Raw genomic sequence first — 72,089 nt, forward strand, 5'->3', positions numbered from 1 at the left:
CGTACCAAGTTCTTTACTCTAAGTGGATAGAAGAATCTCAGATTTTGGAGAAGAAAAAAGGAATGGCTGAGTCCCTTACTGAAGACACGACTAGACTGCTGGAACTATTGTTGATTTGAAATGTGAAGTAAGTCGTCTCAACTCATAACTAGATAAAATGACCAAAATTCTGAGAATGCTGAATTATGAACCAAACAATCTTGACAAGATCCTCACCATTGGAAAGCCTGCTAAGAACATGAAAGACCTAGGCTATACTCATGGTTCGTCCAGTTCCAAGACCACGCTGTTCCACCTACTCAGAAAGGAACTAGACAGATGCCTCTCAAGATTTCTCCTACAGTTTGTTCTGACATGCATCATCAAAACTTTCAACATCAACCTGTTATTAGACCAATGAGGTCTCCTGTTAATAAAGCTCATTGGATCTGTCACTATTGTGGTCGACATGGTCATATACATCTTTTTTGCTATCGTCTCTATGAGAAAGATCTTCATCACCCTCAATTCTCTCATAGACCACAAAATGCACTGACTTCAAACAGCCACCGGGTTCGCATAGTGAAAGTAGATTATCGGGCCAATATTGCTTATACATCTCTTCGTGCCTCCACAAATGAAGATTGGTATTTTGATAATAGGGGCTTTCGCCACATGATAGGCGTTAAAAGCTACTTCACTAACATAAAGCCCTACTCAAACTACCATGTCACCTTTGACGATGGTGTTAAAGATAGAATTATTGAAAAGTTCAGTTTAATTACCATGTTCTCCCTAACTTTAAAGATGCTTTGTTAGTTAATGGTCTTATTACTAATTTTATCAGTATTAGTCAACTTTGTAATCAAGATTTGCTTGTTAACTTTATTCATGAGGAGCGTATTATGTCTAACAAGCAACAAGTCAAGCTTATGAAGGGAATTCTGTCCCCGGATAATTGCTACATATGGTCCCCCGGTAAAGGTTCCCAAGTTCTATCATGTCTCATTTCTAAGGTCGAAGAAGCTAAACTTGTTATTCCTTGTCCACTGAAGATAATAAAATAAACATGAATGATTACTAAATATAATAAGAAGTTTACTTTATTAGCATTATTGATTAGTGGGTTGTATTCTAATTCAAATCAATAACAACTATCATCCATAGCCTATGTATTAAACTGAATTACATGCCTAGCATCTAAGTTCTGGTGGTGAGCTAAAACATGGTCGGTGATTGATCCATACCTAGATAGTTAGATCTAAAATCACATATGTAGAACACAAGTGAAAGGTTAATCACTTGGGGGTAGTATTCTACACATTTGGATGTGTACGACCTGGACATACTTTCGTTGTTGAAGTGTCGGTTAAGCACCGTTACGGCACACTAACCGGGGTTGCTATGATGGTCACAGTGAGACTTGATCTAAATCCTGAAGTGGTCACAGACTTCTAGGTTGTATTACCGGGTTCTTTGACTCATTCATTATTGGATACTTAAAGATGCCTAAATACTTATGTATTGAGAATTTGAGATAAAATCAGAGCAAAAAGTGATTCACGGATACGAAATTCGGCCTTCCTAAAAGAAGGTCAGTGTTCACTCATCTAAGGTTTGATTCCAAAACCGATTGATTGCGCACACTTTCGTAGTAAGTATGTACAAAAGAATCTTTCGCTGGGGAAGGAACAATGCTTAGAGCTCATATGTATCAAGAAAGGTATAACAAAATAATTGACATTTCTCGATACGAGTTGAACTTGGAGGATTGAGCTCATGTACAGACTATATCAATGGACGCTCATATACATGGAGTAAAATATAATTATAGTAACAAGAATAGTGCAGTCTCGACTCATCTCGACTCGTCCAAGTTTGGATAGCTGGATACAAGGGCTGAGATCAGCTCAAAAGAAGAACTTTTAAAGAACTGTCTTCATGCACGTACGCAATGCGTCGGGTGTCGGACGCGTCGCGTCTGCTCCTTGCGTCGCTTACCTCAAATGCGTCCATCGCGTAAGTTTTTGTCCAAACTTGTTGTCGCTCAGGTGGACACATCGTGTTGGTGTTCAACCAAGGATCGCGACGCGTACAATGATCAACGTGTCGCGTTGACTTTATGCTGACTTTTTCCAACTTTGACATTTGACTTCAGAGCGCTGTAATTTGCTCCGTTTAGCTCCGATTTAGTCACGTTTTTTTACCTACATCCTTCTCTTACTCTCTCATACCTGAAAATGTACTAAAAACTACCAAATAATATAAAAAAAAAATTCTAAGAACAAGCTTCAATTCTTATCTAAAAGGTGAAGATAAGTGTGAATGAATCTCACGTATCACTTGTCATATTTCATAATCGAATGACTATGAGTCTGGGTTACTACTATCACTCCTTATGAGATATGTAGGGGGAGAAAGCCCAATGTTTGCTACTTCCACATCTTTGGCTCTGTGTGCTATTGATCTGGAACAACGTCGGAAGCTCGATCCAAAGGGTGATAAAGGTATTTTTCTTTGATATTCTAGAAAAAGTCATGCTTATCGTGTCTTTATTAAGAGCTCTAAATCTATGATGGAATCTATTAATATCGTTATTAATAGATTCCATCATTATCAGTAGGATGAAGATGATGAAGATCAAATTCATCCCTTAAGTACAAATGTCATGAAAGATATTGCAGACAAATAGGATGACATTATCAGTAGTGAATCTGAAGTTACTGACGATACTGAGTCGGAAAAGGAAGAAAAAAATGTCTTTGAAAGCAGAGGTCCATCTATAAGGGTGCAGAATAATTATCCTGTTAATGAAGTCATTCAATTTCGGGGAAAAGATCAAGTAAATTATAGGGAGATGATTGGTAATGTATGATTTACTTCTAAGATTGAAGCGAAGAATGTTAATGAAGCTATTGATGATGAATTATGGGTAAATGCTCTGCAGAAGGAACTTGTGAAATTTAAGAAAAATGAAGCGTGGGAACTTAATTATCCCATTTGACTGAACAACGATTATTATTTTGTTTCTTTCATTTGCTCATGGGCCTGGTGTTCTGGTTGGCCCATTCGACCTAATTGCCAAAATCTGTTGAGGTTCTCTTATTCGTACGATGTTGTTTTGAGCTTCTTTATATGTCAGCTCATGCGAGAGACGGTTTATTTCTCGATGAAGTCTAATGCAGTTTCTTTATTTTTTAATTTTCACAGCTCAAAGATTCTCAATTTTGCAATTTTGCTCTCTGTGAAATTTGTGCTTGTGTCATCGTGTCCCTCCCATTTTCGCTCTCTTTTATCAAGTGATCTTACAATGGTGAGAATAAGAAGTGGCGCAAGAACCTCTATCCCTACGAAGAAAACTTCGAAAAAGAAGGTTGTCGCGAAGGAAGCTATTGAGGGAGAGACGAACATGCATGATGTTCGGGAATGAGTCTGGATTATGGGAAATGTGCCGATGGTAAGGCCGAAGGTACCTCATCCAAAGTCATTCCAAAACGTGTTGTAAAGCTCTCCGCTCAGAAAACTACAAAGGAGGTAAGGAGAGTGCCTCTTAGTATTGAAGATGTCACTGGTAAAGTGTCCTCTAATGAATCCTCCGAAGAGAGAAGTGTAACATCTTCTTCTTTGTCCGAGGATAAGAGTTTGCTTGCCTCCCCAAAGGACTAGTCTACTATCTCTCCGACTGGAGCTTCTCATGAGATGGTACAAGGTATTCCTATCTCTAATGTTGGTGTAGACGAGAATGTGAGACTAGAATTGATGATGTGACTACTGTTGATTAAACTACTGAGGCTAGGGTTGAGAATTCTGAGAATGTAGAGAAAGATTCAGATAACTTGGAATCACTCTTAGATCTCAGTGATCCTCCTATTGGTGATGTCATTGGTGAGATTCAGGGTTTGGCTCATGTTGTGGTTGATCAAGTAATTGAGGACCCTGTTCAGCCTGCTTCTCTTATTGTCGAGAGGATGTCCATACTCATTTTGAACATTTGTTGAACCTGCAAGGGTTATTGAAGAAAGAAGTGCAGCGGTTCTTGTTGTTGAGAAGGTTGTACCTCATGTGACCGAGAAATCAAGTTATGAGGATGATGTGGTACTTTCTTCCATATTGACTAAGAAGAAGAAGCTTAATGATAAGGGTAAGAAGAAAACAGTAGAGAAGGTGAAAAAGAAGATAGAAAAGGTGGGACCGAACAAGAAGAAGTTCATGAAAAAGGTCATACTAAGAATGTTGTTGAGGAAGAATTCGTTGCCATCCTGGACGACATCTAGGAAGAAGAACAAGAGGAGTTTGTTGGCTTGCTCCCTAAGACAGGGACCGCTACATCGCTGGGAAGAAGCTTCTAAGAATATTCCTCCTGCTCATGTGGATAATGTGTCATTCCACGCTGAAGAGAATATGACCAGGTAGAAGTTTGTGTATCACCAGAAGATCTTCCTTGAGAAGGAGTTATCTACGGAGGCTCAGAATATTGGTGAGGTCATGGAGCTGCTAAGTGATGCTCAATTGCTCAAAATTGTCATTGAGATTGGCCATCACTATCCCAAGTTGGTAAATGAGTTCATCATCAACCACCCAACTGGATCAACAAACCTGGCAGTCCAAATTTTTCTCATGCTGTGATTCATGTCTATCTTGGACGTGGCAAAATCATCAATGCTGACAAGTTACCTCCCATATGGATTATCCTTCATGAATTTTCTGGTATTGAAGAGAAGAAATTGCCTAAAAAGGGATTACTTCCCCCTTTTCATGGATCTGGTGTCACTCATGCCCTTGCAAGCCTCTGGTACCAAATAGGTACTCATTTTTCCTTTGACTTTGGTGATTTTATATTTGAGCACATGGTCAAGCACGCCGAGTCCTATGCTCTCAAGCTACCTATAAATCTCATTCTCTCATCACTGAGATCCTTCTTTTGCAAAAGAAAGACATTTTGAAAGATATTTTGCGTGACTATGCCATTATGGGAGTTGTTCGTGAAAAGCTTACCTTCAGTCATAAGTTGTTCGAAGGGAAATATGCTCGTGACATTGTCAGGCCATCTGCTGCGACATATATCGGGTCAATTGGAGAAACTTTTGATGTCGTTCCTCTGTCCGGGTATGTGCGTAGTGAGATTCTTAGAGCACTCATTTAAGAAGTTTATGCTCTCCAAGAGATGAGACACATCCACTCGTCGAAAAGAAGTTTGTGAAGGTCTGACCAAGTTATGACCTTGGCTGCTCGAACTGACGGTGCGTCTATTTCTCAGCATGGTCCTCTTTCCTAAGAAAAAGAAGATGAAGATGATGAAGAAGATGATGATGTTGAAACTGCAAAGACTGAAGATGAAGAGAAAAATGATAATGAGGATAGTTTTCCTACTTCTCCATCTACTTGATTTGTTTTTGGTTTGTACTACTCGGATATTATGATAGTTGTTTTTTTCTTCCTATTATTGTTTCGGGTCTGTTCTCATCTGTGTAAGACCCTGTATCATGGTTGTAGTGTGTTGATCAGCCTCTCTTCATTTGATATGTGGGTTCAAATTTTTTTATTTTGGAAGATTTGTTGTTTCTGCTGCTTTGGTGTAGTTTTCAGCTTGTTGTCTCTCCTTCTTTTGATCAATCCTTGCATTTGGTCTATTTTTAGGCAATCAAGGGGAGAGGTAGTTAATTTTGTCATTTATTTTGACTTGTTAATTACTAGTCTCTGTTTGGAGTATCAATTTATTTTTGTAGAGACTTCATCTGATGGGTACTGCTCTGGAAGTGCGTCTCTGTAAGTGCTTGCCTAAAAGATAGCCAAATGGAGAGTTTGTTGTAACGAGTTTTGTTGGCTCATTTTTTTACTGCAAGTTTGTTCAGCAAAATGTCTGGCAACATGCTCTAGAATATGTTGAGACATCTTGACCACTATGCACAAAACTGTATTTTTGACAACTTTCCTGTTTTGCCAGAATGATTGATGGAAGACTTTCTACATTGGTTCTTTTCGCATGTATGTGTACGGAAACCCTAGCTCGACCCCCAGAAGTGTTGACATATTCATTCACATGATTAGAGTTCTTAGACGTGCAAGATCGGCAGACTAGCAATCTAATTGTGTGATGTTTGTGGTTTGATTCTCTATACACTATTACAGTCATATTGAGTGTTAGAGAGTTGTTTGAACTTTTGTGATTACGTGATTGAAGCTTTCACGTGCGTTGATATCGAAGATTTCCAAACACTTGAAGAATGTTTGAGAGTGGAATTGAGGGGATCTCAGATTTAGTGGGAGCCTGATTTGGAATTCGCGAATAGTAATATGAAAAAGCTCTTGAAGATTGTTCATATAATTTCATTGTTATACCAAAATTTTGCTTTTTTATTTTTATTTTTATTTTATGGAACATTGTATACACTGGTTAAATAAATTTTGTGTAATTTAGCAATCATTTGATCAATTGTTTATCATTTACTTGTTAAATCTTCTTTAGTTATGCTTTTAATTTCACGGCAGTAACCAATTTTTTTTTCATCCACAACATTTTAAATTTCTCTAAAATCCTTGTTTCTAACATAAACGGGCACTCTAAAACTGTCATATCTTAATTAACTTCAAACCTTAGGTCATACGAATAATATTTTGAGGGGAAAGCTCGATCTTTGACACATATGTAAGGTCCGAATTGAAATTCCCTATGAAATTTCGTCTAAAATGATTGACTTTGCACTACCTTTAATTCCACCTAGGAATACTATAACGACGACATTTAATTTGTCACAATCTCCGGTAGTAAAAAAAGTCGACCGAACCATCAAGCAAGTCAAGGTCGAGACATCAATCCATACAATATCTATAAGTTTGTTATCGACTTGGAACTTGTATGGCTCGAGGCTTAATCATTGATCGATATTAAAATTTCCAATTTGACTTAAGCATATCATCTAAAACTCGAGAAATATATTAGATGTGATCTCTTTATGACGCTCGATTAGAAAACAAAATCACTCGCAATACTTATACAAAATAGCTCTTTAATCTGTTATTGGAACTAAAATGTAACTTTTAGGTTAATGTATGTTCAATGTGCAGCTATTCCATTTTGGTTCTATGCGGTTGTTTATCAGTTACATCAATTGACATGCAACTTGATCCACGCAAAACTCTTTAACGTATGAATTGTTTGCATGTTATTAGAGCCAACAGCTCGGTAAAGAGTGACTGCATTTCATTTTGATACATTTTTCAACATAGAAAAGGTTATAAGAAAAAGTTATCCATAAAAATCTATTTAAAAAGGAATGCTCTTTTGAAACTTTCTTGAATCGGTGACAAATCTTTTAGAAATATAACTTAAATAATATTTATTTTTTTGGATAAAAACGACAACTTTGATATTAGAATAAATAAAGTACAACACAGCAATATTATGAACGAGAAGAAGAAAATTAAAAGAAGATGGAAAACCAAAGGCCGAGGACCGTTCGACGGTCTCCAAAAAGTAATATTGCCCTCCCACGGGTGTCGGAATCGACGAGCAATTTACCTCCCAGGATACAACGGCGGAAGACAAGAAGAACGGTACACCAAACGAACTTTTCCGGTGAACTAAACACTGCAACAGAACTAATCACCGACTATAAAATAAAACAAAGCAATTTTGGAGGAGAGAAGGAGAAGAGAGAATCTGTGTGTGTTGGTGTGTCTCGAATGAGAGGTAGATGCCTCTATTTATAGGCCAAGGTCTCAGAGGTTACACCCTCTAGCCTCACACAAACTGTCCGGCCATTATGGCAATTAACCACCATTAACACCCACTAATGACACGGTTACAAACGTTAATACTACCCACTAATGACAAGGATACAAACGTTTGCTCAACTCAAAACCGCTCAGCATCAATGCATGCATTCATGCACGGTGCAAAATTAATTCCGACCAAAACAACACAAGTTATTTGTGGAATTAACAAATTTATGAAGTGGAAATTTCAATAAAAAGATAGAATTGGCCCAAGGCCCAAGCCCGAGACCGAGACATTCCCGAAACCCGAAACCCGAGTCCGAGCCCGGCTCGGCTCGGCTCGGGGGCGGCGCGCGAGTGTGTGTGTGTGCGCGCGCGCGAGGGGTTAAGAGTTAACCCACCCACACTCTCCTATCTTGTTCTTGCTTATCCACTAAAGAAAGATGATAGTATATATATACTATACAACACACTTACCCAACTCATGTGGAACTTTTGAACTTCACTTCATTTTCACATAACAAATGTGTTCTTTGAGCATACTTTGAGCATCAATTTCTCATTCATTATAGTTCCGATTTTGGCAAACTTATAATCGATATTATACCCCATTCTGCAAGGAAGAATAATACGAATGAATTATCAAATTCCGTTGAGTGAAACTCACTCCAATTTTTGCCTAAAGTCAGCAACTCATTAGATAATAAATACTCTTTATTATCCACAAAACTCCCTAATATTTCAACAATCTCCCACATGAATCAAATTGCATGACGACAAGAAAAAGACTCGACACGACTCAATATGGTGATCTGTTCTACGGTCAATACCAGTATAGGATAGGTAGACAAAGTCCTTGAACCTTCCCTCGTTGAAGTATGTCATGTTTACGGACTACTCAGTAGATACGATGTCCTTGAACTGTTAGTCGTTTGTATATAAACGATGAGCATATATCTCGCTAATATCTTCCTGCCACATGTTTTAGTTCTCATGGTTATGTTCATTTCGGCCCTGAACATGCGCCTGGTTCTGTAAGAGTTTCTAAAGAATTACGCCCCTTTAATTCTCTTTCGACGCGGCCTCACTTCTCTCTCACATAGGTGATTCTTACGCCAAAGAGTAATGCCGCATTACTCGTTCGGAATCTCAAAGATCCGATTTCAAAGAATCATTAAAAGCACAATGCTTAGCCTCGTACGGGTGTCACCGTTTTTATCATAGGAATAGTACCGAGGTTTTCCCCCACAGTGACCTCACTTCGTCCTAGCAGTTAGGTTGTCCCTTTGAACCAAGTTCTTGGGATCTCCAGTCATTATGGTTGGGTTTCCTTTGCTAAAACTTTTATATCATGGGCTTTAGTCCCATTCCTATTGACATCTTCTCTAATTGGTCCTTATTTAACCCCTTGGTTAGCGGATCCGCAATATTGTCTTTGGACCTTACATAGTCAACACTTATGACTCCGGACGAGAGAAGTTGTCTAATGGTATTATGTCGTCGACGAATATGTCTAGACTTACCATTATACATAACACTTTGTGCTCTACCAATTGCAGATTGGTTATCACAATAAATACATATTCCAGGCATAGGTGTTGTCCAACTTGGAATATCATCTACTAAAGTTTCTTAGCCACTCAGCCTCTTCACCACACATATCCAACGCAATAAACTCAGATTCCATCGTGGATCTAGTTATCACAGTTTGTTTTGAGGATTTCCAAGACACAGCCGCCCCACCTAAAGTGAATACATATCCACTTGTGGCTTTAGAGTCTTGTATATCAGATATCCAACTCGCGTCAGTGAAACCTTCAATGATTTCGGGATGTCTAGTATAGTGTAGACCATAATCACGAGTAAATCATAAATACCTCAGTACTTTCACGATTGCTTTCCAGTGTTCAGAACTTGGATTACTCGTGTATCTCGCAAGTCTACTTACAGAGTAAGCTAAGTCAGGTCTAGTACAATTCATCAAGTACATTAGACTTCCTATTATTCTAGCAAACTCGTTTTGAGACTCGCTATCTCCTTTATTCTTAGACAAATGGTGACTAGTGTCGATTGGAGTTCTAGAGACTCCACTATCATTCTTTGCAAATTTGTCTAGAATTTTATCAACATAGTGTGATTGACTCAAAACAAGTCCATTAGATCTTCTTTTAATCTTGATCCCCAAGATAACATCGGCCAATCCCAAATCTTTCATGTCAAACCTCGAATTCAATATATCTTTTGTGGATTTAATCATGCTTTCATTACTTCCAACAATAAGCATATCATCTACATATAAACACAAAATCACATAACCGTGTTCGGTCGTTTTAATGTAGACACATTTGTCACACTCATTGATCTTGAAGCCATTTGACATCATGACATTGTCAAATTTTTCATGCCATTGTTTTGGGGCTTGTTTGAGTCCATACAATGACATAATCAGTTTACATACTTTCCTCTCTTGCGCATGTGCAACACAACCCTCGGGTTGGTCCATGTAGATCTCTTCTTCGAGATCACCATTTAGGAAAGTAGTTTTCACATCCATTTGATGGATTTCAAGGTTGCGCAAAGTGGCAATGGCTATAATCAATCTTATAGATGTTATTCTCGTCATGGGAGAATAAGTATCAAAATAGTTAAGACCTTCTTTTTGTCTATAACCCTTAATTACAAGTCTCGCCTTGTATTTATCGATTGAGCCATCCAATTTCATCTTCCTCGTGAAGATCCACTTAGAACCAAGAGTTTTACTTCCAGGAGGAAGGTCAACTAGTTCCCACGTGTGATTGTGCATTATCGAGTCAATTTCACTTCTTATGGCATCCTTCCATAAGTGACCCTCGACTGAGTTTACAGCATCTTTATAACTTAGAGGTTCGGCCTCTAACATATAGGTAAGAAAGTCAGATCCAAATGACTTCTCCACCCTAGCTCGTTTGCTTCTTCGAGGTTGTTCAGATTCTATCTCATCCTCGGATTCCTCATCAAGCTCTTGAGATATTTCCTCAATATTCTCAAATTTTTTATTTGACGAACTCGGTTCATCTTTCTTAGTCTTGTTGGAATTGATCTAGGGTTTAAGAAATTTAACGCTTCGGGTAAGCGGCGGAATTTTAAAAAATTTCTTTTAACAAGTAAAACGATTTTACTAACCTAGACAAAGAGCAAGTACACGTAAATAAAAACTATTATGAGCATTATAAATTTACTAACCTTTTTAGAAGCTTGAACGTTGATGAGCCTTCGGAAGGTTGAAAACATTCGTCTCCCCTCGCAGCACGTCTCTCTTCTCTCCTCGGCTTCACGAGCAACCACGATAGTTTCTATCACAAGAATCACTCGAGAGAAAATGAATTAGTGAGTGGGCACTTTTAAACACTACGACTCGAGAACAAGTCTCAAAGTCGAAGAGCTAAAACGCTAGGTCAAGTATGGACCTAGGTGCCAAAACAAAAACGAAAAATAACTAGAGAGAGAGAGAAAGGATCGGCCACAAGGTCTAGAGAGAGAAGCTCTCAATCTCTAACTTATGTGGAATGAATGAAATTAGAGGAATGAGGTGGGGTATTTATAGGAGGAGGTTTACCTTCAAAAAGTAGTTTCCTTTTCTCTATAGAATATCACATATTCATGAGAAAATCTTATTTCCTCTTTTCCTATTGCCTTGCACGTCCAACATGCCTCATGAAGGCTTAGGATTTGTTTCCTCATTTGATTTCCTTTTAGTTGGTCGAAATTGTCTATGCTTCTAGAAGCAATTGGTTTTCTCTTTTTCTTTTGGCAAGTATCTTCATACATTAATGCACAAAATAAATCTCTCTTTCACACTATGGGTTGGGCGAAATTCTTAGGCTTCTAGAACATGTTTCTAGATGTCTTATTTGTTCATGACAACATAAGAAACGCCCATTAAGAATTTTCACATAAAATTCCATGAAATGAAATTTAATCCTCAAGGCCCAATTCACTTATTATGGCCGAGTGTTTTTAAATTTCATTTGTCATCATATGACAAGGTCAAAAAAATTTATTGACATTCATTTCGTCCTATGTTCAAAAGGACAAAAATACCATTTTGACAATTTTCGTAAAACTTGTCTCGTTTTTGTTTTGACTTAGCTTCTAGTTTAACTATTCATACTCGATATGATTTGTGACAGTGACCTCATGGATCCAAATGAACTTAGCTTGAGCTAATTACTTGGACTCAAAAGTTCACAAACCTTTTCCAAGTTTAGCTTATTGTCAACTGACTCCACTAAAGAGTCGACACTGAAAATCTCTCGGTTCAAATGAATTTATTTTCTACTCAAGAATTCAACCTAATTGTAATGAGTGGATCCACTGAATATTATCAATGTTTACCTTTCATGAATATCATCAGCTAGTCGGGATTTACAAAATTACCATTTTACCCTTCTATCTGTCATTTCCTCAACTCATTTGTCGCTTGTGAATAAGTTAGAAACAATTTATTGACGAGGAGCTAATAAGTCACATTGCTTCATCCAAAAGAGTCAAGACTCAATTTGGCCACTGGCCAGTTCATTTATTCACATTCCAATGAACAAAGCATGAGGTGATATACATTGCATTTTAGCAATCTTGTACATGAATTCCATATTTATGAGAACTTCACAAAGTTACTCATGACATCTTCAAAACTTAGTACTTCACCAATAGGTCATGTTCGGAATCACATAGTGAGTCCGAACTCTGACTTTCTCAAATGAGAATACGTAAGCTGTGAAATGGCATGTCTCATTTCAGGATTAAGGTAAGCACGATGCAATTCATACGTAGTGACTTCGAGACATAAGAGGTTAAATGGTTTGTTCTTATTTTGTCTCTAGAAGTGCACTGGTCAATTCAGTACCTTCAGAAGATACCTAGAAGAACTTTAGAGTTTCCAACTCTCAATGTCTCATAACCAGACATCATAGATTCTCCTAACAATCGTACTAAGGTCAATAGTCCTTTGACCATTAGATTGCGAATATATCATTTTAAGCAAACCATGAAGAGTTTGTTCATGCAAATCTACATTTGTCTCTTCAAGTGTTGTTAGGTTTGTTTATGGACTAAAGACTAAGGTTTTATCATAAAGCTTCAAACAAGGAATAATGAATGAACATTTCAACTTTTATTAATGAATAAGAAATTACAAGCAAGAGTCTTCGTGAGACTTTATTACATCAAATGTACAAAATTAAAGACTACAACTCTTCTTGTGGGCACCATTGACTACAAGTCTTATACGGAAATGCATCGCATGTTCAAAGAACGATGCATTTTTAGACTCAATGATAGAGCCTTTGTGTATATAAGGATTCTTAGACTCATGCACAATAAAGCGATAAGCATTGCTATGATGTGCATAACCAATGAATACACAATCAACGGTCTTCGGACCGATCTTCATCCTTTTAGGTGCGGGAGCCAAAACCTTGGCTAAGCACCCCCACATTCGCAAGTATTTATAGGAAGACTTTGTTCCTTTAAATAATTTGAACGGGGATTTATCCTCTTTCTTTCTAGGTATCTTATTCAAAAGATAATTCGCGGCCAAGATGGCTTCCCCCCACATTTCTTGTGGTAACCCCGAGCTTATCAACATCGCATTCATCATCTCTTTGAGAGTGAAATTCTTTCGTTCAGCTACGCCGTTCGATTGAGGAGAATATGGTGGAGTGACTTCATGAATAATACCATGTTGTGCACAAAATGCGCCAAATAGTTCCACATATTCACCTCCACGATCACTTCGCACCATTTTAATCTTTTTACCAAGTTGATTCTCAACTTCCACTTTGTACATGGTAAATTTTTCAATTGCCTCATCTTTGCTCTTAAGCAAATACACATAATAAAACTTTGTACTATCGTCAATGAAGGTCACAAAGTATTTGTTACCACCTATCGTAGGCATGTATTTTAAATCACATAGATCGGTATGGATTAATTCAAGAATCTTTCAACACTATGAAAGGATGTGATCTCGTTAATTTGGCTTCAACACATATTTCACATTTGCGCAAAGTGTCACAATTCACATGACCAAGTCTACCATGCCACAAATTAGATGACTCAAACATATACGCAGAAGAGGATGCATTCTCATTATTATTCTTGCCAGTAATGGCGATTACATTCATCTTCCACATATTATCTTTGATATAACCCTTACCCACATACATTCCATTTTTACTAAGAACAATCCTTTGAGACTCAAACACCATCTTATGCCCATGGTTACAAAGAAGAGTTCCAGAAATAAGATTCTTCCTAATGTCGGGCACGTAGAGAACATTGGTGAGCTTCATTTCTTTCCCCGATGTCATTTTGAGGATGACGTGGCCCGTCCCCATGACGTCGGAGGTGGCCAAGTTTCCCATGAACAGCTTCTCCCCAGTCGGACGCATGTCGAGCGAGCAAAACGCGTTCTTGTCGGAGCAAACATGATGGGTAGCACTAGTGTCTAGCCACCACTCCTTGGGCTTTGAGTCCACCAAGTTTACTTCGGAGACCACGGCGAAGAGAAATTGGTCATCTCCCTCGGTCTCGATGGCATTGGCCTCACTCTTCTTCTTCATTTGCGGCTTTCGGCAATCCGCGGCGCGGTGACCTTCTTTGTCGCAGTTGAAGCATTTCCCAACAAACTTTTGTTGGTTATTCTTCTTGAAGGCAGCTCTTTTTGCCCCAAACTTGTTGGAGACCTCTTGCCTTTTGAGCCTTCACCATGCTCGACAATGTAGGCTCTCTCGGACATGGTTTTGAACCTCTTGTCGGAGCCACGGCTGTCTTCCTCTATGCGAAGGCGAACCACCAAATCTTCAAGACTCATTTCCTTTTGCTTGTGCTTAAGGTAGTTCTTGAATTCCTTCCAACCCGAAGGTAGCTTCTTCATGACAGAGGCAACTTGGAAAGACTCGCTAATGGTCATTCCCTCGGCTTGAATCTCGTGAAAGATAAGTTTCAATTTTTGCACTTGACTCACGACCGTCTTATTGTCCACCATTTTGAACTCGAGGAAGCGGCCCACAATGTATTTTTTCGAGCCCGCGTCCTCGGTCTTGTATTTCTGATCGAGTGATTCCCAAAGCACTTTAGAAGACGCCTTGGAACTATACACGTTGTATAGGGAGTCCGCTAGACAATTCATCACATAATTCCGACATAAGTAGTCATAATCCTTCCAAGCGAGAAACGCCATTTTCACTTTCGGATCGGTCTCGTCCTCTTGGAGAACTGGAGGATCGTCGGTCAAAAACCGCACAAGACAAATGGTGGTCAAATAGAATAGCATCTTTTGTTGCCATTTTTTGAAGTTCAAGCCATCGAACTTCCCCGGCTTCTCGGTCGACATCATTACGGGAGGCCCTCGGACTGCGCCCACATTTTGAATATGACCTGCAGGTTCGTTCACGGCCATAGCCGCCATCGAGTGAACAAGACCCGCAGGTCCGTTTCCGGCCGAAGCCTCCGCTGAGCTTTGTGGTTGTGCCACGATGTTCGGGTTCATAGCGTTGGTCGTCAACACCTCAATGTTGGAAGACAACGGGATGATCGGATTCCCCGACGCATCCACTCCGTTCAAATTGTTGTTGTTGTTGTTGTTTTCCATTACTACAAAAGAAAGCACCCAAGTCAATAAACCGTTGAAAACGATCAACACAAATAATAAAAATATTTTAAACCTTCTTCCACGAGCAAGCTGTCTAAGAACACAATATTACTTTCAGATTGTTAGAAATATTACTTAAATAATATTTATTTTCTGGATAAAAACGACAACTTTGATATTAGAATAAATAAAGTACAACACAACAATATTATGAACGAGAAGAAGAAAATTAAAACAAGATGGAAAATCAAAGGCCGATGACCGTTCGACGGTCTCCTTAAAGTAATTTACCTCCCAGGATACAATGACGGAAGACAAGAAGAACGGTACACCAAACAAACTTCTCCGGCGAACTAAACACTGCAACAGAACTAATCACCGACTACAAAATAAAACAAAGCAATTTCGGAGGAGAGAAGGAGAAGAGAGAATTTGTGTGTGTTGGTGTGTCTCGAATGAGAGGTAGATGCCTCTATATTTATAGGCCAAGGTCTCAGAGGTTACACCCTCTAGCCTCACACAAACCGTCCGGCCATCAATGCAATTAACTACCATTAACACACCCACTAATGACACAGTTACAAACGTTAATACTACCCATCAATGCATGCATTCATGCACGGTACAAAATTAATTCCGACCATACCAACACAAGTTATTTGTGGAATTAACAAATTTATGAAGTGTAAATTTCAATAAAAAGATAGAATTGGCCCAAGGCCCAAGCCGGAGACCGAGACATTCCCGAAACCCGAGCCCGAGCCCGGCTCGGCTCGGCTCGGCTCAGGGGCGGCGCGCGTGTGTGTGTGCGCGCGAGGGGTTAAGAGTTAACCCACCCACACTCTCCTCTCTTGTACTTGCTTATCCACTAAAGAAAGATGATAGTATATATATACTACACAACACATTTACCCAACTCATGTGGGACTTTTGAACTTAACTTCATTTTCACATAACAAATGTGTTCTTTTAGCATACTTTGAGCATCAATTTCTCATTCATTATAGTTCCGATTTTGGCAAATTCCGTTGAGTGAAACCCACTTAAATTTTTGCCTAAAGTCAGCAACTCATTAGATAATAAATACTATTTATTATCCACAAAACTCCCTAATATTCCAACAAAATCAATAACAGAGAGCAATATATTGATATTTATGATTGTCCGTTTTGCGGAGAAAAAAAAAATCGAATTAATTTCATGCGAGGTTTGATTTCTAATAATTATTTAAACTAAATTGAAGAGTAAGGAAAAAAAAAAGTAAAACGTAATATAAATATGGGACCTACTACTAGAATGGGAATTTTTTTTATATGATTTGCATCACTTGTTTTTCCAAAGTCACCGTAATTAAATAAATTCCCCGGCCTTAGGCTAAGGCGAGATAGGCATGGGCCTAGGGCCCCGTATTTGGATGGGGCCCAAAAAAAAATCTGTATATAATCTGCAGGCAGGGCTCAATCGACCCCAGACGAACGAACGAGTGCGACCCAAGACGTCCCTCTCCTCCGCGCCGCGCGACCCAGACGAACGCCGAACGCCGAACGCGCCATCTCCGCCCCGCGCGACCCAGATGAGCGCCATCTCCGCTGCGCGCGACCCAGACGAACGCCATCTGAGCATCTCCGCCCCGCGCGACCCAGACGAACGCCATCTCCGCCCCGCGTGACCCAGACGAACGCCATCTCCGCCCCGCGCGACCCAGACCTGCCTCCACGCCATCTCCTCCGCGCAGTCCTGCCTCCGCGCCATCTCATCCGCGCGCGCGTCAAGTCCGACCGAGCCCTGCTAAATCAAGGTGAGGATTTATTTGGGGTTTTCGGTTTTCCTGTTCAGAATTCATACACCTTTTGAGAGGTTTTTTTTCCCCTAAATTTCTTATTAATTTTACTAATTTTGTGTGATATTGCTTCAGTAGTGAGTAATTTTTTTTTTTTGGAGTTATGTTCTTTGTGTTGTGGAAATTTGACTGTTGTTATTAGTCTCTTGGAAGTGATTGCAAGATTCCACACAAAATCTATAATCACAATCTTGCTCCTTACAATTCTGAACCCGATGCCCTGTTTTTTGATGGAGTGTGGAAGGATCCTGTTAAAAATAAAAAGGTTTTCTTGTATTTTACAGGATTTGCTTACTGGATTGCGGAGCTTGGAACATCAAGGTTATTTGTAATATTTGGTATAGCCGATAGGTATATAGCTGAATGATATTGTGTTTCTCTTTTTTTAATTTAGTTGATTCGGAAAATTTTTATTTAAAAATTAATTGAGAATAATTTTGATCATTTAAAAAACAGCTTACAAGTTTTAAAAAACAGTTTACAGTTTACAATTGAGAATAATTTTGATCATTCTTTGCGTGTTTTCAGAAGTTAATTTAATGAGTTCAATTAGAAGATACAAGTCGGGTGCAGAAAAAAGAAAAGAAAAGGAGAAAAAAGAAGTTTTACATAAGAGTCAAATTTGTTCTCTCGATAGGTATTTTAAAAAAGATGTGGTTACGGATAAAACAAGAGCTGAAGTCGGCATTGAGAACGAACAAACTAGCAAAACGAGAACGAGAACGAGAACGTGAATGAGAACGAGAACGAGAACGAGAATGTGAATGAGAACGAGAACGAGAAGGTGAATGAGAACGAGAACGAGAATGAGAATGTGACCCCGAATGAAGAACACGATAATGAAATAGGTTCCATTGGTTTGGACGAGGATGATCCGGCGAATTGGAAGTAAATAAATCAAAGTCTTATCGATTTTCTTGTTGAAAAAGGTCCTAAAAGAAACATTAATGTGAGATTTCCTAAAGATGAGTCTGATAGAAGTTTCTCTTCAAGTCATTATTGGCGAGTTTTACCGAATGGAGAGAGACAAGACAGGAGGTGGTTGGTGTATTCAGCTTCAGTCGATAAAGTTTTTTGCTTTTGCTGTAAGTTATTTGCAACAAATCGTCATAATGTAGGCCTCTTAGGTGATGGAGGTTTAAATGATTGGCATAATATTTCTGCACGACTTTATAGCCACGAGAGAAGTAAGCTACACGTTGACGCTATTGCTAATTGGGTGGATTTGGAAAAAAGACTTAAACAAGTGTCAACCATTGATTCCAGTTTACAAGAACATATCAACAAAGAAAAGGAGCATTGGAAACAGGTTCTACAAAGGATACTAGATGTTGTAAAAAGGCTTGGGAGAAATAATTTGGCATTTCGCGGGGATAATGAAAAAATATATGAAGAGAGGAATGGGCTTTTTCTACATATGATAGAATTGCTTCCAGAGTTTGATCCCACGATGCAAGAACATGTTCGCCGTATCTCGAAAAAGGAAATTAATTATCATTATTTGAGTCACAAAATTCAAAATGAATTGATTCAATTGATGGCAAACGAGGTGAAACTCTCAATTGTTTCTACAATCAAAGAAGCAAAATATTTTTCGGTTATACTTGATTGTACGCCGGATGTTAGCAATGAAGAATAGATGTCTCTAGTAGTAAGGTGTGTGAATATTTCCAAAAATCCAATTGTGGTTGAAGAGTTTTTTATAGAGTTCATAAAGGTAGATGACACTTCAGGACTTGGACTCTTTAATGAACTTCTTCATGTTTTGGAGGCTCTTCATCTTAATTTTGATGACATAAGAGGGCAGGGATATGATAACGGTGCTAACATGAAAGGAAAAAATAAAGGTGTACAAAGTAGAATGCTTGAAAAGAATCCTAGAGCATTTTATTCACCTTGTGCTTGTCATTCTCTAAATCTTATGCTTTGTGATATGGCTAATTGTTGTCCCAAAGCTATGTCATTTTTCGGTGTCATACAACGAATTTACACATTATTCTCAGCTTCTACGAAGAGATGGAAAGTCTTTAATGATCATGTGAAAGGTCTCACTGTCAAGCCATTGTCGGAAACACGTTGGGAAAGTCGCATTGATAGCGTTAAAGCAATAAGATACCAAGCCCCGCAGATAAAAGAAGCTTTAATGTTTTAGGCAAATAGTAATGAAGATGCTAAGACAAAAAGTGATGCTGAGACTTTAGCCGTATACAATATCCAGAATTATGAGTTCTTGTTGGCATTAATTATTTGGCATGATCTGTTATTTGTTGTTAACAACGTGAGCAAATTTCTCCAAACTAAAGATATGCAAATGGATGTTGCCATCAAAGAATTAGAAAGTCTACTTGGCTTTTCGAAGCAATACAGGGAAATTGGATATGATCAAGCTAAATTGCAAGCTACAACGATAACAATTGAGATGGATATAGAGCCCGTGTTCATTGAAAAACGAAGAGTACAGAGGAAAAGACAATTTGATGACAACGCTAGTGACGCGCTCTCACAATCCGAGGAAGAGTCCTTCAAAATTAACTATTTTTTCTACATTGTTGATCAAGCTATATCGTCATTCCATAGCAGGTTAGATTATTTAATCTTATTATTCAACACTTACTGTATCAAGAAATATTTTTGTTCATAATTTATTGTCATAGTTATCTTTGTCAATAGGTTTGTACAGTTTCAGGATTTTGAAAAACAGTTCGGGCTTTTATTTGATTTGAAGAAATTAAAGGTCGTCGATAAACACACTTCAAAGAGTTTCTGCGACAATCTTGCATCATCGATGGAGCATAATGAGATTTCAGATTTAGACAAGAATGATCTCTTCAAGGAACTGGAAATGTTGAGCCGTAGTGTCCCGGAAGATATAAACAAAGCAATCGATGTTTTGAATTACATAAAGGACTTGGATTGCATTTATCCAAATGCGTGGATCACTTACAGAATTATGTTAACTTTACCAGTCACGGTTGCCCATGCAGAAAGAAGCTTCTCAAAGTTAAAATTGATCAAGTCTTATCTTCGTTCAACTATGTCGCAAGAAAGATTGAGCGGTTTAGCTACTTTGTCTATTGAAAAAGATATGGTCGAGAAACTTGATTATACGAATTTGATTAGTACTTTTGCATCTAAAAGTGCTACGCGTGTTATGTTTTGATGAATGAAAAACTTGATTATAATTTTTTGTTTTATATTTAATTTTTTATTATTATCAAAAGGCCCCAAAAATTTCATTCGCCTAGGGCCCCGGATGAGATCGGGCCGGCCCACCCACTCAATTCACACACACACTTTTAAATTTCCCATTTATATTTTCAGTATATAGTCTCTCAAAGCGCATGACCCTCATCTCAAAGCTTGTAATTTATTTTGGCCCGTTTGCTTGTGATTGTGACGGAGAGAATAATAAAAGGGAAAATAACACATTTATACCTTGTGTTTTAGTGAAATGTCGAGTTTAACCCTCGGTTTTCAAAAATGTCGAGTTCATACCATCTGTTTAACTAAAATGACGAAATTATACCCTGAAATGAATAACAGCGTCACAAATCTCACTTTCATTGATATTATCTCTTATATAAGAAAAACCAAATCAAATCTAAATCAGTGCCATAACTTACAAATTCTCAATTTTGAAATAAAAATAGCCTTAAATTGAAATTAAATAATAAAACTCATACCTCCTAAGAAATGACTTCATTCCGTGTTCGAATTGAAACTCTAAATCCTGGATTCTCTGTTCGAATATGCGATTTTGATGACTATCAACTATCGATGTTTACCCATTTGCCTCTTTCTGTGTTCTTCACGATTAAGAGACTGTTGTTTATTTTTTAGTTTTTAAATAAATTACATATATGGCACGAATGAATAAAGATAATTGGTGTTTATATATAAATATTATAGCCAACGTCAATAAAAAGTCAATAAAAAGAATATTCGTGACACTGTTGTCTATTCCATGGTATAATTTCGTCATTTTAATTAAACAGATGGTATAATTTCGTCATTTTAGTTAAACAGAGGGTATGAACTCGACATTTTTGAAAACCGAAGGTTAAACTCGACATTTCACTAAAACACAGGGTATAAATGTGTTATTTTCCCATAATAATAAAAAATTCGTTTCCCTACTACGTAATTCATGGGGTTTTGCTAACGAATTCTTGGCTTTCTATTTACCACGCGAGAGATTGTGCAGTGAAACATGCTAAATGCAAATATGCGTCACTAATTACCATGGTAGATATATTAGATGCAATAAAATAGTAGCGAGACTGCCTTAAAAAATATATTGATAATAATTTAATCATCTGCGAAAAAAAACGTTGATGTGATGCTTTTTGTTCGATTACATAAATGTCTTATTTATTGTATATCACTTTCTTGAAACAAGTATTTACAATTATTACTATCTTTTTTTACTTTGTTAATAAAATCTCATGGCTATTTATTTAAAATTTATCAAACGTTAGTTATATAGTAAAACTTGAGTTTCAATATGATTATATATTAGAGAGTATTTTAAATAAATCGTATTACAATTTTTTGCATAAACGATTTTAAAATAAAAGCGACGAAAAGTAAAATGTTGTAACACAATGATAAAGAAAAAGGGCAAGTAAATAGTCTTTTTAAATTTTTGGCTATTATGAAATAGTCATGGTATGTATGATATTAAATGAATAGTCAATGAGTTTATTTAATGAATATAATTTTTCTAAATTGCCTTTTATTTTCGAGTATAATAGTTAAATTGAATAAAGCAAAAAAAAAAATCGCTGCTTTAAATTTGAAAATAATTTTTTATTTAAAGAATAAAAATGTTTATTACACATTCATTATTTCCTTTTTTAGCTATTATATATCTCATTCATTTTCTTAAAAAAAAAACCATTTTCAACAATATTTTTTTGGCAGTTTTGGCTGTGTTGACTTTCCTTATTTATATAGCTCATTGATGCGTAATTCTCAAACACGCAAGTGCACGTGGTCGCAAAAGTAGTAATTCGCAAGAGCGAGTCGATTCCACGAGGACTAAGCTAAATTAAATATTCAAATTTCACTAGCACGAAAGGAACTTAGGAAAATGTTATTGAATGGTTGTAACAAAAATATATAGACAAGTAAATAAATAAATAAACGAAGAGAAATGGGTTGTACGAATAGAGAGAAGTAAAGACTATGGTTTCACGAGCTCATTCTACGATTTGGATTCATGGAAATTACGCACGATTATTATCATTCACACTTTGCTAATCACACTCACGTTAATCGTATCACTAAATCTCTCTCGAGCATCTAGCAACCTAAACCTATGCCAGAGTTTTATCTCCCGACCTTAACTCCTAAAAAGCAAGGCACGCAATGAACACAAAAGCATACACACAATTCTATAACAACCTATCTATATCTAGCATAAGAACGTATTATAGTAATTCAAATCAAGCACCCTAACAACCTAATGTTTTTCAAGCATTAAATTGAAATACGAATCATGCACAAGGTAGTTACTCTTATACAAGCATTAAACATAGATTTGAACTAAACAAAGCGACAAGAACGATAACAATTCTACATTATTATACTACGGAATCCATAACCATGTCATAATCTCGCTACACCATCTCTTAGAGGGTTTAGTTCATGGTGATGAGAAGAATAGAGATAGATGAAGAAGTTAAACAACTCAAAAACAAATAAACACAAGACATGATTTTCATTGATAAAAACTGGAGTTCAAGAGATTAAAGGAAGAAGAATGAAACAATGAAATTATGATGAACAAAATCGATGAAGACGGCGCTTCAATCTCTATCCAAAAAGCTCTCCGATAGCCAAACAACTTAAGAAAAATAATAATAAATCAAAAGATGTCTTTTTAGGTTACAAAGGTAGGATTTATATGTTTCTATCCTAATTTCGGAGTCATTTGGGCCACTTAACGAGATCCAATGGCCCAGATTTAATAAAAAAAACGCGTGATCAGCATATCAAATCGGCTCCATCGCGCTGCCACGGTCAAGTGTCACGGTGCATCGCACCGCGCTAAGTAAGCGTCGCGCCGCTCTTCTGAATGGGATTGACCGCCATCTGTGACGGGTTTTTCTGGCTTCGCGCTGGTGTCTCATGGCGCCGCCCTAATGATTACAGCACCGTGATGGGTTCATTTCCAACGTTGACTTTCTTGATAAACCTCAATTTTGCTCCGTTTCGACTCCTGTTTGCTCCGAAAATGACTTCTTAAGCTTCTTTGCTCCTTTATACATGTAAATCATCAAAAACATACTAAAAACTATCAAAGACACTTGAGAACTCGCTCGATTTAAGACAAGGAATATGAGTTTTACGTGTGATTAATGCACCTATCACTCATTCAGTTTTTCAATGTTTTAATTTACAAAAAATTAGGTAAATAGCAAACTTAAACATTTGACATTGCTACATAACGAAAGTTTCGTAAATTTTAGGTATATAGCCATAATAATGACGTGGCCCAATCATGGTATTTTGTGCATTCCTAGTTTGCCCTTTGTTTTAATTTCGGAATTTCATTTCAAATTTGAATTTGTTTTTCGTTTAATTTCATTTAAACTGTGAAACCCCAAAATTTTTATAAATATTGTCTAAATTTTCTTTTTAGTATTTAGTAGATTTAATATATATGCCTTTTATTTATTTATATATATAAGGATAGTGTGCTTGTGATAAGTATATATACATATCTATAGTATGTGCTTGTGATACGTATATATGATATATTGTGTAATTATATTATATACTGTTATATATGAGGTTTTTTCCTTATATATAAATTTTATAAGTGTACACCTGTACGTGTATTGATACATATATATATATATATATATATGTATGTATAGATATATATACAATACTGTAGTATTTTTTTTTACATATATTGAGTATATATGTATATATAATTGTTACATAGCTACATATGAATATATAATTATTGAAAAGTTGGTATATTGGGAATATGTATATAATATAGGTTATTTATGTATAAATTATATAAAAGTTGTAGGTTATATGTTATATGTGTTGTTGTACTTATATATATATATATATATATATATATATATATATATATATATATATATATAGATAATAAGTGGTTTTTGGATATATGTGTTTATATATAATAAAAGTAATAATTAATATATTAAGAGTATGAGTATGATTAGGTTTGGGCTTTTAGGGTTTAATCAAGCCCTATATATACATACACTCTTTTTCTTTTCACGTTACTTCTCTGTTCTCTCTTCCCTATTCTTCTTATTCTTTGGAAATTCGTAGCTCTAGTTAGGCAACTTAATCTTTGAAAAAAAATATAGGTATGTATTTCTTCTATCCGGTTCGGATTAAAAAAAAAAATCGTTTCTTAAAACGCTTACTGTGGTTTCAAAATTCGTTTTTTTGCATCATTTCTTTTTTTAAAAGCTATGTTTAAATGTCTTCTATCTAAATCCTTAATCGGATAATGTTTTTATGAAATACAGATTATTTTCCTATTATTCTCTAATCAGTGCGCAGACCTGATTCGCTGGTCTGACGTAATTCCGATTTTCAGACTTTGTAATGTTTACTGTGGATTCAAGAATTATTATTTTGCATTGAAGTCAGATTTTATACTTGTTTTATTTTTAAGAAATAGTTAAAGGATGTTTTTGACCGTGATGACTTTACAAAAAGTGCTCATAATTATGTTTTATACTTACAAAAAATTTTATAGAAGTTTTTACAGAGTTTTAATTTTTCCCCGAAACCCTAATAGCAAAGGGTATTTTAGTAATTTTCACGTTGAATGTCGTTTCTAAAAAGTTCAAGAATCTAAAGTATGTCTTGAATCCTTTTCTTAGCTGGTCCCCGATAGTCTATTATCCCAATTAGGATTCGAGTCAAATAGAGCTTCTAATTCTGTCTTCGACCAATGAGCTTTACTCCCGATTCGTCAAGGTGAGAATAATCTCACTGCAACACAGATTAGTTCAAAAATAAATTTGATCAACATATTATTTATGATTCTTATATGTAGTTTTATATACTTAAGTATACGTTTTACTATCTGATGACGTGTTTGTTCTTTTGTGGTTTGATATTTGAGTGATATATGATTTGCAAGTTATTTGTTGATGCTATTTATTAGATGTAATTAAAAATAGTGATTTATATCTGGTAAACTATGTGATGTTAAAGTAGATTTGAGAATGTATATGTTTTATTATTTAGTCATGTTTTTTTATGAGCATATGTATGAAAGTTTTTATTTACATGTCATATCTTTATGTAACGTAATTCTCAAAGTGAAAAGATAAAGATAAGTAATGGAGTCATACCGCCTCGAGAGGTATCACGGAGAAGTTTCCTAGGCCGAGGCTCAAATGAGGAAATTTCTCGGGTCGAGGCCCTAATATGTTTATTAGATAAAACGAAGTGTGGGACCTTCCAAACTCATATCTTCGTCTCTAAAGTGCGCACTTAAATAGATACGACTACCCTAGGGGCACCCCGAACTAAAAGTTCATAGAATCAAGAAAATAAAGATCGAATCACCGATTAGTTTTAAAATACTAATAACCGATTCATGCATTGCACTACTCTTTTTATTTTGTGAGCTTTATATTGTTCTCGCTGAGCATAAGCTCATCTATTCGAAAAAAATATACGTATGTGTTGTATGTAAACAACTAGCAAGGAAGTGAGCAAGGCGGACTAGCGGCGTCGATAGCGAGAGGGTTGAGTTATGGTTTTCATTTACAAAATAAGTCTTCCGCTACAAGTCTTTAAGAAATAAATTTTAAAGTTTTTATTTTCAATCATTTCAAAATTATGAAGTTTGAAACAGTTTTCTAATTTGGTTGAGATTTAGAATATGGATTATGTTTTAGTATTTTTGCCGCTATGTTTGGTTTTAAATTCATATTTTCAATTTTGGTTAAGTACTTCTCATTAAATGTTTGAAATGCAATCTTCATATTTTTCTTAAATATTTTTTTTATTTAAAATTCTTATAATTTTGGATTGCCTTTATTTGATGTGTTTAAAAAAAATTCCTCCAATTTTTATAAAGAATTTTCTTAAGTTTAAAAAGCAAGTAGAGGAAGACGGTTCAAAAAGTCGGGTCGTCACATAAACCACCTAGACATATATTTACCGAAAGGTTAAAAAAAGAGACTTGTTTCTCTCTCTTATGAAAACCCAAATTTTCCTTCTCTTAAGCAAATGAACGTCGATGCTCCTCTCAAGGGATTTTGATGCCACGTCTGGTCTGACCGGGTGCGTGGTTCCAACCTTGGGGGATTAACAAAATCCTTTATCACGCTTGTCCTCCTCTCAAGGCTCCTCTCTTGTTTCTTCGGTGTTTGCTTGTTTTCCGGCGGCCAAGCTCCACGAGCCACAGTGATGTTCTTGCTTTTTATTTTAAGACTAATTTTTTGTTTTCAGATCCATCATTTTAGTGCTCCGATTTCTCCAGGGTGGTTTTCTTTCTTCTTACTGTGAAACCCCGAAATTTAATCTAGCAAAGAACCTTAGAATTTTTATGGGCTAAGTTTTAAGTTCTTTTTTTTTTCTAAAAAGAAAAATATACATATATATAATTGTATATAAATTTAATGTCATAATGATGTCAAATTTATTTATTTTTTATTTCCAAAATCATATCAAAAGAAATAAAAGTATATATATTAGGTATTATCTTTCTTGATATGCATGGATATATACGTAGATATAAATCATTTATATATATATATATATATATATGTATATATATATATATATATATAGTATTTGGTATGCGGTGGGTAATATAATATTATAAATATATATTGGATGGTATATAGATACTAACTATATATATATATATTTTGTTTTTTATGATACGTATATCTATATATATAGTTTTTTTTTTTTGAATTCCATAGGAAAAGTGTCAGGTTTTATTATATGGGCTTTGTTTTTACGTTCTTGTACGTGTTGGTTGCCGTTTAAGTAGCCGACGAAATTCTTTTCCCCCGCTTTGAAAACTCTTTCGTCCAGTGAGAAAAATAATAGTGACCAAGTCTTCCGCCTAATTTTTAGCATATGGGTACATATTTACAATAATAATATACCATATAATTTTTATTACGTGGGTTTTCGTTTTGGCTTGTTATGAAATTATATTAGGTTAGTTTTTTTTTTTTTGGTTCCACTCACTTTTCATCAGACTCTCTCTCCAGCCCTCTCACTCACGTTTTCTCCTCCCTCTCCCTCACTTTTCCTTTTCATAAAAACCCTAGCCACCAAGCATTTTTTTTAGATCTATCTTTTTGGAGTCTAAAACTCTTAGGAAACACTTTTTCATCCTCTCTATTAAGGTATTTCGTGTTCCATCACTAGATTATACTAGAATATTATTATTCTTCTCTCTTTTTATAAGCAAACTATTTTTTAAAGTGGTTTCTGGTTCGGATTCAGAGAAAACCGATTTTAATACGCTTACTACGGTTTTGATATTGATTTTTTTGCGTTGATTCTTTTTGGAAACACTAGTTTAAGATGTCTTCTTTTTAAATCTGCAATCGAAAAATATTTTCAGGCTGTACATAATATTTTATGAATTTATTCCGATCAGTGCACATACCAGTTTTACAGTTTTGATCAAATTTTAGAAATCATTTTTCAGACGCTTAGTGTGAATTGCCCGTTAATTATTTTTATTCGAAAGTTTTTGCAATGGTTAGCACTATGTGTCGTTTTTCTAAATATGTAATTTATTTTAAGTTTCAATCAAAAAGTTTTACGGTATAAGAATTTTGGAAACGATGCGCAGATTGGTATTTACAAGTTCTTTTTTTTGGCCAAATTGTTGCATCTTATTTTATTTTTAATAAATAGTTAAAAATTTATTTTGGCCGTGATGCCTTTACAAAAAGTGCTCAAAATTATATATTATACGTACTGGAATTTTTACAAAAGTTTTTCCAGAGTTTTAGTTTTCCCCGAAACCCTAATGGCCAAGGGTATTTTAGTAATTTCACGTCGGATCTCGTTTCTGAAAATTTCCAGAAACTAAGTCATGTATCAAATCCTTTTCTTACCTGATAAGTAATAGTCAACCTTTTCCGTTTAGGTTCCGAGTCATTAAGAGCGTCCTTTTCCTTCGACGATCTACGATCGTAACCTTCGATATCCAGGTGAGAATAATCTCACTGCAACACAGATTAGTTCAAAATAAATTTGATGAGTGTTTATTCATGATATGAATTGTTTATAGATTTATATGTTTGAGTATGCGATTTGTTATTTGATTGCGTGACTAGTTGAAGTAGTATGTGATTTATGTGTTGTATGTCATGTGGTGGTATGTTAAAGTAGATTTGAGATACATGTTTTATTCTAGTCACGTTTTTGTATGAGGTTATATATATAAAAATTTATGCTCATGTCATATCAGTATGTAACGTAAGATTCAAAGTGAAAAGATAAAGTTAAGCAAGGGAGTCATACCGCCTCGAGCTACGGAGGTATTATGGAGAATTTCTCGGGCCGAGGCTCAAATGGGGAAATTTCTCGGGCCGAGGCCCTAATAAGTTTATTAGCTAGATTGAGCGAAGTGTGGGCTTTGCAACCCCATATCTTCGTCTCTAAAGTGATCACTGAAATAGGTATGACTACCCTAGGGGCACCCCGAATTAAAAGTTGATAGAATCAAGAAAAGAAAGATCAAGACACCGTTTAGTTTTAAAATACTAATAATCGGTTCATGCATTGCATTACTGTTTTTTGTGAGCTTTATATTATTCTCGCTGAGCGTAAGCTCATCTTTTCGAAAAAAAATATGCGTCTGTGTTGTAGGTAAACAACTCGCAAAGAGCTGAGTAGGGTGGACTAGAGGCGTCGATAGCGAGAGGGCGGGTCATGGTTTCCATTCACGAAATAAGTCTTCCGCTACAAGTTATTAAGAAATAAATTTCAAGGTTTTTGTTTTCTTTATTAAGAAATAAGTCTTCCGCTACAAGTTAAGATTTTTTTTGTTCATTAAAGTTATTTTGTGGATTACGTTTTATTTTTCTAGTATGTTGGTTTAAATTGAGTATCTCATAGTTTTCATATTTGGTTAAGTACTTCTCAAGATATTTTGAAACGCAATCTATTTTTAATGCTTTTGTTTCTTTTTAAAATGTTTAAAATTTTGGTTCACCTTTGTACGATGTGTTTTAAAAAAAAAAATTCCTCCAATTTTTCTAAAGGATTTTCGAAAGTTTAAAAAGTAAGATAAGTAAGACGGTCCGAAAAGTCGGGTCGTCACAGTTGGTATCAGAGCAACGAACCTACGACCCCCTTCACTATTCGATCGCACGGCTACCCCCTACTCAAGTAAGTTAGTATTTTTTTTAATTTATCTTAGTCGTATTTTTTTTTTTTTTTTTACTTAGATGGAAAACGTCCAAGCTGCTCGTGCACAAGGTAGAGGTAGGCCACGAGGCCGAGGTAGAGGAAGAGGCAGAGTTACCGCTGATGTTCCAGTACAAGATGCTCATCATGCCGCTCTGTTTCCCGCACAACATGGAGCAGCGGAGAATCCCAATGGTCCAGCCCCGGGACCTCAGCCAGCGGCCCAACCAGATCTTGCGGTGCTCGTTACTGCATTACTGCAACGTATCGAAGCTCAAGAAGCAGAGATACAAGAGTTGAGGAACCACCTCCCCCAAGTGAATGGAAATGTGGGAGATGATCAACAAGCAGCACCTCCTCAAGGCGTACCTCAGATGGGTCAAGTTGTTGTGACTGATGATCTTTTCGAAAGGTTCAGGAGGATGAGAGCTCCAGATTTTGAAGGATCGGCGGACCCTTTAGTGGCTGATGAGTGGATGTCAGAGATGAAGAAGATCTTCAACTTCATGAATATCTCGGAAACTGAGAAAGTCATATGCGCGTCTTTTGTCCTGAAGAAAGATGCTCGATATTGGTGGGAGACAGTAGCCACTAGAAGAGACACACGTGCTATGTCTTGGGATGACTTCGTCGAGGAGTTCAACAAGAAGTATTTCAATATGCGGGCGATGAACACTCAACAGAAGGAGTTTACGGAGTTAAAGCAAGGCAAGATGACTGTGACTGAAGCTGTGAGGAAGTTCAACCAGCTAGCCAGATTATGCCCTCATCTGGTTCCGACCGAGTCAGAAAGAGTTAGAAGGATGATAGGAATGTTCCGACCAGAATTGGCTCTAGCTATTGATAGTGGAAGTCACCCACCATTCACTGTTGCAGACTGTCTTGAACGTGCAATGCGTGCTGAATACCATTTAATTCAAGTGAAGGAGGAGCGAGACCAGTACATCAAGGCAAGGAAGGAAGAGATAACTCAAAATAGAGGACTAGATAACAATAAGAAGGCCGGTCAGCTTCTCCTCAACGACCAAGTTGGCAAAGCGCAATACCTCGAGAATGAAAACGGGAGGAAGAGGAGCTATCCTGAAAATGGTAATAATGCAAATTACAAAGTCAAGACGGAGAACGTATCCTTTCCGAAGTGCAACACATGTGGGAGGATGCACCCAGGAGAATGTAAGATGGGCAATATGTCGTGTTTTAAGTGTGGTCAGCTAGGACACTTCCTCAAAGATTGTCCTAAGCAAAACATTGTCCAGAACAAGCAAAATGATCGTGATGGGCGACTCAACTTCATGCAAGCTACACTCGAAGGGCCACCGATTTTCCAAGGTCGACTAGAAGCATCACCAAACACTCAGACACCACCACCACCTCAAGATCGCATTTATGCCTATACCAATGCTGATGCCCTTGCCAGCACCTCTAATGTAGTAGCAGGTCAGCTTCTCTTAGTCCGTTATGACGTCTTTGTTTTGTTTGACTCCGATGCTACACACTCCTTTATTTTCTTAGAGTTAGCTAGGAAATCATGTGATAGAATAGAGAAAACTATAAAGTTTTCAAGACGGTCTTGCCGTCTGGTAATGTTTTATTTATTATCTTTGTACTATTTAAAATAGTACCTATAATAATTAGTGATAAAGAGTTAAAGATTGATTTCATCGTCTTAGACATGAAATTTTTCGATGTTATCTTGAAAATGAGTAGTAGACTTTGAAACTCGATATCTCGAGTTTTTCCTAGAAGGACTTAGTATGTTCAAGTAAGAGTTTTAATGGTCTACCCGACTTCTAGTAATTTTCGGGACGAAAATTCTAATAAGTAGGGGAGATTGTGAAACCCCGAAATTTAATCTAGCAAAGAACCTTAGAATTTTTATGGGCTAAGTTTTAAGTTCTTTTTTTTTCTAAAAAGAAAAATATACATATATATAATTGTATATAAATTTAATGTCATAATGATGTCAAATTTATTTATTTTTTATTTCCAAAATCATATCAAAAGAAATAAAAGTATATATATTAGGTATTATCTTTCTTGATATGCATGGATATATACGTAGATATAAATCATTTATATATATATATATATATATGTATATATATATATAGTATTTGGTATGCGGTGGGTAATATAATATTATAAATATATATTGGATGGTATATAGATACTAACTATATATATATATTTTGTTTTTTATGATACGTATATCTATATATATAGTTTTTTTTTTTTGAATTCCATAGGAAAAGTGTCAGGTTTTATTATATGGGCTTTGTTTTTACGTTCTTGTACGTGTTGGTTGCCGTTTAAGTAGCCGACGAAATTCTTTTCCCCCGCTTTGAAAACTCTTTCGTCCAGTGAGAAAAATAATAGTGACCAAGTCTTCCGCCTAATTTTTAGCATATGGGTACATATTTACAATAATAATATACCATATAATTTTTATTACGTGGGTTTTCGTTTTGGCTTGTTATGAAATTATATTAGGTTAGTTTTTTTTTTTTTGGTTCCACTCACTTTTCCTCAGACTCTCTCTCCAGCCCTCTCACTCACGTTTTCTCCTCCCTCTCCCTCACTTTTCCTTTTCATAAAAACCCTAGCCACCAAGCATTTTCTTTAGATCTATCTTTTTGGAGTCTAAAACTCTTAGGAAACACTTTTTCATCCTCTCTATTAAGGTATTTCGTGTTCCATCACTAGATTATACTAGAATATTATTATTCTTCTCTCTTTTTATAAGCAAACTATTTTTTAAAGTGGTTTCTGGTTCGGATTCAGAGAAAACCGATTTTAATACGCTTACTACGGTTTTGATATTGATTTTTTTGCGTTGATTCTTTTTGGAAACACTAGTTTAAGATGTCTTCTTTTTAAATCTGCAATCGAAAAATATTTTCAGGCTGTACATAATATTTTATGAATTTATTCCGATCAGTGCGCATACCAGTTTTACAGTTTTGATCAAATTTTAGAAATCATTTTTCAGACGCTTAGTGTGAATTGCCCGTTAATTATTTTTATTCGAAAGTTTTTGCAATGGTTAGCACTATGTGTCGTTTTTCTAAATATGTAATTTATTTTAAGTTTCAATCAAAAAGTTTTACGGTATAAGAATTTTGGAAACGATGCGCAGATTGGTATTTACAAGTTCTTTTTTTTGGCCAAATTGTTGCATCTTATTTTATTTTTAATAAATAGTTAAAAATTTATTTTGGCCGTGATGCCTTTACAAAAAGTGCTCAAAATTATATATTATACGTACTGGAATTTTTACAAAAGTTTTTCCAGAGTTTTAGTTTTCCCCGAAACCCTAATGGCCAAGGGTATTTTAGTAATTTCACGTCGGATCTCGTTTCTGAAAATTTCCAGAAACTAAGTCATGTATCAAATCCTTTTCTTACCTGATAAGTAATAGTCAACCTTTTCCGTTTAGGTTCCGAGTCATTAAGAGCGTCCTTTTCCTTCGACGATCTACGATCGTAACCTTCGATATCCAGGTGAGAATAATCTCACTGCAACACAGATTAGTTCAAAATAAATTTGATGAGTGTTTATTCATGATATGAATTGTTTATAGATTTATATGTTTGAGTATGCGATTTGTTATTTGATTGCGTGACTAGTTGAAGTAGTATGTGATTTATGTGTTGTATGTCATGTGGTGGTATGTTAAAGTAGATTTGAGATACATGTTTTATTCTAGTCACGTTTTTGTATGAGGTTATATATATAAAAATTTATGCTCATGTCATATCAGTATGTAACGTAAGATTCAAAGTGAAAAGATAAAGTTAAGCAAGGGAGTCATACCGCCTCGAGCTACGGAGGTATTATGGAGAATTTCTCGGGCCGAGGCTCAAATGGGGAAATTTCTCGGGCCGAGGCCCTAATAAGTTTATTAGCTAGATTGAGCGAAGTGTGGGCTTTGCAACCCCATATCTTCGTCTCTAAAGTGATCACTGAAATAGGTATGACTACCCTAGGGGCACCCCGAATTAAAAGTTGATAGAATCAAGAAAAGAAAGATCAAGACACCGTTTAGTTTTAAAATACTAATAATCGGTTCATGCATTGCATTACTGTTTTTTGTGAGCTTTATATTATTCTCGCTGAGCGTAAGCTCATCTTTTCGAAAAAAAATATGCGTCTGTGTTGTAGGTAAACAACTCGCAAAGAGCTGAGTAGGGTGGACTAGAGGCGTCGATAGCGAGAGGGCGGGTCATGGTTTCCATTCACGAAATAAGTCTTCCGCTACAAGTTATTAAGAAATAAATTTCAAGGTTTTTGTTTTCTTTATTAAGAAATAAGTCTTCCGCTACAAGTTAAGATTTTTTTTGTTCATTAAAGTTATTTTGTGGATTACGTTTTATTTTTCTAGTATGTTGGTTTAAATTGAGTATCTCATAGTTTTCATATTTGGTTAAGTACTTCTCAAGATATTTTGAAACGCAATCTATTTTTAATGCTTTTGTTTCTTTTTAAAATGTTTAAAATTTTGGTTCACCTTTGTGTGATATGTTTTTTAAAAAAAAATTCCTCCAATTTTTCTAAAGGATTTTCGAAAGTTTAAAAAGTAAGATAAGTAAGACGGTCCGAAAAGTCGGGTCGTCACACTTACTTTCAGACTGTAGCCTTCTTCATTGGTTCCAGTCGGATCTCAGAGACGGTGGTGGTCGTTAGTTACGTCGTTACCCAGAGAACGCTCTTTATCCTCTCCAATAAATTTGATGGATATAACAGAGGTGGAGATGGCAGGGATGCTTTCCAAATGCGAGAAACGCTAGGCTTTCGTTATATTTTGTTTATATTTTTTTGGTGGTTTTTTTTTATGCATCTTCATCCCGCTGTAGCAGAGGCGTAGGTGGCGAAGAAGTAGCAGGTTGGCAAAGGTGGAGTTTATGGTCGTGGGGGGCGGAGGTGGTGGAGGTTACGTCGGTGGCCAAGAACGTAGTGGAGGCTATCGCAATGGGGGCGTAGGTGGTGATCGCTAGTCTAAACGTTTGACGGTGGTGTTGATGAAATCATAAAATATATGGCTATAAAGTTACAGCTTTGGTACCTATTATGTGTTATATTCAGTTGTAAATAATTGTAAATATTAGTATAAATATTGTTACGTTTATTGTTTTTCAAATTTACTTTTGTGTAATCATTTGTAAATAATACTGTAATCAGTTGTAAATAGCTGTAAATAATAGTGTAAATATTGGTAACAATAATAAAAATTATAATCGGCAGTTTATTTTTAAACTTGAATTCTATTTTTTAGAAATTCGGTTTGATATTGAATTTAATTTTTTCGATAGTAAATGAGAATAATATTTTAGGCAAATTAGTTTTAATTTTTGGAATATTCAGTCAATCTAAAGATTCAAGCCATTTAGTCTCTAATGATACAAAGTATTTGATTGAATATTGATGCATTACATGTTTTAAGCAGTTATGTCATTCAAATATTTTTTTTATTTTAGGCAGTTTAGTTTTAAATTTGAATTATTCCGTCAATCTAAAGAACAATTTCCTATTAATTAGCATTTAGTTACGAGATTATGTGTATTTAGTCTTTAATGGTATAGGATATCTGATCAAATATTGGTATAATACGTGGTCTAGGCATGTAAGCTATTCAAATCTTTTATGTAAGTCACAATCTGAATTACGTAAAATTGGTACGTTTTTCCAAAAGTTTTGTAGTAATAAAGTAAATAATTGTAAATGAGTGTCAATATATACAACTTTCAGTGAATACTTTGTAGATTACAGAAAATTTACATAATTTTGAAGTAAATAACCGTAAATTATAATTAACTATAAACAAATTTACAGTAAAAACTGTGTAAATACAACGTCACATTAAATACAGCGTCACGAGTTTACAAAACTACAAAACATATGGGTACAAAATTTATTGATTAATATGTCTCTATATCTACTTAGGTGTTCCGTAACTTTGATCGGCATTTTCTTCTGGCCGATTTTTCTCACTATATTAACATTCTGTGTACACAAGAAAATGAAGATTGTGTAGATAATTATAAATGAGTCATTTCCACAACCTTTGCTAGGATAAAGAAATAGCTGTAAATAACATCGTAAATCTCATGTAAATATAATCTAGTCGGCGTACAAAAATGGTGGTTTCACAAAAATGGTGGCTTCACAAAAAAGTAAAACTTGAAAACTGAGTCCGATTCACACAACCACCGTCAAAAAATAAAATAACACTATTATCTAAAACTTCAAATATTTACAATATGACAAATCCAAGTTGATGGGAGGAATATGAGTAAGTAAAATTACTTGTGTCGGAAACAATCCTTGTCGATCGAAATACTTCATTTTTTCGATATAATTTTTTTCAATCGGCGAGCTCTTCCAGTTTATCTCTCTCTATCTCTCTCTCTCTCTCTCTCTCCCTCTCTCTCTCTCTCTCTCTCTCTCTCTCTCTCTCTCTGTTTAAATGAGAAATGAAATGGATCGCGTATGATATTTGACTTAATAAGATATATTCCCTTGATTTGCACGAATATTAATTGCTTAAGTTAATAGTATTGGGAATGTTTTTCAATTAAGAAAAACAGTGTAATGAGCAGGAACTAAATTATGGGCATATAAGTTATTTTACGTCTGTAAATATATGGAAGTCGCTATTTATCTAAGATCTGTGAAATGTTGGTTATTTAGCAATATCAAACGTTGAAATTGGCTATATACCAAATGGACCCTATATTCAATGTTTTACAAAGAGTTAACGTCGTTTTATTATAGAGTGACATTCTTAAAACCTATTTTTTGTATAAAAATTAACCCAAATCATCGAACTCTTCTAATTTTCGATGAGTTCCGATGAATTGAAGTGGAAATCATCGGAATTCATCGGAAATTAGAGGTTATATTGGCTTAAAGGGTATTTTTGTCCGAAGGGTCAAAAGTCAAATTTTGGATATTTTCAGTTAAGAGGTCTAATCTTGATATTTTTTCAATTTTGATTCTACAAAATGAATTTTCTCTTTTTAAATCACATGATCACAGGATTTCCTATATATATTTATATAGGAAATGGCAGATACTATATTTATATATTTATATATATACTATATATATTTCCTATATATATATATAGTCATTTTAGTATATTTTCTGTTATCTATATATAGTATATATATATATATATATATATATATATATATATATATTGGATATTCCTAATATATATACTATATATATGTACGGTTATTTACTTCAAAATTATGTATATTTTATGTTATCTACAAAGTATTTACTGAAAGTTGTATGGATTAACACTCATTTACATTTACTTTATAACTACAAAAACTTTTGGAAAAACGTACCTATTTTACGTAATTCATATTGTGACTTACATTCTCTAAAAGATTTGAATAGCTTACCTGCTTAGACCACGTAATATACCAATATTTGATCAGATATACCATTAAAGACTAAATACACATAATCTCATAACTAAATGCTAATTAATAGGAAATTGTTCTTTAGATTGACGGAATAATTCAAATTTAAAACTAAACTGCCTAAAATAAAAAAAAGATTTGAATGACTTAACTTCTTAATACATGTAATATATCAATATTCAATCAAATATTTTGTAACATTAGAGACTAAATGGCTTGAATCTTTAGATTGACTAAATATTCCAAAAATTAAAACTAATTTGCCTAAAATATTATTCTCATTTACTGTTGAAAAAAATTAAATTAAGAATCAAACAAAATTTCTGAAAAATAAAATTGAAGTTTAAAAATAAACTGTCGATTATAATTTTATTATTGTTACAATTATTTACAGCTATATTTACAACTGATTACACTATTATTTACAAGTATTTACAAATGATTACACAAAGGTAAATTTGAAAGACATAAACGTAACAATATTTACAACTATTTACAACTGAATATAACACATAATAGTTACCTAATCTATAAATTTATAGCCATATATTATATGATTTCATCAACACTACTGTCAAACGTTTAAACTAGCGATCACCACCTACGCCCCCATGGCAATTGCCTCTACTACGTTCTTGGCCACCGACATAACCACCACCACCTACGCGCCCCCCACGACCATAAACTCCAACTTTGCCACCTTGGTTACTCCTTCGCCACCTACGCCTCTGCTACAACGGGATGAAGATGCATAAAAAAATAACAAAAAAAAATACAAACAAAATATAAAGAAAGCACATTGAGCTTTTCTCGCCTTTGGAAGGCATCCATTCCATCTCCACCTCCGTCATATCCATCGAATTTATCGGAGAGGACGACGAGCGTTCTCTGGGTAATGATGTAACTAACGATCACCACCGTCTCTGAGATCCGACTGGAACCAATGAAGAAGGCCACAGTCTGAAAGTAAGAAGAAAGAGCACCACCCTGGAGAAATCGGAGCACTAAAATGGTGGATCTGAAACAAAAAATTAGTCTTAAAATAAGAAGTAAGAACACCACCGTGGCTCGTGGAGCTTGGCCACAGGAAAACGAGCAAAGACCGAAGAAACAAGAAAGGAGCCTTGAGAGGAGGACAAGCGTGATAAAGGATTTTGTTAATCCCCTAGGGTCGGAACCACGCACCCGGTCAAACCAGACACGGCATCCAAATCCCATGAGGGGAGCGTCGACGCTCATTTGTTTAAGAGAAGGAAAATTAGGTTTTTCATAAGAGAGAGAAACAAGTCTTTTTTTTTAATCTTTTCGTAAATATATGTCTAGGTGGTTTATGTGACGACCCGACTTTTCGAACCGTCTTCCTCTCTACTTGCTTTTTAAACTTAAGAAAATTCTTTAGAATAATTGGAGGGAATTTTTTTATTCTTTTAAACACATCGAATAAAGGCAAACCAAAATCTTAAAATTTTAAGTAAAAGAAAAACATTTAATAAAAATATGAATATTGATTTCAAATATTTCATGAGATGTACTTAACCAAAATTGAAAATACGAATTTAAAACCAAAAATAGCGGTAAAAGTACTCAAACATAATCCATATTCTAAATCTCAACAAAATTAGAAAACTCTTTCAAACTTCATAATTTTGAAATAATAGAAAATAAAAACTTTAAAATTTATTTCTTAAAGACTTGTAGCGGAAGACTTATTTGTAAATGAAAACCATAACCCAACCCCCTCGCTATCAACGTCGCTAGTCCGACCTGCTCAATTCGTTGCAAGTTGTTTACATAGAACACATACATATATATTTTTTTTCGAAGAGATGAGCTTACGCTCAGCGAAAACAATATAAAGCTCACAAAATAAAAAGAGTAATGCAATGCATGAACCGGTTATTAGTATTTTAAAACTAATTGGTGATTTGATCTTTCTTTTCTTGACTCTATCAACTTTTAGTTCGGGGTGCCCTTAGGGTAGTCGTATCTATTTCAGTGCGCACTTTAGAGACGAAGATATGAGGTTACAAGGTCCCACACTTCGTTCTATCTAATAAACATATTAGGGCCTCGGCCCGAGAAATTTCCACATTTTAGCCTCAGCCAGAGAAACTTCTCCTTCATACCTCTCGAGGCGGTACGACTCCCTTACTTATCTTTATATTTTCACATTGAGAATTACGTTACATAAAGATATGACATGTAAATAAAAACTTTCATACATATGCTTTTACAAAAACATGAGTAAATAATAAAACATATACATTCTCAAATCTACTTTAACATCACATAGTTTACCAGATATAAATCACTATCTTCAATTACATCTAATAAATAGCATCGACACATAACTTGCAAATTATATCTCACTCAAATATCAAACCATAAAAGAACAAACACGCCATCAGATAGTAAAACACATTTTTAAGTATATAAAATTACATATACGACTCATAAATAATATGTTGATCAAATTTATTTTTGAACATAAATAATATGTTGCAGTGAGATTATTCTCATCTTGACGAATCGGAAGTAAAGCTCGTTGGTCAAAGACGGAATTAGAAGCTCCATTTGACTCGAATCCTAATTGGGATAATAGACTATCGGTGATCAGCTAAGGAAAAAGATTCAAGACTTAATTTAGATTCTGCAAATTTTCAGAAACGACATTCAACGTGAAAATTACTAAAATACTCTTGGCTATTAGGGTTTCAGGGAAAAACTAAAACTCAGCAAAAACTTCTGTAAAAAGTTTTGTAACTATAAAACACAATTATGAGCACTTTTGTAAATTCATCACGGCCAAAAACATACTTTAGCTATTTCTTAAAAATAAAACAAGTATAAAATCTAACTTCAACGCAAAATAATAATTTTTGAATCAATAATAAACATTACAAAGTCTGAAAATCGGAATTACGTCAGACCAGCGAATCAGGTCTGTGCACTGATTAGAGAATAATCGGAAAATATTCTTTATTTCATAAACAAAAATTATCCTATTAAGGACTTAGATAGAAGACATTTAAACGTAGCTTTTTAAAAGAGAAACGATGCAAATTCACGACTTTTGAAACTACATTAAGCGTTTTAAGAAACGGTTTTTACTTAATCCGAACCAGATAGAAAAAATACATACCTATATATTTTTTTTCAAGGATTGATTTGTCTAACTAGAGCGCTACGAATTTTCAAAGAATAAGAAGAATATGGGAGAGAGAACAAAGACGAAGCGTGAAAAGAAAAGGAGTGTATGTATATATAGGGCTTGATTAAACCCTAAAAGCCCAAACCCTAAAACACAAAACATAATCCTACTCATACTCTTAATATATTAATTATAACTTTTATTATATATAAACACATACGTCCTAAAACCACTTAATATATATATATATATATATATATATATATATATATATATATATAACGTACACCAACATATATAATATATAACCTACAAGTTTTATATAATTTATACATAAATAACCTATATTATATACATATTCTCAATACATCAACTTTTCACTAATTATATATTCATATGTAGCTATGTAACAATTATATATACATATATACTCGATATATGTAAAAAAAAAATACTACAGTAATGTATATATTTCTATACATACGTATATATGTATTATCAATACACGTACATGGGTGTACACTTTTAAAATTTATATATAAGGAAATAATCTCATAAATAACAGTATATAATATAATTACACAATATATCATATATATGTATCACAATCACATACTATATATATATATATATATATATATATATATATATACTTATCACAAGCACACTATCCTTATATCTATAAATAAATAAAAGGCATATTTATTAAATCTACTAAAATACTAAAAAGAAAATTTAGACAATATTTATAAAAACTCTGGAGTTTCACAGTTTAAATGAAACTAAACAAAAAACAAATTCAAATTTGAAATAAAATTCCGAAATTAAAACAAAGGGCAAACTAGGAATGCAAAAAATACAATTATTGGGTCACATCATTTTTATGACTATTTACCTAAGATTTATGAAATGTTCGCTATATAGCAATCTCAAATGTTTAAGTTGGCTATTTAAATATTTTTTTGTAAATTAAAACATTGAAAAACAGAATGAGCTATAAATAAGGAAAGTCAACACAGCCAAAACTGCCAAAAAAAATATTGTTGAATTTTTTTTTTTTTTTTTATTTTAAGAAAATGAATGAGGTATATAATAGCTAAAAAAAGGAAATAATCAATGTGTAATAAACATTTTTACTCTTTAAATAAAAAATTATTTTCAAATTTAGAGCAGCGATTTTTTTTTTTTTTTTGCTTTATTCAATTTAATTATTATACTCGAAATAAAAAGGCAATTTAGAAAAATTACATTCATCAAATAAACTCATTGACTATTCATTTAATATCATACATATACCATGGATATTTCATAATAACCGAAATTTAAAAAGACTAGTTTACTTGCCCTTTTTCTTTATCATTGTGTTACAACATTTTAATTTTCGTCGCTTTTATTTTAAAACCGTTTATGCAAAAAATGGTAATACAATTTATTTAAAATACTCCCTAATATATAATCATATTAAAACTCAAGTTTTACTATATAACTAACGTTTGGTAATTTTAAATAAACAACCACGAGATTTTATTAACAAAGTAAAAAAAGTAAGTAATAATTGTAAATATTTGTTTCAAGAAAGTGATATACAATGAATAAGACATTTATGTAATCGAATGGTTTGAAATTCCGAGGAAACCGGACGGAAACCGGTCCGGAAACCGTTTTTTTTAAAGTCTCGGTACCGGTATGTACAAAACCGTTCACTTTCCGTTTTTTTCTTGGAATCCGTTCCGGTTTCCGGGGAAACCGTCCACTTTCCGACCGTATTTAGGCAATTTTTACGCATTCTGACGGAAACTTACCGGTAAGTGGTCAAATACCGGTCAATTCTTGAAATCTGATGATATTTAGTGTTCTTCACGAAATTTATCGTTAGTTTTTTATGATTTAGTTCAAATTGTTTCTTTTATGTTGAATTTGAACTATAATATTTAGTGGATTGTGTTGAAGTTTATCATTTTGGTTTGTACTATTGAACTTTATCATTTTGGTTTGTACTATTGAACTTTGTGTTTGTAATTTGGTAATGTATTGAAACATTGTACACTATTTTTAATTTTATGAATTTTATCCTACGTACTATGTATGTTTTTTGTATATTTTTTTTCTGGATTCCTCTCGGTAAATACGGTATTTGACGGTATTCCTCAACGGTAACGGTAAATTCAACGGTACCGGTTTCCTTTTTTTTCCTGCTTTCTCCGGTATTCTTTTACGATACCAGCGATTATCAGTAACTTCTGAACTTCGGAACGATAACGGTAACGGTATTTAAATCCATCGAACAAAAAAGCATCACATCAACGTTTTTTTTTTCGCAGATGATTAAATTATTATCAATATATTTTTTAAGGTAGTTTCGCTACTATTTTGTTGCACCTAATATATCTACCATGGTTATTAGTGACGCATATTTGCATTTAGCATGTTTCACTGCACAATCTTCTCGCGTGGTAAATAAGCCAACAATTCGTTAGCACCCCATGAATTACGTAGTAGGGAAACAAATCTTATTTTTTTATTCTCTCTCCGTCACAATCACAAGCAAATGGGTCCAAAATAAATTACAAGCTTAAGAGGAGGGTCATGCGCTATGAGAGACTATATTGAAAATATAAATGGGAAATTTAAAAGTGTGTGTGTGAATCGAGTGGGTGGCTGTCATTAATTACGGTGACTTTGGACAAACATGTGATGCATTTAATCATATAAAAAATTCCCATTCTAGTAGTAGGTCCCATATTTATATTACGTTTTACTTTTTTTTTTTTTCCTTACTCTTCAATTTAGTTTAAATAATTATTAGAAATGAAACCTCACATGGAATTAATTCGATCTTTTTTTTTTCCTTCGCAAAACAGACATTCAAAAAGATGCCCGCCGATTCTCCTTCGAGGAGGCTTGGTGTCTGGAGGATGGGTGTGACGAGGTGGTTCGGTCTGCTTGGGTTTCCTTGGAGGAAGGTGACGTGGGAGACCGGATAGCTCACGCACTTAGTCGCTGCCAAGATGCCCTCCAGCAGTGGGGAAAGGCGAACTGGAAAACTCTACGGGATCGTATTGAGAGACAAAAAGAGGTCTTTCGGGAGGCGAGTGATAGAGACGAGGGCAACAACGTGGAAGAGATCAGGCGTGAAGAGCGCCAACTGGATGCGTTGCTCGAGAAGGAAGAAACCTTTTGGCGCCAACGAAGTCGGACTACGTGGATGCAGTGTGGTGACAAGAATACGGCCTTTTTTCATCGCAAGGCATCTGCGAGAAGGAAGAGGAACTCTATTCAGGGACTTCTGGACGAGGAGGGGAAGTGGATAGAAGGTACGCATGGTATTGAAAAAATTATTTCTTCTTACTTTTCGTCTATTTTCTCGTCTATGCAGCCCTCGATCGAGGCATTGGAAGAGGTGGGCGACACTGTTTCACCTACCATCACCTCTGACATGAATGAGGGGCTTCTCCGGGCCTTCACGAGTGAGGAAGTGAAACAGGCGGTGTTTGATATGGACGCTATTAAAGCGCCGGGGGCGGATGGCTTTCCGGCTCTCTTCTATCAGAGGTACTGGAATGTGGTTGGTGACTTGGTGGTGGAGTTCTGCCTAGCGATTCTGAACGAAGGAAAGTCCGTGAAAGATTTTAACAACACGATCATCACTCTTATCCCGAAAATTGATAAGCCCAAAAAGGTTCGAGACTTCAGACCCATCAGCCTTTGCAACGTGCTTTATAAGGTAATATCTAAATGTTTGGTTGATCGCCTCAAAAGTACTATGAGTGTATCCATTTCGGAGAACCAAAGTGCTTTTGTGGGGGGTCACCAGATTTTCGATAATGTTATGATTTGTTATGAGGCTATTCATACTATGTCCCGAGGGAGGTTTGGTAATGGTGCTTGTGCAGCTCTTAAGATCGACATAGCGAAAGCTTACGACAGAGTAGAGTGGCCTTTCTTAGATTTCATGATGTCGAAGCTTGGGTTTGATAGACGCTAGATCGATAAGGTGATGAATTGCGTGTCCTCCATCAGCTTTTCCTTTAACGTCAACGGCGAGATTCGTGGCCAGGTCGTGCCGGAAAGAGGTTTACGCCAAGGAGATCCTCTGTCGCCTTTCTTGTTCCTGTTTTGCTCGGAGGGCCTCTCGAGTCTTCTCCGGAATCGAGAAAGCCGCCGTCTTATTAGCGAGGCTCGTTTCGGTAGAGGAGACCTGGTCGTTTCTCATCTCTTTTTTGCAGATGATAGTATTCTGTTCTTCAGAGCGAATAAGGAGGAATGCGAGGAGGTGTCTGGGTGTCTTACGACTTACTCGGCGGCGTCAGGTCAGTTAATTAATTATGATAAATCTGACATTTATTTTGGCACGGATGTGGATGAAGGGTTAGGGGCGGAGCTCACAGACTTCTTGCATGTCTCAGTCACCTCTTGCCACCATCGCTACTTGGGGCTACCTACAGCTGTGGGTAAGAGGAAAGCAGACATTTTCGCTTTTATTCGTGAGAGGGTGTGGGAAAGACTCAACTCGTGGAGGGGACTATTCTTCTCGTACGCTGGCAAAGAAACCCTTATTAAGGCGGTGCTTCAGGCCATACTCAGCTATGTTGCGAGCTGTTTTCGCCTACCTCAAGGTCTGGTGGACGGGATCCATAAGGCTATTGCGAGTTTTTGGTGGGGAGACACGGGCCAAAAGAAGAAATTACACTGGTGCAAATGGTCGGAGCTTACGAGACACAAGTCCGATGGGGGCCTGGGGTTCCGAGACATGGGCATTTTCAATCAGGCCTTGCTTGCGAAAACTGTGTGGAATATTTACAGACGACCGGAGAGTCTTGTGGGAAGAGTGCTCCAGCAGAGCTATTACCCCGACGGTGATATCCTTGAGGCTATGTGCGGATCTACGGGGTCGTATATTTGGAGAAGCCTTTGTTGGGGTAAAGAGATTATCCTTAGGGGCTCGAGGTGGAGGATTGGTGATGGGGAAACGACGTCTGTCACCATTGACCGGTGGATTCCTCGACCCCCGACCTTCTTGATCAGGGATGCGCCTACTATTCCTGCGGAGATGCGGGTCTCGGAGCTCAGAGACGTCAGGGGAGCTTGGAATGTACCGCTCATCTCAGCGATGTTTTCCCCGGATGATGTGGAGGCTATCCTTAGTATTCCGGAAAGCAGAGGTGGTGGACCGGACATGCTTAGGTGGCACTTCACAAAGGATGGGGAGTACTCGGTGAAGAGTGGTTATAGAGCCGCGATGGATTCGACTATCTTGGTGGGGCCGTCCTCACCTTCTGGTAATAAGGTCTAGTGGAGTAAACTTTGGGGCCTTAAGATCCCTCCGAAGGTGAAACATTTTGTGTGGCGGGTTGGTCAGGGACGGATCCCGACTCGAGTTGTTCTCCGCCAACGCCATGTCATTGCCGATGCACAGTGCCCGGTGTGTGTTTCAGAGGTGGAGACTACTTTCCACGCGATGTGGGGCTGCCCTTGGGCTAAGCAGATGTGGAAGCTTGGAGGATTCAAGGACATTGTTAAGAAGCTCTTGGCCAATGATATTATTGGATCGCTTCTTCTTGCCTCAACGGAACTAAAGGTATGTGATTTTGAATTTTTCCTTATTATTATGTGGGAGCTTTGGAATCACAGGAACAATGTTTGTGCGGGGAGAAAGGTGGGGACACCTAGAGGTCTCATTGAATGGGCCGAGGGTTTCATCGATGAATATCGGGAAGCTTGTTGTGGGGCTAAAGACGGGAATCGCCATGCTCAACCAAAACTCTGGGAGCCTTCTCCAGTCGATGTGGTGGCCATCTCGGTAGATGCGGCTGTTCGTGCAGAAGAGAGACGGATAGGTCTCGGCATTGTTGCAAGGGATGATAAAGGGGAGATCCTCGGCGCGGAGATCAAGGTTATTCATCTAGGGCTCTCCCCCCAAATATCGGAAGCGTCGGCAATTCTCCAAGGTATGCTTTTTGCGTTGGATATGGAGTGGTCTCGCGTTATTATTCAATCAGACTGTCTTGAAGTGATCTCGAATATCCAAAGATCGGAGTCTACTGCTACGGAACTAGGTATGGTTATTAACGATATTCTTTTACTCTCACCTAGATTTGAGAAGTTGATCTTTATGTTCCACCCCCGTGGTTGTAATAAGGCAGCTCATGTGCTGGCTAGTTATGCGCTTAATTTTAATTCGGGCGCCCGATGGTTGGGATCGGCCCCTCCTTGTGTTTGTCAGGAGGCCGTGAATGACCTTCGTGGTATTAGCTCCTAATGTAACCACGGTATTCCTCCACCATTTAAGTGAGGGCTTTTATATAATTTTTCCGTGGTACTGCCCACGGTTATTAAAAAAAAAAAAAAAAAGATGGATCAAAATGAAATGCAGACACTCTTTACCGAGCTGTTGGCTCTAACGACATACAAACAATTCATACGTCAAATAGTTTTGCATGGATCAAGTTGCATGTCAATTGATGTAACTGATAAACAACCGTATAGAACCAAAATGGAATAGCTGCACATTGAACATACATTTACCTAAAAGTTACATTTTAGTTCCAATTACAGATTAAGAGCTATTTTGTATAAGTATTGCGAGTGATTTTGTTTTCTAATCGAGCGTTATATAGAGATCATATCTAATATATTTCTCGAGTTTTAGATGATATGCTTTAGTCAAATTGGAAATTTTAATATCGATCAATGATCAAACCTCGAGACATACAAGTTCCAAGTCGATAAAAAACTTAATAGATATTATATGACTAGATGTCTCGACCTTGACTTGCTTGATGGTTGGGTCGACTTTTTTGACTACCGGAGATTGTGACAAATTAAAAGGTTTGTCGTTATAGTATTCCTAGGTGGAAGTAAAGGTAGTGCAAAGTTAATCATTTTAGACGAAATTTCATAGGGAATTTCAATTTGGACCTTGCATATTTGTCCAAGATTGAGTTTTCCCCTCAAAATATTATTCGTATGACCTAAGGTTTGAAGTTAATTAAGATATGACAGTTTTAGAGTGTCCATTTATGTTAGAAACAAGCATTTTAGAGAAATTTAAAATGTTGTGGATGAAAAAAAAAATTGTTTGGTTACTGCCGAGCAATTAAAAGCATAACTAAAGAAGATTTAACAAGTAAATGATAAACAATTGATCAAATGATTACTAAATTACACAAAATTTATTTAATCAATGTATACAATGTTCCATAGAATAAAAATAGAAAAATAAAAGCAAAATTTTGGTATAATTTCTCTCATGTTGTTGACAACTACACCAAAACATTGAAGTATACCTACACAAAGACATAGTAAACTGCCAAGTATCGCGTCACATAATTTTATTTCTCTGAATAATAAAATACAAACCAATGATATCTTAAATCACAATCAAATCACGTTCTAGTAAATTAGAAGAAATGGTGATTGGGGAGGAAAATTTTGGCATATCGAAAAAAATGTTAGTTGCAGACATAAATGAAATTCTATTTAGTTAGAGACAAAATGTCGTACACAATGTAGAGTTAATTTATGCAACAATATGTTCCGATGCAAATGATGTATTATATAAAAGACACTGCGTAAAAATAAAAAATACAAAGAATGGTAACCCAATTCGGTGCAATGTCACCTACTCTTGGGGGTAGTGTATCCAGTGGAAAGGAAATTCACTAACCAATAAATAGTCAATAGTACAACAATGAAATTATATGAACAATCTTCAAGATCTTTTTCCTATTACTACCCATTAATTCCAAACCAGACTCCCCTAAATCTGAGATCCCCTCAATTCCACTCTCAAATGCTCTTCCAGTGTTTGGAAATCTTCGATATCAACGCACGTGAAAGCTTCAATCACGGAATCACAAAAGCCCAAACAACTCTCTAACAATCAATATGACTGTAATAGTGTATAGAGAATCAAACCACAAACATCACACAATTAGCTTGTTAGTCCGCTGATCTTGCACGTCTAAGAACTCTGACCGTGTGAATGAATATGTCAAGACTACTAAGGATGAAACCTTCCGCTTTTATAGTAGTCAACAATAGAGTTTTCATACACATACATGCGTAAAGAACCAATGTAGAAAGTCTTCTGTCAATCATTCTAGCAAAACAGGAAAGTTGTCAAAAATAGAGTTTTGTGCATAGTGGTCAAGATGTCTCAACATATCCTAGAGCATGTTGCCAGAAATTTTGCTGAACAAACTTGCAGTAAGAAAATAAGCCAACAAAACTAGTAACAACAAACTCCCTATTTGGCTAACTTTTAGGCAAGCACTTACAGAGATGCACTTCCAGAGCAGTACCCAACAGATAAAGTCTCAACAAAAATAAATTGATACTCCAAACAGAGACTAGTAATTAACAAGTCAAAATATATGACGAAATTAACTACCTCTCCCCCTGATTGCCTAAAAATAGACCAAATGCAAGGATTGACCAAAAGAAGGAGAGACAACAAGCTGAAAACCGCACCAAAGCAGCAGAAACAACAAATCATCCAAAATAAAAAAAAATTGAACACACATACCAAATGAAGAGAGGCTGATCAACACACTACAGCCATGATACATGGTCTTACATAGACCTCCAACATTGCCACAACACCGTGAGGATGAAAGATCCTTGTTTGATCAGCGGTCTTTTAGACATGGTGATCTGCTCCTAAGGACAGGCTTTTCTGATTCCAATAACAAAGTTGTATCTCTAGCGATAGGTGGGGGAGTTGAGTTCGGCGTGTACTGGCTAAGTCAGTGCGTTCAGGTAATACTCTTTCTGCTGAAATGTTGGGTTGACTCATGCGTGAATCCAACCGGTGGTTGCTCATGTGGTCAAAGATTCCTAATTAATTGGTAGTTAGTGAAGATAGTTATGATGTGTCATGAACCACGATTGTTCACTAATCTGAGATGGTTCTCGATTTTCACTAGGTGCACTCCGTTACGCCACCATATTGGGACGGACTGTGGCTATTGGTTGATTACCGTGGAATATAAAAACTGGGTTATTTTCTTTAGTATTTTATCCCGTGTTTGGTTTCATTATGTTTTTATTTTCCTAAATCTTATTGATAGCTTGTTTCTTTTCATATTGCTAATAAATATATGCTTTTATATTTTAATAATCATGTCAAACCCTATTATGGCCCTGTTGTCGAAAGACGTCCTGACTGGTGAGAACTTCCCGAAAAAGAAGTCTAACATGAATATTGTGCTGGTGAGTGAAAGCATTCGCTTTATCCTCACTGAAGAGAGACCTCCTTTTCCGACATCAAATTCATCCCGCTCACAGAAGGATGATTTTGACAGGTGGACTGTGGCTAACAACAAAGCCATAGCCTACATGCTCGCAAGTATATCTGATGCGTTGCGAACAAAGTTGGAAGGTAAGGAGACTGCTGTAGAGATCCTTGACTCGCTGCAAGAAATGTTTAGGATGCAAAGCGAGCAAGCCCGTATTGAACTCACCCGTAAGTGCACTAGCACTAGGATGATTGCGGGAACTCCTGTGAGGGATCATGTCATGAAAATGACTAATTACTTCATAGAAGCTGAACTCCATGGGGCTTTGATGAATGAGGTCACTCAGGTGGCAATTATCCTGAATTCCCTTTCGAGTGATTTCATACAGTTCATGTCGAACTATATCATGAATAAGTTGGCGTATGGACTGCCTCAACTATTGAATGAGTTACAAACTTTTAAGTCTATCACTCATCAAGGAAAGAACAAAGGATCAGCTCTGTATGCTGACAAAAGTTCTTTGCCGAAATCCAAGAAGAACATGTCTTCTGGAGCTGGGTCATCAAAGGTACATCCTAGTACTTCGAAGAAAAAAGCTCCCGCTAACAAGGAAAGGAGAAACTTCAAGAGAAGTGGAAAAGGAAAAGAGAAGAAGCATGAAATGGTAGGCAAATACCACCACTGTAACACTGAACGCCATTGGAAGAGGAACTGTCCTTTATACATAGCCGAGCTTGAAAAGAACAAGAAGAATGCTGGTAATGTACCGAAAAATTCATGATATCCTAAAATTGTTTTTGAGGATAATTATTCATGAGCATACTTCTATTCTTGATGCAAAATAGATCTAGAGGAACACGATGGTGTTGGTGAGCTTGCTGAGCAATGTCGGAGTCAAGCCCGAATTATTGAGAAGCTCATGCTCCAACTCAAGATCTAAAACTTCCCACTAGTTTTATTACTTTCATTTTTGGATTTATTTTTTAACATAAGAGTTGTGTCACAAATAATCCGAGGTTTTCTAGATTGTAGTCTTTTATGGCTATTCCAGATAGGATGAATCTTTTTTTTTCTTTATGTTTTATTACATTATTTATGAACATATGAATGTGTCATTAAATATTGGATGAATTACAAGAATATCCCCTGAATTCAAGGGTCGGTAACGAACTGCCCCCTAAACTCGAAAAAGTCACAAAAAATCACCTGGACTCTCATTCTGTTAAACTTTTGCCCCTTCTGTCAAAAATATTCCGTTAAAATGAGCACATGACTCTCACGTGATTATTATTTGAAGGAAAAATTAATAATATTGCTTAAATAATTAAATATGCAGAATCAGCCATGCCGAAGCTGATACAAGCACATCCATTGAGAAATCAACGGCCATGATTGAGTCTGGTGATGCTTGATATCCAAACTCTTAATGAGACGGCAAGCAGGTACATAAATCTCTATATTTATATATATACATTTCTTTTTGTGTTCAGGTCTAGTTGACCCATCTGAACTTCTTACAACTATAGAGGCAGAGATAGTAAAAGCCAAAGAAGAGGCTTTTAGCAGAAAGGATATAATGGGTCGAATAGATCGGTGGCTAGCCGCCTGTGAAGAGGAAAATTGGCTCGAATATTATAATTTGGTAAGCACTGACTGAAAAATTGTTACTCCACATGTTCTCTCTTGATCCATAAGCAATGAATTTAAGTATGGTTTATATCGTATATGACCCAAAGTTTTTTTTTTCTCTCTGCATTAATTTCCAGGATCACAACCGGTACAGTGCTGGAAGAGGCGAAGAAGAAGATGAAGAGCGAAGAACAAGGTTGGTGATGGTGGTCGGTCGCCCGGCCGGAGAGTGTTCTTATTGATTGTTGTTGAATTTTTTTTTTCTTCTTTTACATTGAGTTCAGGGGGCATGAGTGTAATTTATCCTTAAATATTTCTCTAGTCATATATGAATTGCCTTAAATTACCTTTATGATATTTGAATATGCATAAATGCTTAAGCCTTAATTAAATAAGAACATGAAGGACCGTGTTTCCGTTCATTAACTATATATGTGGACAATATTATATTATCCGAGTTAATAATCTCTGTTAGAATTTTAATTAGCTTTTATTGCTTTATTAAAATTGCTATTATAAATATGTTTTATGAAATAATAAGAACTATTTATAACTCTGCTAGTGTCTAAATAATTATCTCATATCGACAAATGATTTGTGTGATTATAAGATAATAAGATAACACAACTTTAAAGTTAGTGTTGATGATACATTGATTGAGTGGGAGGATCTTTATAAGAACCTAGACACTCTAGTTCAATAACTAAGTGGGGGCTTCCTTGAATGGAACCTTGTCACTAGAATTTATTAAGTGGGAGCATCCTTTATTGGATCATAGTCACTAGAATCATATTATTGAGTGGGAGCAACCTTTAAAGGGTTCTAGCCACGACTGTTCATTGAATTTAATGGGAGCATCTTTATAAGAATCTCGCCGTTATTGAACAATATAATGAAAGCAATGTCCTTCACATGACTGTTACCATCATTTATGACGAAATCCTTTGATATGGAATAATATTGCTATCATGACAATAATATGAATGGAAGTGTAATTAATTATTGACTTGCCATAAATAATCAATTAATAAGTGGGAGCATCTTTAATTAGAATCTTGCCGCTATTGAATGAATTTAAAATAGCTTAATCCTTCACAAGATTTTATGCATCATTTATGATGAGATTCTTAAATGAATCCAATAAGCTATTAAATCGTACAATAAATGGAAGTATGCATTATTTGCCATTAAGTAGAAAGCATCCATTAATGGATCCTTGTCTTTAATCATCAACAGAATCTTTCATTAAATGAAAGTATTGATCTTTAGTAATGAAGATCAAGCTAACTTGTTTTAAGTCAATAAACCCTTATTTAGTAGATCAACCTGTCAATCTATTAGCTTGAAGGATTTGAGAGATCTATAAATTGAACAATGAATGTGTTCGAACAAGCGGATTGGTACTTAAGGGATTGAGCCATTGAGAAGAGACATTGGCGACGATGGTGCTCTTCTCTCTAATACCACGAACCAGTTCATTTGGGATCTTATTTAAAATAAGATGAACTGTCCTTTTATGAACATGTTCTGTTGACTTTGGATCTAAGTAGTTAGATACTACTCTACCTTTTATTAAAAGGTAGATCTTTAAAAACGAACAAATAATCATTGATGACTCTTGGATTTTTTTATAATCGATATTCTTGGAAGGATCGATATGTGTTATTATTATACACGTGTCATTGAGAAAGTTATTACCGTTGTGTAATAGACTTAATGACGACACGATTGACTGAGCTAAAACAATTTTTGAAACTTGAGGTTTAGAAACAACAAGCTCGTTCCATAAATATCTCAAACATACTTATTGTGATAAGGTATGAGCTCAAAGTTGAGGCGAATGGCATTGTCAATAAGTGGACTATGAATTAGCCCTTTTGACAACGTCAAATTTCCAAGAATACTACCGAGTGTTTTAAAACACTGTAATATTCCGGAAATAGTGAGATACTTAATTATTTAATTGTAAATCCTAAAAGTCATGTATATTGAATATGACTTGACCAACAAGGATGCATAATAAATAACTAAGTAATGGAAGAAGTCAATAAAGTTCTTATTGAAACATATTTAATCATACTATGGTTAGTGGTGATGAGATCTGAGCATGCAACGGTGTAAATTATTGAAGGCACACATAGATGTACACCAGCGAATAGGGTAACTTCGTATCTTTAGATATGAAAACATGCAAAGTGTTAGAATGTTCTAAAGTAAATTGATTTACTAAGAACAAAATGACTTGACCTTAAGAGGTAAGTCAAGAATACTTGCATGTTAGCATGGACTGTGGATATATATTTGGGATATAAGTCGAATCGACATAACTTGTGGAGTATGATAAAATTGAGAATCCACGTGAATCTCGATCCTGGGTCAAAACTTCTGAAACTATCTTTACAATGGCTACGAATAAATTGGCTCATGGTAACTTATCTTCTCTTATCAAACTGGGAGATTGTTAGGAATATTGCCCACTAGAAGATGATGATTACTAAATAATGTAAGGAGTTACTTTATTAGCATCATATGATTAGTGGGTTGATGTCTGATAACATTCAGAATCAATAACAACTATCATCCATAGTCTACGTATCAAACTGAATCGCATGCTGGGCATCCGAGATTGGGCGGTGAACTAAAACTTGGTCGATGACTGATATGTGCCTAGAAAGCCATATCTAAAGTCATATATGTGGAACACAAGTGAAGGTTGATCACTTAGTGGGAGCATTCTGCACTTGTGGTAAGTGTATGACCCGGACAAACCTTGCCTGTAGATGTGTCGTTTAAGGACCGTTACGACACACTAGCCAGAGTCACAAATGATGGTCACAGTGACGCTTGATCTTAATCCTGAAGTGATCATGGACTTCTAGATCATGTTACCGGGTTCTTTGATTCGTAACGTTAAAGGCCAATGAAGGTTGAATAAATAGATGTTTTGGGAACTCAGGACATGATCATAGAAGGGAATTGTTTTACAGATACAGAATCCTACCTTCTTGAAAGAAGGTTAATGTTCTTTCACCTAAGGGTTTATTCCAGAACAGATTGATTGTACACACTTCCGAAGTTGGCTTACGTTCGGTTGAATCTTTCGTTGGGGAAGCAACGATGCTTAGACCTTATATGTAACGCGAAAGGTATAATGGAACAAATTGACCTATCTCGACACGGGCAGAACCTGGAGGGTCATGATCACGTACTGACTAAATCATTGGACACTCGTCACGATAAGTAAATATAATTATAGTATTAAAGGAGCGTGCAGTCTTAGATTTCACGGTGGAGTATTGACTAAAATTAGAAAAATCGATCGAAAAATAGAAAGGACTATTTCATCTTTTTTATCGGATTTGTTAAGCTTCAACTACTAGGTCCATCATCCCCGGTTCGGCTTCGATAAAGGCGGATAAGAACGCTAATATAATAATACATGTTATTATTATAATCTCACTTGTTGTAATAGTGATTGACATCATTAATTCCAAAAAGGGTATTTTGAGAATTAAATAAATATTTATAGTAAAGCTGTTTATTTATTGCTAGATCAAGTAAATAAACTTATTATTTACTGTAGGACACGTAAATAAGTGTTTAATGGGCTTAAATCTATTGGGCCTTGAAAAAACAAAAAATCGCCTACCCCCCTACGGTGTTGGATGTTTTTTGCACTGGTATGGTAACCAGTATTTTTTCTGTTTGTCTGTTCCTAAAATATAGGAGAATAAATTGGAGATATATTTTCCTATATTCTCTCCTAATATTTAGGATGATATTTAGGAGAATATCTAGGAGAATATAATTTCCTAGATTTTCTCAACAGCAAATATTTTATACTGCTGTGTAAAATAAAATTCTAGATACTGATGTGACGGATGAGAGAAAAAATAGGATTCACTTGTTGAGATCCAAGGGTTGAGATTTAATCCACTAGTGTGAACACAATAAAAGGAAATAATATCTTTTAGAATATTCTGGAATATTCTATAAAGATACATTTTAAACTGCTATAAATAGAGGGCTGATGTGAAGCAAAATTTTAACCAAATTAGCCAAGGAATTTTGTGGCCTCTCTCTCTCCTTGAGTTGGTCGATTCTTCCTCATCTTCTTCCCTCGGAATTGCTTCAATTCCATTCTTAAAAATAAGAGAGAAAGATCGGAAACACTCCGTTTCCAGATCTAATGAGATATAACGAAGCCCACTCTTTTGTCTTATCTTCCTCGAAGATTACGGTTCGGAAGACTTTGGTGTCATCACATTGAGTCTTGAAGTAGGAGTTCCATATCATGATTGTGTGGAGGCTTGTACGTTCAAGACGAGCCAGCTAAGGTGATAGAGAATGCTCGACACATGACTTCTTGACCTGCCCCTTGTAGATGCATCCACGATGAGAAGGTATCGAGATGATCTCCAAGATCAGTCTTACCATCATACGCCAGTATGGTAGGCATTCTAAAGCGCTCCGGCAGGGGGTGTGCTAACACCCGTGCGGTAAAAGGGGAAACAGTTTCTCTAATCTTCAGAGTGGGCTCTTTCTAGCCTAGAGCAACTTCTTCAATTTGACGCTCCAATATTTTGAAGTTGGTCTCATTGGTGCTTGCACTATCGCTCGTCTTTGGAGCTTCCTCCACGATCTTTCATGGTCTGGGAGCGGCTTCTTTCTCCGAAAGGTTGGTACCTGTCTGGGATCTTTTCCTGGCTGGTTTGGAGACCCTCCGAGTCAGAATCTTCCCAATCCCTTTCATAACGATCATTGGCGTGTCTCTGGGATTTCTTAATCCTCGGTTCTTGCTCCATGGGTTTCTTTCCCGGATCGGTGAGAGGGCTCTTCATCAGGGATCACCACTGCGCTCCTCATGGTGACCCTTTTCGCCTGGATTCTCCCGTGTAGCTCCGTGTTTCTAGTCTCCAATGCCCGGATACGCTATTGCATCTCCTTGAATTATTCAGCAAGACTGGGCTGCGGGCGGACCTCGGCCATTTCTTATGCAGTTTGGGTAGAGTGCTGTTGTGATGCTCAATCTCCGCGTCGAGATTACCATCTGTAGCGTTGTGGTCTGGAATGGATGAATTGGCCATAATTCTTCAATCGTCCTCTTTCTAGTGCCAAAATATTAACCTGAAAAATTGGTTACATCTATCTCACGAAGTGTTCTGAGTTCCGAGCACGCAATCTCGGAGGTTCTTAGGTTCTAGGCGAGACTTTCTCTAAATAAAGACAAATCTATTACAAGAGAGCAATGTAAATAAGGATGTTCTACGAAGTTATAACTAGTTCTTCTTCCAAAAAATATTCCCCCCCTTTGGTCTTGTTGATGTCTCTATTTATAGGAGGCTGGGTGCCTTGGCCCTTGTTGGTGAATGTAGTAGGAGAATGCTATGGATCGTGGGGTGATCAGCCTCACGTCCTATGGTAGTTATTGATCCCCCACTCTCTGTTATGAGGAGTGGGTGGTTATTTGTGCTATCCTCGGTGTTAAGCGTTGAGGTTAGCGTTTTGGTTATTTATTACACGTGTTTCATTGTCCGACTAGTCTTTTACTCCTATTATCTTCTCTTCTCTTCGAAGTTCTGAGTAATAGGGTTCGTTCTTTGTTAATATAAACGTTCGTTCCTTAACCTTCATGAGCTCTCGGACTTTTGGGTACGAACTCTAATGCTGGATATCTCTATTCTCGGAATGTCGACTAGATCGTTTGATCTCAGCGAATTCTATGAGTAACATACACTATACACAGCGTTCTAATAAAAAACATTCTTGAAAAAAAGCTGTCCAACCTTTCTCTACCACGTGGAGGTGGTAGCAAAAGTGTAGACGGTGGTCGTTTTCTAAGTACCGTCTATTCCCTTAGCCGAACCTCCGTCCAACATGTGATTGTGACACGAGAGATGTTGCTAAAAAATTTAGCACCATCTATAAAAATGAGCATCTCTAATGCTTTACATGACACTTTTTTAAGTGTCGTGTAATCAAATAGACGGCGTGCAATAAATGGATGCGTCTATTCTTTTTCCGTGGATCATACGTGGTATTCAAACATATGTGCTTCTCAAACGAAGATATAAGTTAAAATTCTCGCGAAGCCAAAGGTAATAACACAAAAAAAAAAAAAAAAAAAAAAAGATCATTATTTTAGGATTCACCTTCCCCTCTTTCATGCATAATAAAAAAAACCTTAATTTTAAAATGTTACTTTGAATTGAAGATTCGTTTTTGTAATTCGTGTCAGCATATTATATACAAGTTTTAAAATGTTTTAATTGGAGATATGACGATAGTAATAGAGAAATGATATAGATAAATAGATTAAGAATAAAAATGTAGAAAATGAGTAAAAAAAAAAAGTAAGGAGAAAATGATATTTACCTTTAAGAAAATGTCAAAATTCCAGTTTTATAACTTTAAAAAATGTACAACAAAAAAAAAACTAGTTTTATAACTACGTGACTACTAAAGCTAATCAAACAATAGTATGAGTGGTAGTGGCACAATAGTATTACCAAATTAAATTGGTCGATGAAAATGGAGTAGTCACAGTCTAGAAATAGTGATTCGATGAGCTGTGGTCGGAATGATGAAGCCCAGTCTTCCGACGACGCTCGTCGACGATCTTATTGTTTATGTGGATCGCCGAGCCTTCAACGCACAGCGTGGACCGATGACAACCCGGGACGACGGTTCTATGGTTTTGCTGGGTCAAGGTATGAAAATTAATATGTATTGGGATTTGACAAGTCCCCGATTTTCAGAAGAGTTTTTTCAGATTGTGTTTCTAATGGGTTTTCAAAATGTCTAATACACGACCTTATTCTTTCTGTGGATCTTCTTGTCATCTAATTGAATTTGCAGAATGGTGCTTTAAATGGATGTGGTTTTATAGACTGGATCCATCCACGAATGTGTAAGAGATCGATTGAGGTTATACCTGGATTATTGAGGAAGATAAATCGATATGAAGTTGAACTCGGCAAGGAAAAATAGTTTGATCGCAGCGACGGAGATGTGAACGTTGGCAAAAAGAATGAAAATTGGCGACAAATTGAAGTTGAAACCAAGAAAGTGAAGCTTATATTGATGATTGGATTATTGTATTTAATTTTGGGCAAACTAGCAACGTAGCCTTTTTGAAACGTGATATTTAAGATCCAGCCCACGTTTGGTAAATTTTGTAATCTAGCTATTAACTGAAATTACGACTACGAAATATTGAATATACTCTTGTGTGGTTTAAATGAGTATAAATAAAATAGTAGCCAACGTTTGAGTATTTATGCGTGTAATAAATAAACGAAAATAAACCAAAATAAATAGGCGAGATATTCAGCCGACTTTTGAACAAAGGATAAACATGTAAATTGTTAAATGACTAATAAAAGCTACGTCATCAATTGTGGCTATGTTTGAAACTTAGCTGAAACGTTGGCTAGATTGCAATTTCCACGTTTCAAGTGGCTTAGTCTATATAATTTTTCTTTAATTTTAGTGAAGTAATATTGCAGGCTTGTGTAATCTATGTTTTTATTTTTGGAATGTAAAGCAAATTAACTGCGTCATGTTCAGCTACGTTTTGTAAGGCTTAAATTGAATGTGGACTTGAAATTTAATGAAATAGAAGTGAACTTAATTGCATCTGCTCACCCTCGCGGGATCGCGACCCTTTGTCCCGGCCATTGTAGCACGTGTGTCGCCCAGTGCATAAGGGGCATGACTTTTGGGATTAGAAAGTACCAAAATAGAGTACACGTACAACATGGTTTATAAAGTACCAAAATATATGTTCCAAACAACATGTAATATGCCTGATTACAGGTTTTACTACACAAAAAATAAGCCATGTTGCTGATTACTGTACAAAAAATAAGCCAACGTTCTAATCAGACTTGTTTCACAAAAAAGACATTGATCCTGGCTTCCTAAAGTTAAATAATCTAGAATAGGACACTTAGTTGCAATCAATTATGATTTCTTTGCACCATGTTGGTCTGGAATCGTGGAATCCTCTGCACAACAAGTAATAAGATAAGTTACAAAAAAAAAATGTGGCTTGGCTTTGACTCTGATTGTCACTTACCCTTAAACTTGGAGTCTGGCTTCGAGCAAATGTGGTTTGGGTTTGTTTCTGACTCTATTGAGTTGGACCAATACTGGTTTGGGTTTGAGTTTGGGTTTGGGTTTGACTCTAACTCTGTTGAGTTGGACGAGTAGTGATTTGGGTTTGGCTTTCACTCTGACTCTATTGACGTGGAGCAGTAGTGGTTTTGCTCTGACTCTAACTCTGACCCTAATGTGAAGTATTAGTTGTTTGGTGTTGACCATGTTCCTGGCTTTGATTTCCACTAGCACCAGTCTTCTTTTGTCGTCTCTGTGCAAAGAAACAAGTAAATTAAACTGAACAAGTAAACAAAATACAGAAGATGATCACAGGCTTACCAGCTTTTCTTGTTTCCTCCTGAAACAAGTCTTTACGTTATGTCCATTCTCATCACATTGTGAGCATTTTATGGTGATATACTTTCTTGATATCCTAGTTGCACCAGGAGGAATAACGTCATCATGCTCAACACGCCTTAGCTTTTTTGGCCTTTCTGGTTCAGCTCGATCAGGTGGTCGTGAGATTGGTGTTTTACCTGTTTTAGGCCATTGCTCGAATGGATTCATCGGATTGATATGATATTTGTATGTGTTCTCATATTCTTCCTTTTTGTATATATCGGATACGTATGCCACTGGATTCTTTTGCTTTTGCCAGATGCAGGAAATGACATGTCCACAAGGTATACCTGAACAACAAGTAATATCATTACCAACTAGAACTGTATGAACAATAACTGAAATTACGTTATCAACCATGCCATAAACATACCTGAAAGATCCCACCTTGTGCAAGAACAAGTTCTGTTGTTTAGGTCAACAGCATACATTGACCCGTTCATATTCGTAACCTGGTACTAACCTCCTCTAGCCCATAATGCAACATTCTCGGCCGATTGAAATTTATTTTTCTCATAAATCTTTGAGACCCGAGGTCCTAACTCACCATGCCATTTGGAAGCAGCAATTCTTTGTTTTGTGAATATTGTAGCATGTATAGTCTGATTCGTTCAAGCATTGACAATATTAGTTTTTGTCTTGCTATAAGGATGGACCTGTAAAGTATAAGTTATACACTTGTTAGTTCATCTATTGACCTCAAAGAGGATGTCACTTGTTATACCTAGTTCCATGGAAGCATTCACATAGATTGTTCAAAAGGATGTCACATTTCCGATTGGTTCTAAACCCACTCATGGCCCAATGGCTTGTACCCTTCTCGATTAGCCACTGATACGCCTTGTCGTCCTCGGCTTTAATGAGATCCAATTCAGCATGAAATCGCTCAACTGAATATTGCATTACCGCTGTCATCATTTGTTGCTTCAAGAACTGACCCTTGAAAACCTAGAAAGTTTTTATTTACCCAGTTAGTAACATATAAGTTTACTAAATACAAGTAATGAACATGTTCTCACCTTGGTAAAATTACCCTGCAGATGTCTTGCATAATGGCGATGCTCAGCCTGTACAACACCTTCTTCCCATAGACCATTTAAGGCCTCTTTCAACCTCTTCTGCTTGTCTGTGATGAAAGTCCAATGATGACCATTGTTTATTTGCACATCCTCTTTAAGCCACTGCAGAAACCACGTCCAAGTTGCTTTTCCTTTGGACTCAACAACAACAAATGCTATAAGGAACATATTGTTATTAGCATCAATCCCCATTGCAGTCAAAAGCTGGCATGTGTGGTGTCCTTTAATGTGGCAACCATCAAGACCAATGATTGGTCTGCAGCTTCTGAACCCACTCTTGCACCCCTCATAGAAAATGTATACCCTCTTGAACACATATTTTCCTTCATTGTCAACATCGTAGTCGAACTCAATAGTTGACCCCAGGTTAGACCTTTTGATATCAGCTCCATAATCCCAAAGCAAAGCATACTGCTTCTCTCTTGAATAACAAGGTCTGCATCTTTCTTTGATATATATGTCTTCATCCTAGAACATTTCAAAATGTAGTCTCTGTGTACCTTGCTCATAAAATTTGTTGATGACCATGACTCATTGTCTTGGAAATCCTACGGATACGTCTTCGAGAGCCAGGCAGATGTTGCGAATTTGTTTTTGTTTGTCCTTGCACATGTATGTTCACCTCTGAAAGTTTTGATCATCCAAGTTGATGTCTTGCCAACACTTGATGCAAAACATACCCAATTACAATGAGGGTCTCTGCACTCGGCATGTACTCTGTCAACATCATTCTTCTTGAAGTATATTTCTTTACCAGTCTTTATTGAATACTCTTTGATTGTGTCCTTAAACACTTTACCACTCGGGAACACTAGTCCAAGCTTGAACTCCGGATTGCACATATCAGTGTCTGGTCTAACCTCCGGGAACTTGGGCAATTTCTTCTTTGGATATCGTTGTGACAGCTTATATGTACTGCTGCCTCCTTCTTATTCACTCTATGACTCGTCACGTATCCTCACATCGAACTCATCTTCGTAGTCACTGTCTTCATTCAGCTCTTCATTGAATTGGTCTTTCCCTTTGTTATTCAGCCTATTGAGTCCGACATCTATCCCTTGTCCGTCAATAACAACTTCATCTTCACTGTGTTCATATCCACTATCTTCTTGTACCGGACCTTGCTCTTCTACATCATCTTCTTCTTGCTCAGCTTCATCATGTTCTTCCACTGGTTCAACTGCTACTTGCTCTTCTACATCATCTTCTTCTTGCTCTTCTTCATCTACTTATTCTTGCTCTTCTTCATCATCTTCAACTTGCACTAGTTCAGTGGCTTATTCTTGCTCTTGCCCATGCGGATGATCACAATAAACAACTACTTCTCGTGAGATCTCAATTAACTTGAGCAATGAAATAAGAAGGGCTTTATCATTACAAATGTACTCTTTCTAAGCGTTGACCCTACTACAGGTAGGAAATACTTTACTCTTTTCACGTACCCTAAGTTTTTCCTCAAAACGTTGTCTAAAACGACGATGGATATAAGATATAATAGATCAATTCCATAGAACCCTTGTGATAAAGTTTGATGGTGAACAAAGTCGATGACGGTTCTGAAAAGGTCAAAATATTCCATTTTAAAGTACTATAAAATTACCTTAAATTTCTATACTAATATTCCAAACACATTTACAAAAAAAAATATAAAATGGAACCACAACCACCATCATAAACTCGGGGATACCAACTAAACAGACAAAACCCTAATTCTGGGACCACCTAAACGAATAATCACTACAACACAACTACACAAAAGCCTAAGTTTGGGACCACCACAACGAAAATTTACCAACAAAAAACCAAACAAAAACCCTTGATTGCAATAACCCTTTTCATATAAATACGTACCATATTCACACATTTTTTTTCTTTGCCGGAGGCTTTGCAGAAGCTTCTCGAAGTGGGCTCTTCTTCTTTGCCAGTGATTTCACTTTGGATTTTTGAACTGAGGTCTTCTTCTTCGCAGTGGACTTCATCTTCGCCAAATCGCATTTCCGTTTTTTTCTTCTTGAATAAGCATTAATTTTGAAATGTCGATACTAATTCATTCCTATTTTATTTAACTTTCATTATTATTTAATTGCATTATTACTGATATTTATCCAATTACATTTTTACCCTTGTCACGTGCTAAAAACGTGACCACACATGCAACGTTCGTCAACAATATGTTGACAGAATGCCTAACTTTGCTACGATGCGGGATTTTAAAGTTGGCTGTGTACGATTTTCAAGTTGAGGGGGCATCATGTTACACATGCAGGAGTTCAAGGGGCATTTATGTAAATACTCCTATAGCTAATTTTTTTATAAATTTTAAATAAATAATCACAAGATTGTATTAACAAATTTAAAAAGACGTTAATAATTGTAAATAATCGTTAAAAATTATAAATAAATTATCAGACTCCAATTACATAAATGAAATATTAAAAACTCTTTTATCATATTGTTTCGTAAGAGTGTAGGTAAAACTATCAAAGTGACTCTCGACAGGAAAATCTAGGCTATTCAGGAAGAATTCCAACCCGGCGTGGCTGTAGAACCCTTAGCTAAATCTGAAAAGACATAGGCAAGGGTCCGTCATGCACAATACACAGAGTAATGTGCTTCTGTTGTAGAAAACTTTTTTTTCCAAAATGAAATATTAAAAACGTTCAAACAATGTCACAGTATCATAATATTTATTTATTTAAAATTTATAAAAAGTTGGTTATTGAGCAATTTTTTTAAATTTTAGTGAGTTAGTTACTTATAACGTTGTTATAAAATTATATTGGTTTGGGAAGGAAAAAAAATAACATTGCAGCTGGGTGGGAGGCGAATAAACAGATAATTATAGGGAAACGGTGGGGCTGAGAATGCGTGGAATGGGATTAGCAAGAAAACCTTCGGTTAGGAGTGGCATATATGCCTGAAAGTAAACTCTTTTTGTAGATCCAGACGAGAGACACTCATACGTATAAGATATAATAGATCCAAAAAAAATTAATGCATTTCGATCCACTGTCCCTGTCAGATCCTCTCCTCTACGTAAATATACTTTACCTTTTTTATTATTTCTTTTAATATAATAAAAACTCCTATTATTCTATTTCTAGGAATTTAATGGTGCAATGGAGAGATGTGTTCTACTTCCTCCAAATAAGTATATTATGGAGTATTTCTATGGAGCCCACCGGATGGTGTCTAAATTTAGTGGTGCCCTTTTTTCTTTTATTTTTAATTAAAAAAAAAACACATCTCCCCTTATCTATTTCCTCCCAGAAAAAAAAAACAAATTATTAATTTTAAATCGATAACAAAGATATTAGATTAGATATAAAAAGATATTAGATATTAAAAAAAAGGTTATATAGGTGTATAGCCATTTTTGCTATAGGGGATTTAAATTTAGCCAACTTTTTGTTAATCTTTAGTAAATAGCTACACCAACCAATTTACAAAATGTAAAAAGACCAAACCAGCCTCAGTTTGAATCCCGTCCAAATTGAACTAGATATTAATTAATAATGACAAATATTTAGTCAATAACTGCTCCCGCAATTCGAGGTAAGAAAATTAAATCCCCTTAAATGAGGTAACATGCAACCTCTCTCTCTCTCACAATCTCACCGCTGAAAAAAAAATCCCTCATTTCTGAACGAGATCTTGGCCGCGAGAAACAGCCCTGGCTTCGAAGAACTCGCCTTTTCCGGCTAGACGAGTCCTCGCTTTCTGTGCCGTCTCCGACTCCAGCGTCCTCCGCCACGCGCGCACTCTCTTCCCGTGGGTTTTGGTCGCAGTCGCATGCGTAATGGCTCTCGTCGGCGAACGGGGTTTGGTGCGTCCCGCGACGATGTCAGCGTCCTCCGCCACGCGCGCGCTCTCTTCCCGATTTCGTTCGCTCGATTAATCTTTGTTTTTTTGTTTTTGTTTTTTTTTATATCTGTTGAGATTAGAACTGATTAGAGCCTTGATTCTGATATATCTGGATTGAGCTTTTAAGTTATAATGGCTGTTTGTGTATTGAAAGTTTATTGACAGTTTTTTTTTTTTTTTTTTTTTGTTGCTCACATTTTGATTTAAGCTTCAGTTTAGGTTGGCATGGCTTGGGATAAATGTTGGATTACAGTTACAGTGTTGTTGTTATTTATTCAATAATGGTGTATGTTCGTGTAAATACAAAGCATATTTACAGTATGTTCGTGCAAATAGAAAACATATTTACAGTATATTCGTGTAAATACAAAGCATATTTACAGTATATTCACTGTAAATACAAAACATATTTACAGTATATTCGTGTAAATACAAAACATATTTACAGTATATTCACTGTAAATACAAAACATATTTACAGTATATTCGTGTAAATAAACTGAAAAAAATTCTGGAAATATTTTGGGCCTTCTAAAATTATGAATATATGGAAGACAAAATAATATCAATAAATGAAAAATATATTTATAGATTTTATCCATAATGAATTGCCACGAAAATAGAAACTAATTACCTAAAGTCAACGCTGAAAACTTCCAAATACATAACAATAAATGAGCTGAGAACTTTCAAAATCTGCTGGAAAATTCAATTTCAAATTTGAAAACTTCCCTATTCGCTTTTAATATTTGATTCGAAATAAAAAAAAAACTGCCTAATTAAAATAGCGGCCGAATTAAATAAGGGCAAAAGTGTAAAACTAATTCAATTAATAAGCTGCCACGTAAGCAAAATGGCTATTTACGGGGAATTAACGAAGGGTTGGCTAAAACCAAATTGCTAGTGTTTAAGATGGCTACGCAGGCAATTATGATATTAGATTAGATATTAAAAAAGTTTTTATTTTATGTATTATAAATAAAATATTTTAGATTAGATTGATAATTCATAAGCTGACTAACAGGATATAAAATTTCATCCTATTTTAGTATTCTATTAAATTTATCTAAATTCAACTCTTACAAAATGAACTACTATAAAAGAAACAAAAAAAAATTATTACACAAAGCTTTTTAGGTTGCTGTTGACTATTTCTCTCGGTCAAAAATCATGAATTTCAAAATAAATAAGATTTAGACAAGTTTTGGGATCTAAATTAGTCTTTTCAAATTTTTAATTGAATTTGGAGATATATGGATGATAATTATGAATTAGGAATAAAAATTATGAGAAACAATTAACTAAATGAGTTTAACAGGAATGAAAAATGAAACTAACAAAAACAAAATTCAAAGAGATTGAAGTCGATGATATTATAACTGAATACATGTGATTTTTATACTATAACACATATTTATAATATAACATGTGATTAAATAAACGTATTTATACTTATAACATTTAGTAATAAACGTATTGAAGGCTAGCATTCTTTACACATTGATGACATCGATCATGTAATAGTTCATTTATGGTTAGCTGTTACTTCAAGCTCGTTATTCAAATATGAACTTCGGACTATTCTCTAGGGGTGAAATCGGTTCGGAGTTAGACTAATTTGAAAACCGAAACCGAATTTTTGATTTTGAAAATTTTGGACCAATGACCGAACCGAATTGGTCCAAAACCGAAAATCGGTTAACCAGTTCTGCAAAACTGAAAATCGGTTAACCAGTTATGTAAAACCGATAACCATTTTATAACCGTTTTAAAACTGGTTAACCAGATCTGAAACCGGTTAACCGAAAAAATTGGTTAACCAATTTCAGAATTGGATGAACAGATTTTGAATTTCATTTTTTCTACCTGTTTTGCACTTTAAATCTCTTCAAAATCAACAAATTTGATTATCCGTTTCAAATCGGTTATTCGATTTTAAAACTGGTTATCCGGTTTCAAAACTGGTTATCCGTTTTATAAAAAACAAATCGGTTAAATAACCAATTACCGAATTTTTGAATACTCAAAACCGATAACCGATCCAGTTTCATAAACCGGATCGGTTAACCGAACCGAATTTTCGGTTTGATGACGTGGCACCAAATTTCGGTTCCGAATCGGTTCGGTTATCAGTTTAACCAATTTTTGGTTAATTTTTTTTACACCCATACAGTATTCTCTTTGATTCGAGTTGGGTCTAGCATAATTAATTTCTTCCTTGAGTAACTCTACCTTTATCAATATTTGGCCATGTTTATTCGTTATAAGCTCAATCTTATGTTTTATAGAATGAGAAGTCCTACACCAACATGCTTCGTCAGAAACCGACGTAATAACCCTTCTGAAATACACTAACACGTTGGTCATGTGTCATTGTGATGTTGCACTTTACCAATGAAGTTATTCGTTCACAAAGTGATGTCTTATATTGAAAATGTTAATTTTGATTTTGAGCACTATAATGTAGTTGGCTAAGTGATGTCCAAAATTAGTTGTTTTGGATGATGTAGAACATTTTGATTTGATTGATTATTCTTGCTATTTAATTGACTATATTTAAATAAAAACATCCCTTTAAGATTGCTATTGAAAAAAATGATGAATGATGTAAATGAGGCGATTTCTATTCCATTATATACGTAATAGTCTTTTGTTTTTGTTTTTGTTTTTTTTTTTAAGGTAATAGTCTTTAGTTCAAAAGTAGATTTCAATGTTACTACTGGATTTTCAAAATTCAATAAAGATGAAACAAGAGAAATGAAAAACATTGAGTAAAGATGAATGTATGAGTGTTCTATTTTGCATTATTTGAGATTGGTGGTAATTTTATCCAAAAAAATACTAGTGTTAAGATAATGGATATGTAATTTATAGTCGAGTCTACTCTATAAAATTTATAAGTTTGGTGTGGTCAAATGAAATGCTACGATCCTTTAATCACCAAATTTAATATAATGTTTGTTATTCAAAAAAAGTTTATAAAGTCCAATCTATGACAAGAAAATGCCAAATGCCATTTCACAAGCTTACAAAAATTCTCTCAGAATCCTTTCACCATTTCCCTCTTCGTTGTGTCGCTCTCAATGCATGTGAAAGAGGTTAATGTGAAATTAATAACAAAAAAGAAAAAAAAAAAGAAAAAAAAGTAAGTGAAGTTTAATTTATTTGAAAATTTGAACAGGGAAAATATCAATAATATCTCTTGTGTTTAATCGAAATGCGAGATTTATCCCATCCATTTTTAGAAATATCAGACATATCCCTCCAGTTTAATATAAACGACATATACATCCCCTACAAAAAAATGTTATATTATAAATATCACAATTTTTCGTTTATTTTTTACAAAAAAATAATTTGAAATCCCCTAAATACCCTTAATGAAATAATTTTTAATCTTCTATTCTATATACAAAAAAAATTAAATTAAAAAATTTCTTTATAAAAAGTTAAGATTTTTTTTTATAAAGAGAGATTTTGATTTTTTTTTTAATAAAATAGTAAATAAATATTTATTATATTAAGGGTATTTTGAGGAGTTCAAATTATCTTTTTGTAAAAAAATAAACGAAAAGGGTGATATTTGTAATATAACATTTTTTTAGGGGAGGTATATGTCATTTATATTAAACTGAAGGGATATATCTGATATTTCTAGAAATAGAGGAGATAAATCTCGCATTTCGATTAAACACGAGGGATACTCTAGATATTTTCCCATTTGAACATGGATTAGTTACCGGCCTATTCCTTTAATTTACTTAGTACTTACCAAATCAACTTTCTCATTAAATACGTCTACTTTGTGTAGGGTGATTCATTTTCCTAATGCAAAGTGTTACTCTCTCTCTCTCTCTCTCTCTCTGTCCCGTGAGTGTGGCACGTGGCAAATTTAAGGCAAGGAAAATTCTGTAAAATATAGAGTTATAGACAACTGTTTTTGTCCTTGTTCTCTTGGAATGTAGTTATTGCAAGTTGCTAGTTGAACTTGAAGATATAAATTTTGTTCGGAAATTTAAAAGAGCTAATCCAAATTTAAATAAAAAAAAGCTTAATGAAACTTTCAGTTAGAAAGACAGAGGAGTCCAAATATGCTGTGACAAGAAGAGTGTAAACCTTTTTGCCTTTCAAAGCAATTGTTTTGCTCAAAGCTTCAAACATTTTCGGAAACTGTGAGGATTATGCATATAATAAAGATACAATTCGTACTTCATTATGAGAGGGAAATATTGCTTAATAAGATGGGCAGTATTGGTAACGACAATTAATTATTATTTTTTATATATTTTTTTTCTTACTCGAATTTCTCTTGTCGTAACATTGACTCTATGATGTCTTCCTTATTATATTATTTTAAGTTATTAATATGCTCGTGGAATTCATGTAAGAACAAATGATTTCAACGCTGTAAATATATAAATAATTCAACTTACTCCGGAGAGGAATAAATATGTCATAAATAATAACTGATATATTATTTTATTTTCTCCTGAATTAAAAATTTAAAATAGGCCGTAGATTCCTCAACGCATGGCTAATAAGAAATAGACCCAAATTTCTTTTCATCTATATAGGAGATCAACTAACCACCCACCACCACCACAATGCATTAAAGAGGAAGGAACATCATTTAATACAAGACAGATATTTTTCGGTAAAACATTTACAGTTGTTTTTTTCCCCAACTAAAAAAGCATGTTCATCAGTAAGTGTGAGGTCTCAATCTATTATGAGTTCTTCATAAGTTTCTCAATATTGTGACGGAATTATTTAAAATAAAACATCATTTTCCAATTTTTAAATACTCATAGTCATATATATAATTAATCCCTGAAATAATTACATTGTAAATAATAACTTACAATGTAAAATAATAACTTACAATGTAAAATAATAACCATGTGAAATAATTAGTTTATAACAAAAAATGTAAGTTTTTAAAATTTAGTTTAAAAAATTAATTATACGAAAAATATTATAAACTTAGATATTTAGAGCATTTAAATTATATAAAAACTTAAATCGGTAAAAATATCCCTAAAAAATGTAAAGCATAATAATAATCATACAGGTAAGAGAGCTTTTGAAAAATGTTCAATAGTCAAATAAAAAAAGTAAAAAGTAAAACTGAAATTTTACTGGGTTGTACTGGCCTGTGTTGTTGACACATGATTTGCCCAGTTGAAAAAGGTAACGCTTGTTACAGAGAAAAAAAAAAGTAAAAGGTGACTTAAAGAGGTAATTATACGTATGAAAAGCAAATCCAAATCTCTCTCTCTATCTCTCTGCAAAAATACAAGAGACCCCAAAAAACCCATGGTTCGGTTTCTTTCAGTAAAACCTTCCTTGACCTGGCTTTAGGCTATGATTGAGTGAACCAGACAAAGCCTTCATCACTGTCTATCCCATCCCATCCCATTCCTCATCTCTCTCATCTCATCATTTTTATCATCATCGCCATTTTTGCTTTACAGCAAGGAAACCAAAAAAAACAAGTCTCAACCTTGAAACTTATTTTGCTCTCTCCACATTCTTTCCTTTGATTAGACGTTTCACTGACAAATCAAACCACCATGGTCTCTCGGTTGCAAACCAGCTATTCTCATCTTTCCCCGGAAAATGTGGGAAAGTGAGAGAAAATAATTAGACCCCCAAACAAAACCCACAATTATTTTAATTTTAATTTTAATTTTTAATTTTTTCTTTAGCTTCTCTCTCTCTCTCTCTCTCTCTCTCTCTCTCTCTCTCTGTCTCTCTGTGAGAACATTGGATTGGAGCTAGAAAAATGAGAAAGCATGGATGGCAACTTCCGTATCACCCTCTTCAGGTATGATTTCTAAAGCTCAAATCTTTATGTAACACTTGTTTCAAAGACACTTCTTTTATATGTATTTTTTAATTTAAATAATTCTCAGGTTGTGGCTGTGGCTGTGTTCTTGGCATTGGGTTTTGCGTTCTATGTGTTCTTCGCTCCTTTTGTGGGCAAGAAGATGCTTCAATACATCGTTATGGGTCTCTACACTCCTCTTGTAAGCCATTTCCAACTGAGATCTGTGATTTCGCTCTGCCTTACAATTATGTATTTATTTTCAATTCTGTTGATCTCTCTCTCTCTCTCTCATAGGTATGTGTTCACATTATGGTAATTTTTTTAGTGTAGATCTCCATTCAAGCAAGCCATGAGCTTCTCTCTTCCTAGGTTAAATGTAGTAATAGTTTAATTTTTGGGAATTTATGTTTTTTAATTTGCTTGAAGCTCACAACTTCAGACATAATAATATTATATTCAACTTTGATTTCTTTTTCCTTTAAAAATACATTATAGTTTAGTCTTAGACTGACAGTGCTTGTTCTTCAACTGCTTCAAATTCCCGTGTTTGACTCACCAGAAAAAAAACGCATTGCTTGGTTTGAAAATGTCAATTGTGGATAGTAATGCTGATGGAAATTTTACGTCGTCCATTTTCAAAATTTCTGAATTTTTTGCTGTTTTCCATGGAAATTCCGTTCAAAAAATAAAATTTGCTGGATTTAAACCGGAAATTTGATGAAATTCAGAAAATTTTAATCCTTAGTTTAAGACAATTATGATACGCAAAATATTTTCCATCCATCCATCCATAGCTTGGGATATTATATTTGTGATGCATTAGAATTTCACAAACAAAAATTAATTTACTTAAACTTTTGTTTAATTTTCAGATCACGTGTTGTTTCGGGCTATACATATGGTGTGCCGCGGCGGACCCTGCCGACCCTGGAGTCTTCAAGTCGAAAAAGTACCATGAGATTCCCGAGAGTGGAAAGCCTTCGACAGTGATGACGCAAAAAGAATCCAAACTCGCCGGAGAGAATCCTTTAGACGGCAACAACAACGACAACGACGCGATGGACAAAGACGAGAACTATCCAAAGGCTTCGATCACCGACGATACCAAGAAGAAAGTCAACACATCGTCATCTCCGCGAAACAACCCGTTTCGTTTCCTTTGCGCTCCGTGTGCTTACGCGTGCAATTGTTCCGGCTCGAGCAGGGACTCGTCTTTGCAAATGAGCGAAGAAGGAATGTTCTATTGCAGTCTCTGCGAAGTCGAGGTGTGTACTATAATTAGTAGAATTGTTTTTTTTTTTTTTTTTCCTTTCAATAGCAGCTAATTTCGAGGTTTTTGATTTCTGGAAACGCAGGTATTCAAGTACAGCAAACACTGCAGAGTCTGTGACAAGTGCGTGGATAGCTTTGATCATCACTGCAGGGTATTAAGAATCGATCCCCGTTCTTGCTCGAAACTTCTTCGAAGAATTATTTTTATTTAATTAAGTTATTCATTATTTATTATTATTTTTCAGTGGCTTAACAACTGTATAGGAAAAAGGAACTACAGACAGTTTTTCACCCTCATGGTTTCAGCTATCCTATTGGTAAAGAATCCAGCCTCGATCCTCAGCGAAATATTTAGACTCTCAGCCAGATTCATTGTCGAATTCGACCCGATTATTGACAGGTCTATAATTTATTGTGGTTTGTTGAGATTGCAGCTTATTCTACAATGGACGACCGGCCTCTTTGTTCTCGTCTGTTGTTTCATTGAGAGGAAGCGATTCTCCGCAGACATCGCCACGAATCT

At 35.5% G+C, this 72,089-nt stretch overlaps 3 protein-coding genes across 3 annotated transcripts in view; all 3 read left to right on the plus strand.

Annotated features, from left to right (window-relative positions):
• The first annotated feature begins 18,133 nt into the window (after positions 1-18,133).
• Positions 18,134-20,328, plus strand: LOC149402907 (uncharacterized). Its single transcript, XM_089608555.1, has 3 exons — positions 18,134-18,253; positions 19,387-19,748; positions 19,839-20,328. Exons 1-3 carry the CDS (start codon positions 18,134-18,136, stop codon positions 20,326-20,328), a joined length of 972 nt encoding a protein of 323 aa, XP_089464681.1.
• A 23,823-nt stretch (positions 20,329-44,151) lies between these two features.
• On the plus strand, positions 44,152-50,453 carry LOC149402908 (uncharacterized). Its single transcript, XM_089608556.1, has 7 exons — positions 44,152-44,464; positions 44,522-45,433; positions 45,590-45,732; positions 45,811-46,210; positions 49,312-49,536; positions 49,873-50,057; positions 50,445-50,453. The coding sequence occupies exons 1-7, from the start codon at positions 44,152-44,154 to the stop codon at positions 50,451-50,453; spliced, it is 2,187 nt and encodes a 728-aa protein (XP_089464682.1).
• A 19,272-nt stretch (positions 50,454-69,725) lies between these two features.
• Positions 69,726-72,089, plus strand: part of LOC149402909 (DHHC-type zinc finger family protein) — a 4,515-nt gene continuing 2,151 nt past the window's right edge. Inside the window, exons 1-6 of the mRNA XM_089609263.1 lie at positions 69,726-70,291; positions 70,380-70,493; positions 71,167-71,559; positions 71,650-71,718; positions 71,812-71,883; positions 72,001-72,089. The exon at positions 72,001-72,089 is cut by the window's right edge and continues 40 nt beyond it. Of these exons, the coding sequence (XP_089465389.1) occupies positions 70,250-70,291; positions 70,380-70,493; positions 71,167-71,559; positions 71,650-71,718; positions 71,812-71,883; positions 72,001-72,089 (779 nt within the window). The 5' untranslated portion in view covers positions 69,726-70,249. The remainder of the gene's footprint in view (positions 70,292-70,379; positions 70,494-71,166; positions 71,560-71,649; positions 71,719-71,811; positions 71,884-72,000) is intronic.

Source organism: Urtica dioica, chromosome 3 (genome assembly GCF_054948205.1).
Source record: "Urtica dioica subsp. dioica isolate 48M chromosome 3, U.dioica_male_clone48M_v1_H2, whole genome shotgun sequence".
Classification (NCBI taxonomy): domain Eukaryota; kingdom Viridiplantae; phylum Streptophyta; class Magnoliopsida; order Rosales; family Urticaceae; genus Urtica; species Urtica dioica.

Coding starts and splice junctions, on each gene's coding strand:
- LOC149402908 (XM_089608556.1), top strand. CDS start 44,152: ATGAATTGCGTGTCCTCCATCAGCTTTTCCTTTAACGTCAACGGCGAG. Junction 44,465..44,521: donor GACTTACTCGGCGGCGTCAG/GTCAGTTAATTA, acceptor ATGTGGATGAAG/GGTTAGGGGCGGAGCTCACA. Junction 45,434..45,589: donor GGGGCCGTCCTCACCTTCTG/GTAATAAGGTCT, acceptor TGTGTGTTTCAG/AGGTGGAGACTACTTTCCAC.
- LOC149402907 (XM_089608555.1), top strand. CDS start 18,134: ATGAGTCTGATAGAAGTTTCTCTTCAAGTCATTATTGGCGAGTTTTAC. Junction 18,254..19,386: donor TAAAGTTTTTTGCTTTTGCT/GTAAGTTATTTG, acceptor TACAATATCCAG/AATTATGAGTTCTTGTTGGC. Junction 19,749..19,838: donor ATATCGTCATTCCATAGCAG/GTTAGATTATTT, acceptor CTTTGTCAATAG/GTTTGTACAGTTTCAGGATT.